This window comes from Prunus persica, chromosome G1 (genome assembly GCF_000346465.2).
Source record: "Prunus persica cultivar Lovell chromosome G1, Prunus_persica_NCBIv2, whole genome shotgun sequence".
NCBI classification, from domain to species: Eukaryota; Viridiplantae; Streptophyta; class Magnoliopsida; order Rosales; family Rosaceae; genus Prunus; species Prunus persica.
The window spans coordinates 25,809,040-25,880,377 of record NC_034009.1 but is presented as its reverse complement, the minus strand read 5'-3'; the positions used below and the strand labels follow the sequence as shown (position 1 = coordinate 25,880,377).

Here is a 71,338-nt window from a genome sequence, read left to right as displayed (position 1 = left end):
TGAATCCATCCATTTGTGATACTTTGGATAATAATAATCTCAGTCGTGATCTTTAATTTGAATAACTTTGATGCATAATAATCAAGCACCATGTAGCTGATTTGCATGGGTTGTTACTAAAAAGTTAATGTACATATTACGTGATCTGCAGGGGATGCTATGATACCAAATTTTCATACCAACAATTCATCATTAAGAAATTAAGAAGAACAATATATATATGGCTAAATGATCACCACAAATTGGCAATTGATACCATTAGCTAAAATAAGTACTATATCACTTTTACTTTGCCTTCCATTTCCTATATCAATCTATGATGTGGAGATAAACTGCTTGAAGCATCTACATATTTCTTATCTAAAACTGGTTGAAACCGTTCTAATCTAGTTCGGTGCCTGTTTGTTGACTTTTTTAGTCAATTGGTGTTTTTTTTGAATTTTTATATATGTTCCGGTTTTTTGGTTCCAATGCCCACTCCTAGTTATATATAGAATTTATTTAGCAATACAATTTTTTTTTTTTTTTTTTTTGGTCTTGTGGCCCATTAGAGATTCTTTTCTGGTTCACATTTCATAAGCACATCCCACATAATGAAGTCATTTGTATTTCCAACTGCATTTGATAAAAAAAAAAAAGAAAAAAAAAAGGAAGAAAAGAAAAGAAAAGGAAGAAACAAGGACTGAACAACTTAATTAACATGGGACTCCAAAGTGTTTAAAATCCAGCTAAAAGAATAAACATTGTGAAAAGGTTCATCGATTCGTGGCCATTATCAATTGTGCAACTCAAAAGCTTCCTTCACCAACCTTCTTTTCCCTTCTTGCTTGCAGAATTCTTTAGTGAGGGGTTTTGCTTCCTTCACCAACCTCCTTGCTAATCAGGACACTCAACAATCACATGCCAAAATTCACTTTAGGCAACAGTTGATAGGCATCGGTAAAGCATGAAATCGAAGCTATTATCTCCAGGCATTAGTTTTATAAAAAGCGAGACTATAGGGGTGTGAAGACATCACAACCATTACTAGGCAGTCTGAGTCAATGCCTTTATATGAATTTAGCATATATCGATATTTGAACTGATGTCATATATCTTTCAGTTTTTTTTATAGTAAAAGTTTCAATAATCAATGCCTTATACCCAGGTTAACTCCAAATTTTTTTTGGAAAATTGACTTAAATAATCACAAAAGATAAACCATAATCAAATATACCACTTTATAAATTTCAATCAGAACTACATACTTTATAACATGAAAGTACCCAATTGCCCTTCATATAAATACATATGTATTTACCCTTTATCCCTTCAAAAATTCATTTTCTGAAACCCAATTTCTCCCAACTCCTCTTCTCCCTTGCATTCTCCCAAATCTTGCCCATGCATGACTTCATAGATAACATAGAGGGTAGCGGCCACGGTGACGACGTCAGTGGATTCTCCGAGGCCTGATCCTAACATTGACACTAAGCTTGATGCCAACCCAAACCTTAGACCCTAACCCCAATCCAACCTAGGCAACAGACCGTACTTTAAATTCCACCGTGTGTTTGGCAAAAGGAAATAAAGACGGGATTTGAAAAAAAATCGGGATTTCACCGATGGAAAAGGGAACTCCATGCGTTTGGCAAAATCTACTAGGGATTTGGCAAATCACTTGCGGAAAATATGGAGGGATTTCCCAATCCAAAATCCCGAGTTTAAATCCTATCATAATTGGTGGAATTCTGCAAATCTCAAGAGCGGGGGAAATTGTTTTTGCTGCGCGCCAACAAATACACCTTATATCAGTTTTCTATCAAGAGTGGGAGAAGAAGGCAGGCCATCCAAGTTTCGCAGGTCTTATATCAGTTTTCTATCAAGAGTGGGAGAAGAAGGCAGGCCATCCAAGTTTCGCAGGTGAGCTTTCAATCTAGTTGCATTTTTTTTTGTTTATATTATTGATGGGTATTCAATTTAATGGGTTTGATCGATCTATCTCTACTTTTGTTTTGTTATCTGATTCTTTATCTAATGGGTTTGACCGGGCTCTGTTTGTATTCTACTTTCTGTTTGTATTCTATTCTCTGCACGGTGTATTCTTTATCTCTACTTTCTGTTTTGTTATCTGATCTTTTCTGGTTTCTTTTTAAAACTAGATTTCAACCCAAAAAAATAGAAGTTAATCATCTTTTTTAATCTGATAGAGAGTGTTTGGTTTTCAGATTTTGCCATCTATCATCTTTCAATCAAAGACTCTGTTTTGCTCCAGTATTTTGCCATCTATCATCTTTTTTAATCTGATGAAATTATAGTTTTCTGCACTTTCTGGTTGCAGATTTTTACTCTGTATTTATGATATGGGTTCCTCAGTTGTTATTGCTGAGGAGATTATAGCTTACCTTGTAGTCTGCATAATTTCTTGTAGTTTCTGATTATGGTCTCCTCTTTTCTCTGTTTGACTAACTTTTGGGTTTAAGAGAGTTTGTTAGTCGGTTTCTTTGGTTTCTCTTAAAGAGAGTTTCGCTGTGTGTGGGTTGCTGTGTTGTTTGGGTGATTCAAACTTACTGGTTGTGTACCAGTTTTTGGTAGCTCTTGGAGCCGTGTATGGGGAATACCACATATGCCTTTATGCTTTGTACCAGTTTTTGGCAGGCCTTGGAACTTGAAATGTGCATATTCTAGCTTTGCTTTAACTAAGTATATTGGTCAATTTTAGAGGTCTCATTTGTCCCCAAGTTACTTTCCAATCTGATTTCATGGGTCTCTCTGCAAACTTCTTTGCTAAGATAAATACGTACATATATTTATTTATTATAATTTACACAACTTGGTGGTCTTGTATTCAACCCTATACCAAAACTTTAAATAACTATTGGAAATGTTAGGTGGTGAGTTTTGGTAATCTTTTTTTAGCTTTTACCATAAATTTCACTATTTGGTTATTGAATGGAATGTTCAGTCTGCCAATTTTGTTATTATGGTTCCACCTTAGCTAAAATTGTGTGGCTTTTTGTTGGTGTTTGATATGACTATATAATAAGATTATTTGGAAATATAAACAGGTATGGCTACTGATGATGTAGATAATTTTCTTACACGTTTAAGTCGCAAGCGTGCTAGAGATGAAGAAGAAAATAGGGACAAAATGTCAATTATTCTTGGTACCATTACATCTGTCATTGCTATAGTTGTAGCATGGTATAATGAAACTTATCTAGTCAAAGAGCCTTCACGTGATTGGGATCAAGAAAGACGATGTTACTTGAACCGTCTATATAATGGGAGGGAGGTTGACTGTATTGAACAATTACGAGTTAGCAAGAATGCATTTAAAAGTTTATGCACTATTTTGCATGGGAAGGGTGGATTGACTCCAACAAGAAATGTTTCAATTGAAGAGTCTGTGGCTATTTTCTTAAATATACTTGCTCACAACTTGAAGTTTAGGGTCATTGGTTTTGATTATTATCGCTCTAAAGAAACAATTAGTCGACAATTTAATAGTGTGTTGCATGCTAGGATGAGAATAAGTGAAGAGTACTTGAAACTTCATCCATGTGCTATAAGTGGATCAGAAAGAGACAAGTGGAAGTGGTTTGAGGTAATTCTATAACTAAAGAAAAGTATGTTCTTGTAATTACATTTAAGAGTATTTGCTTATTTATTTTTTATTTCATGTCATTAGAATTGTATAGGGGCACTAGATGGAACTCACTTTATCCGACTCGAGCAACATAATGACCTTGTGTTACAAGATCAAGATTTGGAGTTTTTAGCTTCTGTGGATCATGAGATATCAAATCATTCTACATTAGAGGGTAATGCAAATAGGATTACAAGTGTTCAAGTTACTGATCAGTGGACTACTTTCCGTGACACGTTAGCATTGCAGATGTTTCATGATTATCAAGCAAGAGGCACAACGATTTCATGATTTTTCAATTTGAACTTTTCATGAACTTTGTAATGTTTTAATTTGAATAAGTGTTTACTTCATGTATTGAATTTTTAACATTTTTAGCAATTTGAATGAATTTGTTAATGTTGTGTATTAATGTTGTTGAAATTATTTCAATTACATAAGATGGCAGAGAAAGCAACCAAACTAAAGCAGAGGAAAAGGAAAGAGAAGCAAGGTAATGAACATGAAGGAGATGAAAAATGTTATTTACGTTGGAACATACAAATGGATCGTTCATTAGCAGAGATACTTAGAGAAGAACGCCAGATGGGTCACAAAGGAGATGGTGGTTGGAAATCAGTTGCTTATAACACTGCTGCAGCCATATTGTCTGCCCAATATAATATTGAAGTAAGTGCTGATAACATTAAAAATCGTGTCAAGACATGGAAAAGGTTTTATGCTGTAGTCAGTGACATATTAAGTCAGAGTGGATTTAGTTGGGATGCAACAAAAAAGATGATCACTATAGATGAAGAGAATGTTTGGAATGAGTATGTGAAGGTAATTTACAATGGAATTTCACCTTTTTGCATGACTATAATATTTTTTGTGGTAAATTTACAGTTATTTAACCTTTTTTTTTTCTTGATAGTCTCATGAAGATGCTAGAACTTTTCGATATAAAGTAATTGCAAATTGGGATGATATAGTGGATTTATGTGGCAAAGATAGAGCTACTGGAGAGGGTGCTGAAACATGTTTTGAAGCTGCTGAGGTTATGACCCCTGATAGCGAACCGAATAATTTTGTTGACTTGGGTGCTGATACTCAAGGTTTTGAGAATTCTCACATTGATGATGTCTCACCCAATTCTAGCTGTCCAAAGAAAAGAAATCAACCATCTTCTGAAATTCGCCCACCAAAGAAAAGAGGTACTCCTAATGTTCTTGCTGATTCAGTGGCTAAAATGGCTTCATCGTTCGAACAATTTATCAATGCTACCACACAAAAGCTTGATCCATTAGAAGTATATAATGAAGTTAATGCAATTCCAGAACTTAATCCAGATGAACAATTGAAGGCATGCACTTGGTTTATAGAAAATGAGAAACAATTTCTCATGTTGAAGACACTTCCAGTTGAGAGAAAAAAGGGAATGGTATTGATGTTTATTTCACCAAGGGCATAGAACACATTTTTTCATTCTCATGTTATCTTTATTAATTATTATTTTTTAATTACAAGTACCTTAAACAGTAGTTGGAATGATTGGATTCATTTATTTTGATTTAGTGATACGTTTTTTTTTTTGGTAATATAGATGACTTTATCTTGATTACAATTTCGAGTAATAACAGTAGTGGATTATGAATGTTTTTGTTTAAGAGATTTGAATGGTACCTGCTTTACTTTTATCAAATATGTTCTCTCTGAAATCTTAAGCTATCATTTCAGTTGTCTATTTTCCAGAAATTCAACACTTTATCAATCAAATCTACAATTAATTAATTGATGTTGTCAAATATTTGTTGATGCAAAAACAGACGTTGAAGTGGACAACAACCAATTGAGCAAGTTAGGCTAACAGTTCCAATCACATATGACCCATCAGAGCCAACCATAACGTTTCGAACATGGGTGCTTGGCCTATTATCATGCACCACTCTTGCTTTTATCAACCAGTTTTTTGGGTACCGCCAAAATCAACTCTTTGTTTCTCCGTTTGTTCTAACAATTGCATGCTTTTTTATTCTTAAGCCTCCTTTGCGAGTTTCAGTTTTAAAATTCCTTTTATGATTATCCAAACAGGGGAAATTGTAATTTCCGTCATTTCTTAAATTTTATATACAAGATATCCAAACACTGAAAATTTGGAATTGACGTAATTTGAAATGATGTAATTACAAATTCCGTCATTTACAAATTCTATGAAAATTAGAATTCCTTCATCCAAACGCAGCATTAACCACGTTACTTATCAGTTGTGCCTAACTTTTAGCACCATGGGTACAGTCATCTTCATAAACACAAAATTGGAATGTCCCAAATAGTCGTTAATCTCAACCAGCCTATGAGGTCAGCTAGGTCAAGAAGGCATGACAACATAATAGGACATCAAACAGTTTCCCTTAATATGGAGGCACACAAGGTGCAGAGTCTATAGGAATTTAATTTAATGCTCTAATACCAATTGAAAGGACCTTACCCAAATTTCACTTTGGAATCCGTGTCAAACTCCGTGCGTGTCTAACACCTGGCAGGTGTCGGCACAAATGACCAAAATACCTTTTTTGCCCTAAATTTAAAGACGGCTTTAAGGTTTGACTTCTATATGAAAACCGGCAGAGTCTCCCTTGAAAAAGGCTCAAAACCAGGAAATCTACATGCACAGCAAACACAATTATTTTCCAAGCGTTCAGCAAGCATAATGTATAAACCATACACGAATTAGCAAAAGTTTCAATGGTCTTAAGGCCCCCCTTTACCAAGATAAGAAAGTCAGCAAATTCAACTTTACAAAATTAAACATAACAAAACCTAGGATAGCCTAGGTTGCCTACGTACCATTACTAAGGGATGAAGCCACATGTAGTTCTTTCTACCATGAATCACAATTAAGATAGTACATAAATAATCAAAGTGAAACCAATGATGAAATTCTAGAATCATTCTTTACCTTGATTTTTGCATATGAAGGGCTTGTCTATGTTAACTTCAGCCGAACTAACTTCGACCTCGGCATCATTGGTTGTGCCATGATTGTCAGCTTCTACATAACTAGCGATCGGGTTCTTGTAGTACGTTCCTTTTGTAGCTGTTTTCTTATGAACCTATTTTTTCAAAAGGGACGTTTATCTATCAACTTTTGTTGGTCAAGTCATGCATATCACGAAATTCGATACCTTGGAATTTCTTTCGATATTCGAATTCCAAACCCTCTTCGGCCATGTTGACGAACTCCCTCTTAGGCAAATTGGTTTGACACCAATTTCTAAATGTCTTGAAGCACTGTAGGTAATTGTGGGGAGATTCGCCCGGTATCTAGCTTATCCTTGCTAGTTTGGCGATGGTTATCTCTCGATTGGTCTGGTAAAAGTGCTCATGGAAAACTCTCTCCACATCAGACCAATGTCTCATCTAATTCGGCAAGAGGTTGATGAACCAAGAAAATGCTGCGCCGGTTAAGGAGTGAACGAACAACCAAAGTTTTGGGCATTAGAATCCGCTTCGCCGTATTGGGCCATAAATCGGCCGATGTGCTCAATCGAAGAAGTATGCCTATCATCGGAAAATAATATGAACTTAGGCAGGCAATAATTCTGAGGGAGTGGCATGCGATCGATCTCAAGTAGATAGGTTGTCTCAATCATGCACCGTACATCCTCAGCATGAAGCCTTTGAGGTGGTGGCTAGGGTCTTACAAGCAGCGATTGTTGGACCTGTGCTTCTTGTTGTACCACGAACACTTGCGGCCTTGCTGGTTGGCCAACATGAATTACAGGTTCGGCCGCGACAGCTGGGCCGATTAGGACTTGGATTATGTTTATTTGAGCTGGGCCTAGTTGCCTTTAAGGCACGGCCATTTTACTGGGCCGAGTTGCAATTACTAGGCAACGATATGGGCTACTCTAGGGTGCGTCTGTGATGCAGTCATAAGGATCAATCCGAGTTGCGCTTCTTGAACGGCCACATGAGACTGGCTGATATGATGTTGTGGTATGGCTGTTTGGGATTGCAAAGTTGCTGTTTGAGCTGGGCCTAGTTGCCTTTAAGGCACGACCATTTTACTGGGCTGAGTTGCAATTACTAGGCAACGATATGGGCTACTCTAGGGTGCGTCTGTGATGCAGTCATAAGGATCAATCCGAGTTGCACTTCTTGAACGGCCACATGAGACTGGTTGATATGATGTTGTGGTATGGCTGTTTGGGATTGCAAAGTTGCTGTTGTGGTACAGCACTCGGGGTGGGCCAAGTTGCAATTGTGAACCAAAAGATTGCACTGGTTCAAGTTGCACTTGAAATATGGCCGAAGTCACTAGCCCGACTTGGAACTCAGAGCTAGTAAAAGAAGTTGGCATCAATTGTGGCCGAGTTGCTTTAGCCGAACTGTTGCGTTACGGGCACATGGGTTGATCCGAGTTGCTGCTGCGACATGTCTAAATATGCGATGCCGGGTGTGACATCCCGGGTTGACTCCGCCGTAGCATGATATTGTTCGCTTTGGGCCCCCTTTTCTGTCATCACGGTTTTGTTTTTGGGAACTCACGAGCAACTTCCTGGTGGGTCACCCATCTTGGGATTACTCTAGCCCCAACTCGCTTAATTTCGGAGTTCCCATGACTCTGAAGCTAGTGAGCTCCCAAAAGGCCTCGTGCTAGATGGAGGCGAGTATGTACATATAAGGCACATCACCCCTTCTCCGTCGGTTAATGTGGGATGTTACAATCCACCCCCTTAGGGGCCCGACGTCCTTGTCGGTAGACTCGAAGAGTGGCACTGATACCAAATTGTCACATCCCCGGTCGGCTCCGTCGTGACACGATATTGTCTGCTTTGACCCCCCTATCTGCCATCACGGTTTTGTTTTTGGGAACTCACAAGCAACTTCCTAGTAGGTCACCTATCCTAGGATTACTCTAGCACCAACTCGCTTACCTTCGAAGTTTCCATGACTCCGAAGCCAGTGAGCTCCCAAAAAACCTCATGCTAGATGGAGGCGGGCATGTACATATAAGGCACATCACCCCTTCTCCGTCAGTCAATGTGGGACGTTACACCGGGAGTTAATTGTGGTTGCATCACAGTCGTGTAACTTAGGCCGATTTGCATTTTTACAGCAGTGGTGTGGACGGGACCGGGTTGTGATCCTGATGCATAAGTCAGACAATATTGTGCCTGGGATGCAGCTGCACAATGCTTTGGCAGAATACGTTGAGCTGGGACTGAACCAAGCTAGTTGAGGTTGCCCCGAACTGTTGAACGTTGGTTGAGTATATTGACTATAGCTTGAAGTATATGGTTGACCAGTGGCGTGATAGCTGCTACTTTCACAGTAAGGCTCAACCCTTTCAGTATATGTTCTACTTTGTTCGGTCTTGGAAGGTATATATGGATGTACTGGAGGCACTTTTCTTGAAAGAGAGTCCGCATATTAGAAGAAATTTTTTCCATCAAGGCCATGAAGGATGTTTCTATCCTATAGGCCTGCATGGCCATCAAGTCTTCCATAGGCACAGACGAAGCCTGTGATGCTTGGCTGAAGTTACTGTAACCCTGTTGTTTTTAAACGGGAGACTGGGCCGCCCCTAGTAGTCCCCCCTTAAGAAAAGAAACTGTGTCTACACGAACTTGGTCATGTAGGCTGATGTCAATGGGATGAAGGCAGATGTACTAACAGTAGTCTCAGCCCCAATAGTCACAGTTGGCGAAGTTGGTTCAGGAATTTTTGAGAACATCCGGCCTCTTTGTTCTTTAGCTTCACCTGTGACCAAGTTTCCACCATAAACTTTTGACAAAACCTCGCCGAATAGTGCTCGGTAGATGGTTAGAAAAGACTCCCACCGGGCGTGCCAAAGATATTGGTTGTGCAAGATCTTACGGCCTAGTTCTCCAGAGCCGAAGGGATATGTGCTCCAGGGCTGAAGGGATATGGGCCAACACATGTCGTCTTACTTTCTGTTGGATGGGTATGCACGGACATGCCAACACGGTCTACTGTGCATTCGAAGATGATACGGATGGATAAATGGATGGATTAAGTACGCTTGTTTGGATCTGACTTTGCTCAAAGCGATTGAGTTCGAGAGAGGAACCTTTCTCGGCCATCAGGTTCACGGCCTGAGCTACAAGGCCATTGATTGGGGTCGATGGTGGAAGAGAGTCGGTGGATTTGGATGGTGCTCTAGTGCCTCGATAGATTGCGAAAGCTGTATGATATATGAGGTGAATGAAAAAGTAATAGGGATGGTACTCCAGTGCCATGAAAATCAAGGGTTGTATGATATATTGATGGATGGAAGAACTTAACTTTACCACTACTCATAGGAAAGTGTTTAAAGATATTGAAAATGCATTACAAGAAGATAAATAAGAGGTAAAGATAATTTGCTCTGTGAGAGGCTTGTTTGGTCTTGTATTTATAGTAGGAAGATGAAGCTTGTGAAGGCATGATCTGAGGAGCTGCATCTCCTTTTTTCTTTTGGTGGCAGGTCCCTTAGACAACTTGTTTATTCTTAATGGCTCCGAAGGGATATGCACCAACACAGGTCATCCTACTTTGTGTTAGATGGGTGTGCGCCGACATGCCAGCACTGTCTACTGTGCATTTGAAGATGATGCGGATGGATGAATAGATGGATTGAGTACGCCTGTTTGCATCTGACTTCGCTCAAAGCTATTGTGATCGAGAGAGGAACTGTTCTTGGCCGTCAGGTTCACGGCTTGAGCTACAAGGTTGTTGATTGGGGTCTATGGTGGAAGACAACCAGTGGATTTAGATGGTGCTCCAGTGCCTCGATAGATTGCGAAGACTGTATGATATATGAGGTGGACAAAAAAGTAAAAGGGATGGTGCTCCGGCGCCTTGAAAATCAAGGGTTATATGATATATTGATGGATGGAAGAACTTAGCTTTACCACTACTCATAGGAAAGCATTTAAAGATATTGAAAGTGCATTATAAGAAGATAAATGATAGGTAAAGATAATTTGTTCTATGGGAGACTTGTTTGGTCGCAGACCCTTATTCCGTTGCTGAGGGTCTTGTATTTATAAGAGGAAGATGAAGCTTGTGAAGGCGTGATCTGAGGAGTTGCATTTTTTTTTTTAGTGGCAGGTCCCCTGGACAGCTTGTCTATTCTTAATGGCTCCAGTGGCTGTCAATCAACACGCTTCCCAACACAATGGTCGTGATCGAATGTTTGGTCTACGGCCTGCTCGTTTCACCAACTCTAGTATGGTCTGGACGGCTTGCCTTGTAATTATGACTTTGGTGTGGGTCCCGCAACATTATGGTTTGGATTTAAAGTAATGCCTTTTTTAGTCGCGGGGTGGCAAGCTTTCAGTTTCCCAGGAAACCCGTTCCAGGTTTTCCTCAGTGGGACCCCATTTGAGCCCATCTAGAAATAGTGGACAGGTCATGGCCATTATCTATTGTCTGCTGCTTGCTCATCCTTGACCCTTGATACCACGACCATGGCTCATGTCCTATTGCATGTTGGTGATGTGGCCTCGACCTCCATGACCGTGACCGCTAACATTTCAACTAGGCCAACACTCTGGGCTAACTCTTCCCTTATTGGGCCGAAGGATGGCCCCAGCCAGGGATGTTGCCACGCGGTCGGCCTTTTGGGTCGAGAATTTTAGGCATAAACAGTAATGAGGCCAATGGTGTAAGGTGAGTGAGAAATGAAAGGTATGGATAATACAAAGTCCAAGGAACTCACAATGTAAGAGCATGAAACAATTGTTTCCAGGACTTCGAATCATCATGATTGGAATATTTTTTTTTTACATGATCTATGGATCATAAAGCATTATACCTCCATTTATATTGATTCACACTCTTTTCGTTTGATTGAACAACCACAAATTTACTTTTAAGGCCAATAAAGAAACCAAAAAATGAATTTTCAATCAACCACCACTTAATCACAACATTTTCTTTTCTTCCACCAATTGGGTGATTTTCTAATTTGTTTGTTTGTTTTTTAAAATATGTAATACCCCTTCCCAAACTTAGCATGAAAAACACATCAAATTAAAGCTCATGAGTTCCCTAGAAAGGTAAATAGTTGTTTTTCAGGTTAAGGCGAGGAAATATAATTGGTTAAATGAAAGAAAGGTTTACATGTAAGCTCAAAATGGTTAACAATGGAAAATCATGCCTAAGCATGCACAAGGGTAATTTGAAAGGCACAAACGATCCAAAGAGGGCCTTAATATCATTTCTTAATGTCATGTAATCAAATTGCATAAGAATGAATGACTTTTAAGTGCTTAATTAAGAATAATGAGATCAAACAACAACTTAGATGACAAGAAAATAAGAGTATGAATTGAAGCACAAGGCTAAAGCTCACTTATATGGTTATACAAGTCTAATTTATGCTTGATACAATTCTGTGGATGATCCAAATCCTTTAATTAGAAAATTATGAAACAAATGGAAAGTGCATAGAAGGTTTCAAGCATATCATGCTAGAAAGATGTCATTAAGTGAATTATTATTATTATTTTTTATTGAAATCCAATTTTAATTCAATTCATGCAAACATTTATCATAGTATCATCATATGTGTTCGGAAAGTGACTCAAAAAGGAAAAAAAAGATTATAAAACAAGAAAAAACAAGCAAAAATAAAAGAAAAAATAAGAAAAATCAAATTTAGAAAAATCCAAATTTACTTACTAAACTCCAATACCAAACTTAGAAATGAACATTGTCCTCAATGTTTAAAAATTGGGCACAAGTAATGTCATAACAACAAATGAAAGGTACTAAAGCAAATAAATATCACAAAATACAATAATTAAAATACCAAAAAAAATATCATAACAACAATCTTTAGACAGTATTATGGAACAATCAGGAAGTAAGACCTCTCATGCCGAAAAGCCTGAGAAATTCAAAGGCACTGACTTCAAACGTTGGCAACAGAAGATGTTGTTCTATCTGACAACATTAAATCTAGCCCACCGTCTCAGACAGGATGCCTCTGTGTCGAATGAGAATCTTACAACCAAAGAGACTGTCACTGCAACTGATGCATGGACACAATCTGATTTTCTGTGCAGGAACTATATCTTGAATGGACTCGATGACGCACTGTATGATGTTTATGCAGCAGTCAAGACAGCTAGAGAAGTTTGGGAATCTCTTGAGAAAAAATATAAAACTGAAGATGCAGGATCCAAGAAATTTGTTGTAGGCAGATTTCTAGATTTCAAGATGGTAGATTCCAAACCTATTGTCAAACAAGTTGAAGACCTCCAGAAAATTATTCATGAGATTCTTGCTAAAGGCATAAAGATCAATGAATCTTTCCAAGTGGCGTCCTTGATTGAAAAACTTCCACCAAATTGGAAAGAATTCAAGAGTTATCTGAAACACAAGAGAAAGAAGATGAATATGGAGGATCTCATTGTTAGGCTTCAGATTGAGGAGGATAACAGAATAAGTGAGAACAAGAATATGGTTTCAAACATGGAAGCCAAGGCAAACATAGTTGAAGGAACCTCAGCAAAATCAAAATTCAATCCCAAAAAGAACAAGGAGAACTTTGTTCATGGAGCAAAAGGAAAAGACTTCAAAAAGATTAAAGGAGCATGCTGGATTTGTGGGAAAGCAGGCCATAAGGCTCAAGACTGCAGGCATAGAAGGGATCAGAATCCTGCCAATCTTGCAAATCCAAACAACAACAGGCCAAGGCACAATCAAGCCAATGTGACTGAAGAAAACCTGGCTGCAGTAGTGTCAAAAACTAACATGGTTTCGAATGACAATGAGTGGCTGATTGATACTGGAGCCACCCGCCATATCTGTGGTAATAAGAATGCATTTCTTACTTACCAAGAGATACATGGTGGTGAGCAACTGTTTATGGGAAACGCCTCTGCATCTGCTGTTGTTGAAAAGGGAAAAGTGCTTCTGAAATTCACCTATGGAAAGGAACTAACCCTTCTAGATGTGCTACATGTGCCAGACATACGAAGGAACTTGGTATTTGGACCTGTTCTAAGTAATAAAGGATTCAAACTAGTTTTCGAATCCAACAAAGTTGTACTAACTACGGGGGGAATGTTTGTGGGAAAAGGTTATCTTGCTGATGGGTTGTTCAAACTTAATGTATCTGCCAATTCTATGAATAATAATATAAATAAGGCTTCTGCTTATATGGTTGACTCATCTTCTACGTTATGGCATGCTAGATTAGGATATGTTAATTTTCGTTTCTTACATAGAATGTATAATTTAGGATTGCTGCCTAAGTTAGATTCTATTGAAAATATTAAATGTGAAACATGTACAGAATCTAAATTTGCCAGACAAAGTTTTAAATCTGTACATAATAGGTCCAATGAAATGCTAGGCTTAATTCATAGTGATTTGTGTGATTTTAAATCAATACCAAGTCGTGGAGGAAAGCAATATTATGTGACTTTCATTGATGATTGCAGCAAGTACTGTTATGTATATTTATTACATAGCAAAGATGAGACTTTGGATATGTTTAAGACATATAAGGCTGAAGTTGAGAATCAACTCAATAGAAAAATTAAAGTCCTAAGATCAGATAGAGGAGGGGAATATGAATCCACTACATTTGCTAAATTTTGTGCCATAAATGGTATAATTCATCAAACGACACCTCCTTATACACCGCAACAAAACGGTGTTGCTGAAAGAAAAAATAGGACATTAAAAGACATGATAAATTCTATGTTGAATAGCTCTGGGCTTCCACATAATATGTGGGGTGAAGCCTTACTTACTGCAAATACAATCTTGAATCGAATTCCACATAAAACGAGTAGCAACTCACCATATGAAGTATGGAAAGGAAGGTTACCAACTTATAAGACACTCAAAGTGTGGGGTTGCCTAGCAAAAGTTCAAGTTCCTTTGCCAAAGAGAACTAAACTTGGACCCAAAACTATAGATTGTGTCTTCATTGGATTTGCATCCAATAGTGCTGCTTATAGATTTTTTGTATTTCATTCTGATATTTCTGATATACATGTGAATACAATACTAGAATATGTGGATGCAATATTCTTTGAGGACATTTTTCCTTATAAACAAGGAAGGTCCAATATCAAAAGAAAAAGAACTATTGATGATTCTAGAATAAATGATAATTCTGGAATAGATGTTGGTAATCCTACCTCCTCTAGTGTTCAAGAAAATGAACAAGATCAAGAACCTAGAAGAAATAAAAGGACAAGAATACCAAAAGATTTTGAACCAGATTTCTTGACTATGATAGCTGAAGCTGAGCCTCAAACATATAAAGAGGCGATATCAAGTCCAGAAGCTCCATTTTGGAAAGAAGCAATCAATAGTGAGATTGAATCCATTATGCAAAATCATACATGAGAATTGGTTGATTTACCACCTGGTAATAGACCAATTGGATAGAAATGGATCTTTAAGAAGAAATTAAAAGCAGATGGTACAATTAATAAGTATAAGGCTCGATTGGTAGCCAAAGGATACCGTCAAAAAGAAGGCTTAGATTTCTTTGACACATACTCACGCGTGACAAGAATAACATCAATAAGAATGTTGATTGCTATAACGTCAATTTATGACATGGAAATACATCAAATGGATGTAAAAATTGCTTTCTTAAATGGAGAGTTGGATGAGGAAATATATATGGAACAACCCGAGGGGTTTGTAGTAAAAGATCAAGAACAAAAAGTTTGCAAACTTGTAAAGTCTCTCTATGGACTAAAACAAGCTCCAAAGCAATGGCATGCAAAATTTGACCATACTAAAATGACAGATGATTTTAAAATAAACGAATGTGATAAATGTGTCTATATCAAGACACATAAGAACGCATGTGTTATAATGTGTCTGTATGTAGATGACATGCTCATAATTGAGACAAATAAGGACATAATTAACTCTACCAAAAAAATGTTAAACTCCAGTTTTGACATGAAAGACTTAGGTCTTGTTGATGTGATTCTTGGAATTAGAGTTAAAAGAAATTCAGATGGTTATATATTAACACAGTCCCATTATGTAGAAACTATTCTTACAAAGTTTGGTCATTTTGGAAGTAATCATGCTGTAACACTTTTTGATACAAATTGCAAATTAAAGAAGAATGAAGGTGAATCTATTTCGCATAAGAAATATTCACAGATCATTGGAAGTGTTATGTACATTATGAATTGTACAAGACCTGATATAGCCTATTCTGTGAGTAGACTTAGTAGGTATACAAGTAATCCAGGACATGATCATTGGGAAGCATTGATTAGAGTTTTGAGATACTTGAATTACACTTTGGAGTATGGATTACACTATACCAAATATCCTCTAGTACTAGAAGGATATAGTGATGCCAATTGGATTTCAAATGATTTAGAAACAAATTCCACTAGTGGTATGTTTTTACACTAGGAGGAGCATCCATATCTTGAAAATCTAGTAAACAAACCTGCATAGCCCGATCAACAATGGAATCGGAATTTGTAGCTTTAGATAAAGCTGGAGAAGAAGTCGAGTGGCTAAGAAATTTTTTGGAGGATGTTCCTATTTGGCCTAAGCCTGTGATGGCTGTTTGTATACACTGTGATTGTATGGCTGCTCAAGCAAGAGCCAAAAATAATGTATACAATGGAAAGTCTAGACATATTAGACGAAGGCATAATACAATCAAGCAGTTGCTCTCAAATGGAATAATTTCTATTGACTATATAAAGTCAAGACAAAATCTTGCGGATCTGCTTACCAAAGGCTTGTCAAGAGAGCAAATTAAATTAACATCGAGGGGAATGGGATTAAAGCCAATTCAATAAATGAATCGGCCTAACGGAAACTTAACCTAGCTGATTGGAGATCCCATGGTCTAGGTTCAATAGGCAAACTGGTTAGGCATAATTCAAAAAGAGCTAACACACTTAGATCTCATTCCTATGATGGAAAGAAGTGTGTTGTCTGCAAGAAGTCTATTAGGGTACGAAAGTTTAATAATGTTGATTTCTTGAAATCAAGAGGAATAGAGCAGACTATTCTTAGTCAACATTACCTATGTAGGAGTAATTGTGGGGTCGCATTTATGAGAATGAGATGGCTAAATTCTCTAAAGCTCCTATGAATCCAGGATTTGTTCAGGACCAAAATGAACACAAACTTATGAATAAGTGGTATGTTAAGATGTAACATATGTGATACTTGTTGTCTCGGTTTACCTCAATAGGTGAACAGTTCAAGATTGTATATTCACTGCGTCACCTTGTTAATCCGATGAGTATTCATTAGGGTAGGTTCAAGTCCAAAAGACACCTCTCCTAATGTGTGTTATATCTAAGTTTTCTCTCAAATACGCACGTTACAATTTTCCTATACAAATGTGGGGTATTGTTAGAGTTTGTATAGGAAAACACACTTGCATTTAGTCCCACATTGGAAGGGAGTTATTTCCTTCTGTGGTTTATAAGCACCAACACTTTAGAAATACTAAATAGAGTATGGTCTAATGGAGGCAAAGTTGGGCCTCATCATGGTTTGGGCTTGGATTATATATATGTTTATATAATAAATATATATATTAATTAAAAATTTGTTTTTTCAGATAAAACCAAACTCTGAAATGCGAATAAGATAAATGGTTAACATAACTGTTGGATGAAGAGGTGTCAGACCTCTATATATTGACAATACGTTCAAACCAGAATTTAACTTTTGAAAAGCATAATCATTCTCACATTTTTTAACACTTCCTGAGAGAATTCATACTATTGTTCGCCAGAAATCAAAGTTACTGTGCTGAGGCTTTGATTTAAGATAGTTTAATCCTGGTGGACAGACTCCTATCGAACTACAAGCACAAGGGTAGAGGGGAAATATTGTCTAAAGAACACTGCAACTCTGCAGGACTCTATCTATAATTCAAGTCAGTATTCCACAATTTATATTACTGTTGTATTGATTCAATTATATTCATATAAAATATATTTCGTTTGTTTTTATTATTATGTTATTTTGGTTCTATACTGATTATTCCACAACAAAGGATACTAGACTCTCACTTATGAAAGAAAAAAAATGATGCATCAGAGGTTGTTGGGGCAAGATCTTGGGTTGCTAGGGGCAGAATTTGCTGGGCCTTTATAAAAATATGCTAATTCATGTCATACTATTCTTATTTATATGTCCCTCATCTAAACGTAGCAGTAGCATCACAAGAAAGTAACCATATGCAATATTTTCATTAATTTATTAATTTAGATGTTGGAACCATTAGAAATACCAACAACAATTATAGTTAATGTATAACAATTTAGGTTCACATTGTTCTCTTTTTGTCAAAAGATGATCCAAATTTCATGATCTCTTATATTATGCTTCTCTTCAAGAAATGGGTTAGTGTAGGACACGGCTTAAACAACTTTATCTTAATTAACAAAAAAAACCGAGAGCTCTCCCTCTTCTTTCTTCCCTAGCCATCTTCACTTTTCACCTTCCACTTCTTACATCTACACTCTCTTCATCTCCCCTATGTTGTGATGTTGCTCATCCATGGTCAGTGATTCCGTCTGGTCGCCAGTTCTCAACTATCACCCTCTGCTCCTCAGTTCCGCGTTAACTATTCTCGTTGTTCTTCCTTGATGGCGTGTGGTGGTATGTGGATGCGATTACAGTGCATACTATACTTGACTCTTGGATTATAGGAGCGCTTCCGTTCGAATCTTTGATACCCTTGGTATCTGTTACTCCTTGATGGTGATGGATTTGCTCTGGTGATGTTGTTGGCTTGTTAGGCGGTGCGGCTGCTCCCGTGTTCTAGATCTAAGATTTTTTTTTGTTAAATGTTTCATGGGCTTTTATTGTTTATTTGGATTTGTATCTTTATGTTGGGTCTGCTTTATTTGTTGGTAACGGACTAAATTTGGTTTGAGTTTTCCACATTTTGTAATTGTTTGCTGCTCTTAATGAATAGAGTTATCTTGACCAAAGAACAACTTTATCTATATATATAAAGCAAAAGTTAGAGAATGGTGAAACATTTAAAATACTAGAAAATATCCTTAGTTAATTCAAACATTAAGAATTAAAATTATTAATTAAATGAGGATAATATGATAAATTCACATTTTTTTTCATATGATTAAAATTAAAAACAAAATCAGATAATAGATCCTACTTTTATGGAACATAACTATTCATATTATCTTTTCTTAATTCTAAAAATTAAAAAAAAACCAATTTGCACATGCTTTACACATGTGCCAAGGGGCTAGTTTTAATGAAAAATTAGGTATTAGACATAATTAACTTTACTAATTAGTATGTGAGGTATTGGGTAGTTTGGTTTTGATTTTAATACCTAGGAAAAATTTGCTATTTTAGATTAGGCCAAAGAGAGGCCCAGATTCATTGGGCCAGCTTCAAAATAAAAACTGATAAGACAATTCTACCCTTATTCTTAAAAAGCCCAGCACATCTGTAAACCTACAAATTAAATGACGCTTTTACCCTTGAATGTTAACAATGCGCGAGTTCTCTTTCGTTTTCGTTTGTTTTCTTTTTTGTTTTCGGAGCTGTGGTTGTGGAAATGCCGTTGGAGCCCAATTTTCTAGTAGGTTTTCCTTTTATTTTCTTCGTTTTTCTGTTTTCTTTTGTCTGCTACGTTTTCGTTCGATTTGCATGCTGAATGACTGTCAGTTTTGGGTATTTCGAGCTCAGTTTTGTGGCGCGATCTTGTGCCGTTCAATGCTAAATCCTATCCTCTTCGTTTCGAGATCAGATTTGATTTTAAGGTGCTGTTTGGTTGTGGAGATTTTTGGCAGTCCTAAGTTTTGAGGTATGAGTCCTTTAGAACCCGTTTTCGTTAATATCGACTTGTATGTTTTTGGAATTTAGTTTTAGTACTTATCATGGTTTCCTTTTGGTTTCTATTCGAATTTTTTTGATTTTTTGTCTTAAACTGCATCTGTTTGTTGGAGTGTTGGCAGAAACTGCATTGCAGTTTCTGGTTTCATAAAGGCAATGTTACAACTGCTCATGGAGTGAAATGTGTTTTAATATTACTTTTAGTACTTTGAACATGACTTTCTTTTGGTTTCTATTCAAATTTAAGGGTATGTTATCTCATAAAGTGCACTGTTGTTTCTGTTATTTCAGTTTTTTACTAGAAACTGCACTGTAGTTTCTTGTTTCATAATTCGATTTCAGACTAATATTTGGAAGTCTATTGGAATGTTACAACTGCTCATGTACATTATTTACTTTTGAATTGTTTTATGTTTTTTGTTGTTATTTTGTTTGCATTTTCAAGGCTAATGGAGGTGTGTGTCATTGCCAAGTGCACATATAAGTCGAAAACCATTATGTTTTCAATTTAATCAAAGTCATCCATGGTTGATATTTTGAAGACTTTGTGTCTAAGTTTTAGGGGGTTTGCAGTTGGGTTGTTTCACGTTACGGTATTCGGTGCCCAATTATCCGAGTTGTTTTCTAGAAACGGATAGCGATTTGGACTTGATGATGACATTTTTGTTGATATCAAATGAGAAGACTGTTGATATTTTAGTGAAGGATTTATGCGGGAGCAGTGAATATAGTGGTGATTTTTATGTAAATAAGGAGTTGATAGCATGTGAAAAGGGCGAGTCGTCGTGTTCTAGTACTGTCGAAGGTAGAAACAAATTTTTGGGTAGGTCTAAGAGAGCAAGTGCTAAGCCTTTGTTGTTGAATGAGTGGGAGACGTACACACATCATATAGGGCAGAAGTTTGACGCTGGGGCGGAGGAGTTTCGGTTGAAATTGTGCAAGTACGCTCTTGAAGTAGGATTTAATTTTTTATATGCCGGCAATGACAAGAAGCGGGTGGTTGCTGTTTGTTCAAATAAGAAATTGGAGTGTTGTAGCTGTCGTGTTTATGCTTCTTGTTGTGAAGCTATTGGTTGTTTTGTAATTCGGACGTTAAATAATGTTCATACATGTGCGGGTCGGATACTGGAATCAAAGAGTAAGATGATGAGGTCTCGTGTGGTGTCCTCCCTCATTGTGGACAAAATTCGTGCAAAACCAGAGCTGAAGCTAGTTGAGATTATACACGAGTTCTAAGATTATTATGGTATAGACATTTCATACTGTTGTAATTTTAAAAGGTTTTAAAGTTTTAACGATTTTATTTATTTAATTATTTTGGTTGTTTTATTTTATTTATTATGGGGGTTATAAATATTTAATATTCAGGTTTTATTTCTGGTTGGTGAATGCCTTAATTTTTTGGTTGGTGAACTTTTATGGTTGGTAAAGGTTACATATTTTTGGATGCCTATAAAAAGCCACTCCTCCTTCACATTTGATATACACACAATACACCATCAGAATATCACATACCACAATCACCACCACAAACTAATTCTCTCCTTTTCTACTTTTATATATATTATCTACTTTATATTATTATTTTGGGCCATGGTTATGTGACTTGGATACCTATATCTGTCTATGAATGTGCTCATAGCAGATCTTGAGTTTGTGTACAAGGGGTCGTATTTTGGAGTCTTGTAGACCATCAGTACGTAGGGAGGCTATAAAGGATTTAGGATAGCGTCTTTGACGTGCTTCACCGTACCAAACTCACCTTCTTACTTATTATTTATTTTGCTTTTACTTACCTATTATCTTGTTTTCTTCAATTTCATTATACCTTCAAAGCTTTCCAATTTGTTTATATGTTATTTATAATATAAATATTTTGTATTTGGTTTTACAGAAAGAGGAAAACTATATTATTGTTTATAACACATACTACCACGCATGGTTTGGCAAAGAGTTAGCTAAATTGGACGTTCACGGTGATGAGTCGAAGTCCTTCAACGAGTTAGTGTGGTATGCGGACGCCGTAAAGGAAACTAACACTGGTTCTCTCTACACTCTTGAATGTTAAGCTGGAATTAATCGCTTTCAACGGTTTTTTGTGTCGTTTGGCGGTTGCATTGCTGGATTTCAATATTGCATACCCTTGTTGTTCATTGATGCTATATTTTTGAAGAGCAAGTACAAGGGGCAACTTCTCTGTGCTTCGGGAAAGAATGGAAATCAAGGTATGGTTACTATAATGTATTGCAGATTTCATTTGTGGCAATTTTTTAGCAGAAACTGCATTGCAGTTTCTTGTTTCATAATTCGATTTTCTTAATAATTTTTGCATGTCTGTGGGAATGTCGCAACTGCTCATGAACTTAAATGTGTTTTAAACTTAGTTTTAGTACTTGGATCATGGATTTGGCTTTTGGTTTCCTTTCAAATTTGAGCAGATTTGTTTTCATAAATTGCACTGCAGTTTCCTTTTTTTGCTTATACTTGTGCTTTTGGTTTTGTTTTGCAGATGACCTCATTCTTACTGTTACTATCACCTCAAATAGAATTTGATATCGAAGTACCCGAAGTCAGGTTATGGGAAACTGCTCCAAGACAGTGTTATCAATTTATTTAGTAGATGAGCATATGCTGTTACGGAGGAAGAGTTTAAGGTAGCAATGGAGGAGTTGGTGATTGTTTGGAGTTCGAAAGTGAAGGCATTTATATCTGATTTGTCTAGAGATCACTATGCCAACGCATTTTTCAAGGGAATGCATTATGGGGAGATGGCAAATAGTTTAGCGGAGTCATTTAATAATTGGGTTAGTGTGTTTTGAGATTTGCCGGTGCTACCTTTGATAGAAGGGATTCGACAAAAATTGATGGTATTGAATTCTCAATGACGAATTGAAGCGGAGAAGTGGACAACAATTTTGTGTCCGGAGATGGAAACTAGACTGTGGGAAAATGCGGAGGCTGGTAGGACTTGTGCAGTTTGTCGTTCTAGTTGCACTATTTTTGAAGTATTTGCTGATTATTCTGTGATGGTTGATCTCGAGCAAAGGACTTGTTCTTGCCGTCTTTGGCAAATTGACCGTTTTCCTTGCACGCATGCGATGGCTGCAATTCTAGCAAAGAAAGATTCAGTTTATGATTACGTGGAGTGTTACTACAGGACCAACTTCTTTTGAAAAGCCTATGAGAGTCCTATTTTTTCTATTCTAGATATTGGAAAAGGATTGGGCAGCAACGGTTCTGCAACTGGAGTTGTGCTTCCTCCAATTACAAAGAGGCCAGCCGGAAGACCACCAACAAAGCGGATCAAAGTTTTTGGTGAATTTAAAAGGCCATTGAAATGTAGTCGGTGTAGTGTTGCTGGGCCCAATAGAAAGACTTGCAAGGCTGTGATATGAACATTCCTTCTCATTTGACGATTTTTTATTTTAGATATGGTTTAGTGAATGTATAGTCAGTTTCTGCTTTGCACTTTTTGCAAAAACTGCATTGCAGTTTTAGTTGCTTTTAATTGGCTACACAGTTTCTAATTGGATATTATGATTCTTTTTTGAAGTTAATAAAAATTATACAATTGTTTCATGAGTGGATATTCATTTTTGACTGCCATTCAATGCTTGTTTTCAGATTTGAGTAGATTTTGTTGCAGAAACTGCACTGTAGTTTCTGTTTATTTGTTGCAGATTTTGACCAGAAATGGCAGTGTAGTTTCTTGTTCCATAATTCAATTTCAGAATACTTTTTGCTAGTCCATGGGAATGTTATAACTGCTCATGGAGTTAAATGTGTTTTGATATTAGTTTTAGTACTTTGATTATGCCTTTACCTTTTGGTTTCTTTTCACATCACATTTGAGCAGCAGTTTCTGTTTGTTTGTTGCTGATTTTGACCAGAAAATGGTAGTGCAGTTTCTTGTTCCATAATTTAATTTCAGAATAATTTTTGCAAGTATATTGGAATGTTACAACTTGTTGACCTACTTAAATGTGTTTTGAACAAAGTTTTAGTACTTTGATTATGGCTTTGGCTTTTGGATTCTTTTCACATTTTTTGAGCAGATTATTTATTTATTTATATAAACTGCACTGCAGTTTTAATTTGTTGCAGTATTTGACCAGAAAATTCAATGCAGTTTGTTGTTTCCTTTTCGTTTTGTTGCATCATGTTCCACGATTATATTACAGTTTATATGTATAGGAAATATGTTCTCATATACCATAACTAGAAATATTTACAAACATCTACAAGAATTAAGATACATATTGTCTTGAGTTAACGAAAGGCAAATCACTAGAGACGATTAATTACACAGTGTTTGTGGTGTACGAGTTTTGTGACGTATTGTGCTCGATATTCATTCATGAAATTCTTGTCCACACTTTTTGGAATGGGCTGTCCTTGTGCTATTATATCCATGTAGAACATGACGAACATGCCGCAATCCAACCTGCAAATGAATACGAGATTAGTTTTTGCTTTTGAATGATTTCAAACTATAATGAATAGTTGAGTAGACACAATTCTTATGAAGATGAACTTTGTTGAGCACATTCTGCGTCATCCTCAAATGGAAACTGATATGGATTTTGCACAATCCAATTGAGAGTGAGTTCTTCATTTGGTGAAAAATCTTTCTGTACAAGTGTTGGGGGCCCTTCCTTTTGCTTCACAAGTGTTAGTTTTTTTCTAGTTTCTAAGAACACTTGTGCTTGAGGCCTAATGTATCATAGCCACCCTTCAACAATATTAACCTGTTTAAAGAAGAAGAAAAGAGAAAAAGAAATGGTAATCCGTGCATTGCACATTATAGTTTTGGTATGAAATTAGGCAATACGTATCATACAGAAACTGCATTGCAGTTTGTGTTTATGTTTGTGTTGAGAAATTAAGACAGTTTCATTCCACTTACAAACTTTTGAGCAATGTCAATGCACTTTTCTTCTTTTCTAGGTCCGAACGATCTAAGTGGATTGTAGTGTCTCCACTTTCGTTCAGTTTTGTGAAATGTGAGAAGTGTAAGTGGAACTCAGAACTTGAAATGATCAGGAAGAAAAGAAGATTGCATTTCCCGAGTTTTTCAAGTAAGTGTTCATACAGGGCCCTGTGCCACTTTGGCTCTAGGAAGGTTTGCATGTAAGCCTGCTATCATTGAATGGCAATTTGTTAGTATATATTTTTCAAAAACTGCAGTGCGGTGTCTGTTTAAACAATTTTGAATTTTCAAAATAATTCTTACCCAAGTCCATGTGGACATGTACTGTGGACTATCTGTCTGCATGGTCCCTATTTTCTCCTCCTCTATTTGGATATAGGCCTCAATAACCTGTTTCACATTGATTGAAGAAAAATGGAATTATTAATGAGTAATATAGGTAGCACAAATAAAAAATGCAGTGCAGTGTGTGTTATAGAATTAGTATTTTATACTTATGTTTTGTGACAGTTCCAGGTCCCACACAATATCTTTGATATCATGGCTTGTCATTTTCTCATTATGGAGTCCTGCCCAAAAGTTATCACTGCGGATTCGAATACATGAAATTCACAAGATTTGTTTTAGTTTAATTGTAATTAAAAGATGAAAGAATTGTTCTTTTGGAATAGAGATATTACCGAGGTTAAGTACTTAAGTAGTATTCTTGAATTCCGTCCCTGTCCTCCTTTGGAATTTTCTGCCAAACCTTCTTTTGACCCCATCCTGGTTTTTTCTTTATTGGCTTTTTTTGTGTCTTTTTGTGTCATTCATCTTCATCATTTGATTCTTGCAGACCTACAGGTATTGAATCATGAAGGCTCATTCCTTTTGGGGGATCAGGAATTGGATTTGTGGCATCTGACTGAGATGCCTCTTGTGTTAACTGCAGATTGAAAGGAAACTAATTAGAACCTCCATTTGATAAAACAGAAACTGCAATGCAGTTTTCGTTTCTGTAAAGCAGATAACACATAGTTTCCGTTTCCTGCAATGCAGAAATTAGAAAAAAGCAGTAGCTTGAACTGCAGTAATTGCATACCACCTTCTGATTTTGAGGATCCTCTTATGTTGATTGCTCCTCGGAAGAGATAAGCTTGAATTGTGGTAGTTCTTCATCATCCTTTTTTGCCTTCTTTTTTGGTTTCTTATTTTTTTCGTACACATAGCAAGATGCTTGAAGCTTCTTTCTTTCTCTGTTCTTCAGCCTTATTAGTTTTGAAGGAATATCAGGTGTTGGAGCATCTTGCTTCTTCTCTTCTTCTTTCTTTTCTTTTTCTTTCTCTTCTTCTTTCTCTTCAATTGGTTGTGTTGTTGTGTTGTAGGCAGATCCATCTCCATTTCAAAGATTGTTGGGTCTGACAACAAGCTTTGAAATTCTACCTTGTACTTTTCTTCAATCTCCTTTTTCTTGGCAATCTTCTCCATGTCAATACCAGTTTTCTTGCCTTCCAATTTTGCAATCCTCATTTTCAGATTTTGTAATTAATGAAGCTGAACTGTAGATTTCACTGTCATGGTGGCAGTCACACATTCTTCATTATCTAATTTCTCTACGTATGTTGCCAACTCCACTTCCAGCTCCTTTGATCTCTTTTCTGCTTGGATAAATATATCCCCTAATTCCTTCATTTTCTTCTCACTGACTTCATTTATTTCATCCTTCCACAGTTGTAATCTTTCTGGGCAAACGAAGCTAGGATCTTGACGTTGGCGGTAGTTGATTTGGTCTGTCATGGACTTCACCAAGAGGTCTTGAATTGCAAGAGGTTCTTTTCCAGCTTCATTCTCAAACATTTTCTTCTTTCCAGCCTCTTTTAATTCTGGAGTTTGATCAGCATCATCAGCTTTTCCTTGGTCTTCTATTTCCTCTGCTTCTCCTTGTTGTCCTTCATCATCTTTTTTTTTTCTGCATATTGAATGGAAACTAATTAGAAACTGCATTGCATTGGAGGAAACTAAAACCGCAATGCACAATTCACTGTTTAGAGATTCTTATACCTTATCAAGAGGGTCTCCCTCTTCTCTGGTAGTTTTTCTCTTTTTATATGTTTTCAAAATACCCTGTACAATGAGATTGAATGATTCAGAAATTGCATTGGATAAAATGCAAACTGCAATGCATTGTATACAAATTTTAATTACCTTCTAAACAGTGTCTTCCTTTTCCCTGGTAGTTTTTCGCTTTTTAGGAGTTTTGAAAATACCCTGTACAATGAGAATGATTTAGCATGGATTCACATTCAAGATACATTAAAATAGAACATGTGATAAATTACATACCTCGATGTCATTATCTTGTGTGGAGTTCCACAAGACTCCATTTAAGAATGGCAGGAGTTTCTTTCTCCTTGCTAAGGATTGGTTGTATGATGTTTGTCCTCTCACATAGTAGAAACTGCACAGTTCAAAAACAAGATATATTAGAAATCAGGTTGGAAACTGCATATGATAAAATAGAAACTGCATTGCCTAAAACTCAAAATGCATTGCATAAGCCACTGTTTACTTACCAATATTAGGATAGTGCAACCCGAAACAGCTCCTATAGAGGCTTCTCCTCCCTTTTTTGCTTTTGTTTTTGCTTTTGCGATCAAGGATTCATTCATGTAGACTGAATCAGCTCTTGCCCACGAATAGCTTGAAAGTGTCTCTGGATTCACATAGTGCTCAAATAATTTCCAAATCAAAGTAGATGAAGAGTTGGCAAAAGGAATGTAATGCACAGCAAAATCAATATTATGTTGGCCACCTCCTTGTCGTAGTCAACTTCTTCTTCTTTAGCTTCTTTCTTTTCTTTTCCTTTGTTTGTTTTCTTCTTTTGTTCTACCTTGGCCTTTTCTTTCTTCGGTGGGTTTGCCAAGGCAATTGTCTTTTGTAATTCTACTTCTACCTGGTTTTTTTTTATGGTTTTCCCTTTTCTCCAAAGTGCCTTGTTCTGAAGGTAGCAGTGTACCTATCATTGACAAGTTTGACATATTTTTCTTCATTTGGCAGTCTTAGAATTTGAGTCACTGCATTGCCTGTGATGTGGAATGATTTAGTTCCAAATTTAAAGGACTTTGTATCCGGATCAAATTTCTTGAGCAGCTGTACTAAGTCAAGGTCCGACTTATTCATGTCATTCATGTCAATTCTCTGGTGGTAAAACAGCTCGATCAAGTTCCAGAATGGGATTTTCTTGAGAAGCTTCTTCTACCTTTCATTGAGCTTGTCCTTTCCGTCTGTGATGATGCTGTTGAAAATATTGACATTGCACCAAAATTGGACATAGCGTGCTTTGCTTTCCGATCATAGTTTGGCTTTGGCTTTGGTTTACTATTTTGAGCCATCATTTTGATTCTTCGCTTTGGTTGGTTTTGAGCTTCCTTCTTTTGTGGTGACATTTCTTGTTCGATTTGTGATCTGCAACAAGAAGGGATGAAAATACTATTAGGACAAGTAGAGATAAACTACAAGGAAGAAGTATAAATAGTTGAGCAGAAAATAGGCAGTTTCTGTTTTCAAACAGATACATTTGATGCTCTTCCTCCTTTAAATGGAGCAATCTAAAACGCAAAACATCATTAAACATTATAAAAATATAACAAGAGCAACCCAAAACAAAAAACATAACAGAAACTACGCAACAACTTAACATGAAATGGAAGTATAAATAGTTAGGCATTAAATAGAAAAAAGAAACTGCAATGCAGTTTCTATTTTCAAATAGATATATTTGATGCTCTTCCTCCTTTAAAAGGAGCAATCCAAAACACAAAACATCATCAAACATGACAGAAATATAACAAGAGTAACCCAAAGCAAAAAACATAATATAAACTACACAACAACTTGACATGAAATGGAAGTATAAATAATTGAGCAGAAAATAGAAAAAAGAAACTGCAATGCAATTTCTATTTTCTTAAGTGCAGAAAACATATTTAATGCTTTTTTTTTCTTTCTTTTGTGATTTTTCGGTTTTTAGAGGTTTTCAAACCTCTTCTCAGCAAAGTCAAAACAAGAACTTTAAACTAAACAGGATATGCAGTGCAATTTCGCTACTGTTCTTCAGTGCAGAAAACAGATTTGATGCTCTTTTTCTTTCTTTTTTGATTTTTTTGATTTTTAGAGGTTTTCAAACCAAAACTAAATCAAAAACCTAAACTACATTACAGAATGAAGAATGAACAGTAAGTTAAATTTCAGAAATCCTTAATCCCTATAAACGAAGCAAAACCTAAACCAAGAGTAGTTTTGAATCCAACGAGTCATCCATTTTTCCAAAAACTGCATTGCATAAAGAACAGTAGCAAAAATGTGTAATCCCTAAAATCGAAGACAAATTTGTGTTAGAGGGTCATTTTCTTACTGTTTTTTTTCCCAAGAGAGTGAAAATCGCTTCGATCGTCGTCGGTGGTTGTCGTTGTTGGTGGTGGTCATTGCTCGTCATCGTTGCTAGTCGCCGTACGATCGTCTGAGATTTTGGAGAATAGTGTGGAACTGTTGAAAAGGTTTCTGTAGTTGAAGATGAAAGGTCGCGCGAAAGGGTTTTTGGAACTGATTCTATTTGAGCAGTGTCATTTTTTGTTCTATTTTGGGTCTTGTTATGTCGTTTTGACAGCTGTAAGTTTTGGGTGGGTGAAAACTAGGGATGGCAATAATACCCGTCGGGTCCCCGGCCCTAACGGGGGGAGTTTTCGGGGGGAAATCGGGGCCGGGTACGGGGATCCCCGAATTTGCAAAATCCCCGACCGGGGATGGGCCGGGGATGGGATTGTCATCCCCATCCCCGAACCCGGCCCGATAAGTAATATATTTATTTATAATTAATATATATATATATATTAATATAATATAATAAACAAAATTAACCTAGAGAGTCGCTATCTGTCTGTCGCTCCTTATTCCTTCCTCCTACACGGCTGCTATCTTCTCAAATTCTATGAGCAAGTACTGCACATCAATTTTACTGTCAGCAATAAGGTTCTCTCTCTTTGACAATTTTTATATTGTTTACTATATTGTCTATAAGCAATTAACACCACAAAAGCTGTTTTGATTTGATAATTTTATATTGTTTTACAGCTTTAACACCACAAAAGCTGTTTTGATTTGATAATTTTATATTGTTTTAGTTTATATTCTTTAGATTTTTTGCGGGCCAAACTCTCTGTGAATAAGTCAGGAATACTAGAGTTTATATATCCTAGAGATATATCTTCTTCTGGAAGAATCAAAGCCAAGATCGTCAAACTGTTGAGGCATTTCTCATGAACTATAAGCCACTTCAAGTTATAAGGTATAAGCTATTTGGAGGTCCAGAAAGCGACCAACTCCTTCAAAGAAAAAATAGGACAAGGGGGTTACGGTAGTGTGTACAAAGGCAAATCAAATGACAGCTGTCTTGTAGCGGTGAAGGGGTTTAGGACAATAGACAATAGTTGAAACAAAGTGATTGTTGTTTCGACTGCAAGGCCTATGCATGTTTTGATTTGATAAAAGCTATTCTTTGTCTGATATGCATGCTTTGTTCTAATAAAAGCTATACCTTTTTTTTAATATGCATTCTTTATTCTTTTCCTTTTGAGAATATATTTTTTGTCATGACTAATTCTTTTCTTGTTGTTTGATATTTTACCTTCCAATTGATGTATCAGTCTTTATAATTTTTTATTTTTTTTTTCCTAGATGAGTGACGACAATGAAGAGACTCAAGTTCCTGAAACCCAAATTGAGGAGGATAACAACCCTACAACAAATGAAAATGATAGCAATCCTGCAGTAACTGAAAATAACGACACAGAAGCCACAATTTCAACTCAAGCTGCTATGAATAAAAGGAAAGGTAGATCTCCTGCTTGGGAACATTTTGAAAAGAAAGAAATTCGAGGTCAAATAAAAGCTGTGTGCATTCATTGTAAGAATATCTTAGGCGCAAGTAGCAAGAATGGGACTAGACATTTACTTGATCATGTAAAGTCTTGTCTTTATAAAAGACAAAGAACCATAGATCAATCAATGTTGAATCCTACAAAGTTGAGTGATGGGAGTGTCAAACTTGGCACTTATAATTTTGACCACGACCATGCCAGGAAGGCACTTGCAAATATGATTATTCTTCATGAGTATCCATTATCCATGGTTGATCATATTGGATTCAAGATGTATTCCAATGCTTTGCAACCATTATTTAAGGTGTGTTCTCGAAACACAATCAAGAAGGACATATTTAAGGTTTTTGAAGTTGAGAGGGAGAAAACAATGAAGTTGTTGGACACCAACAGAAGTAGAATTGCCATTACAACGGATATGTGGACATCGAATAATCAAAAGAGAGGATTCATGACTATCACATCACATTTCATTGATGATGCATGGAATTTACAAAGCCGACTAATAAGGTAAAAGTAATATACTTTTCTTATTTGAATTATTAATCCTATTTTTTTTAAAAAATAATTAGATTGTGACTTATTTGGGTTTTACTATAGGTTTATATATGTTCCATGTCCACACACGGCGGAGGTACTTGCTGATGCTTTATTGGAATGCATGTTCGAATGGAATCTTGACCGTAAGTTGTCTACCTTAACTGTAGATAATTGTTCTACAAATGATTCCATGATTGCGATAGTGTTAGATAAGATTTGCTCGAGTTCACTTATGTTAGATGGACGTTTATTCCACATGCGGTGTTGTGCTCATATTTTGAATTTGGTAGTGAGAGATGGCTTAGAGGTGATTAAAAAAAGTATTGAGAAAATTAGGTACAGTGTTGCATTTTGGCTAGGAACCCAAAAAAGAGAGGAGAAATTTCTTGAAGCGGCCAAGCAATTGAGAGTTCCAACCTCTAAAATGTTAGAACTTGATTGTAAGACTAGATGGAACTCTACATATTCCATGCTTAAGACTGCAATGATATACAAAGATGTTTTTCCTCGTTTGAAGCACCGTGAGCCATTGTACAAAGAAGTGCCTAGTGAAAGTGATTGGGCAAAGACAAAGGAGCTTGTTGATAAGTTGGCCATGTTTTATGATGTGACTGTTCTTTTTTCAGGGACCAAGTATCCTACTGCCAATCTTTACTTTAAGAATATTTGTGCTATTAGATTAGCAATTTATGATTGGCTTAGTTCTGAACAAGAAGAGGTGCAAGCAATGGCATTACATATGCAAACAAAGTTTGAGAAGTATTGGGATACAATGCATGGTTTGATGGGAGTTGCAAGTATTTTGGATCCAAGGTATAAGATGAAACAAATTGAATTTTTATGCCCTCTAATATATTCAAACAACGCAGCTCAAGAGATTAAGAAATATAAAGATATTCTCTATGACTTGGTCAAGGAGTATCAGTCAAGATCTCAACAAAGTCAACAGGTGCAATCTGAATCTTTGATTCCTACTTCGTCATCTAGACCATCTATGCCTAAACTTGATTTGGTAAAGCAATTAGATGTGTTTGTTTCTCACTCCACTACCCATGGACATGTTAAATCTGAGTTGGATCATTATCTAGAAGAGTCTCTTTTACCTAGGAATGATGATGATGATTTTGATATATTATGTTGGTGGAAATCAAATGGGATCAAATATCCTACTTTGCATGATATTGCTAGAGATATTTTGACCATTCCTGTATCCACAGTTGCTTCAGAGTCTTGCTTTAGTACTAGTGGAAGGATTATAAGCCCTCATCGTAGCCGGCTTCATTCAAACACAGTAGAGGCATTGATGTGCGCTCGCGATTGGTTATGGAGTGAGATAAGAGGTATTGAAATATTTTTATGCTTATATTTTTCATATTAAGTAAAACATTTTATTGTTGTTTTCTAATAATTTTTTTTATTTATACTGTTAGCTTCAAGCCCTAATGAGAAGGAAGCTAGAAGAGTTACCGTTCAAGATGAAGAAGTTGATAATAATGAGGAAGAGGTAACATTCTTATATTTAATAGCTCTCTTTAATTTTTTAAATAGATTTTTCTTATATTGGCCAGTTTCTCATTTTCTTTTAAATAATTGTAATGTTTTATCTTATTATTAATTTTTTCTTTTGTAGGAGTCTACCATTGAAACAGAGAACATATCTTTGTTTTTTGATTAAAGCTATGAATGATGGAGCGTAGGAGAGTTCATTGAAATTGTGAAGTTTTATTTGATAACAGGATATTGTTAATATTTCTTTAGGATTGGTTTTCTAATTTAAGACTAGAAGGATTTATTGTGCTTACTGAAAAAGTTTCTAAATATTTGGATTGAGAAATTATTTTAACAAGAAATATCTTATTAAAAACCGGGGATTGGGGCGGGTATGGGAGACACTTCCCCGACGGGGACGGGGACGGGGATTCCCCGAAAAGCCTAAACCGGGGATTGGGGCGGGGACGGGGACAGGGATGGGGAGCGGGGACGGGGATGGTATTGCCATACCCGGCCCCTAACCGGCCCGTTGCCATCCCTAGTGAAAACTAAATATCTATATTTGACAATAAAGCACAATGGCACATGTAGTAATTTTAGTGTTCTTCGATTTTATTTTGGTAAAAGTAGGTGTTACTTTATTGTTCTTGGTCTTATATTAATTAAGTAAAATTGTATATCTATCTTCCAAATTAGTAAAGTATTTTATGTGTGAAAACTAAAGCTCCCTAGTTTTAATTACCCATAAGGTAAATGATCAAATCTCTTTTTTTTCTGATTTGTTTGGTTTCTATAAAGTAATCAATTAATTGAGGATCGTTAGGATAGCGACAGAGAACTTTAGAGATGGGCCTTGGCGCCTTTAATTTTTTTAATTATATTAGCGATATTACATTTATAAATTGCAAAATACTAGGTTTATCACATTTTTTATACCACATTGTGTACCACATCTCTAATAGAGAGGTAGGCTCCGTTGTATTGGTGGGCTCCACCTCTATTAGAGAGGTAGTACACAATGTAATACAAAAATGTGGTAAGTTTAGTATTACCCTTATAAATTAGTCAGTATAAGGGCATATACAAATACTCATTTAGAGTTGATACAAATGCGGAAGCGTAACCACAAAAGGTTATCCAGATAGGTGGGAGTATACTGACGCAACAAACACTTGAGGCTCTTACATGTAAATTACAAGTAAAATACAAGAAGAGATTATTGATCAACACCACCAACGGGTTGAAGCACAAACAGCACAAAAGGCTGAAAAGATCCGCACAGCACGCTCGGTCACCTCGTTTGTCACCAAATCACAAATTGAGACGAATCAACAGATCTGGAGTAGATATCCAGCATGGATCTCAAATCTCAAATCTGCAAAAGAAACAAACAAAATACAAAGCGCTGACAACACAAACTGAAACAACAGAGCAACCACGTCGGCTACAGGCAATGGCAGTCCCCGGACAAAATAGATCCGGAATAGAGGGGGTGGCGGCTAAGTCTTCAAACCTTGGGTTTTCCTTCCTAGGGAGGGAGAGAGCGGCTAGGTTTTCCTGAAAATGACTAAAAGGCGCCTTTATTTTTGGACGCACACAAAACGTGTTACACAAGGATTGGTTTTCATTTCAGGCCTAAATCTCTCCATCCCATAATTCTTCAACGGATTTGTACGGTGATGATGATCCATCAGCCGAAACCAGTTCTTCTTTCAACATCATTTTGTGCTGTGGGATTTGATTGATCTTGTTAAGGTCATCCTCTGATAGCTCCCAGTCAAACACCTGCAGATTCTGCTTCAACCTCTCCTTGTTGTAGCTCTTAACAGCAAGAGTTGCCCCTACCTGGTACAGCCATCTAATGCAAACCTGCCAAAGTTTAAGTTCCAACACACAGTTACAAATTGTTTGTTTGAATTGAAGCCATGCACAAAATGTGTATACTTGAAAATAATTAATGGGTTATATCTACTCCTAATTTTGACTGAAAAATAATATGACACTTTGTGTTTTGCTATATAACAATTAATGTGCAAAATGTGACAGAACGATCTCAAGAACAAAAGAGAAAAAATGTGACAGAACCTGAGCAATTGTTTTTCCTCGAGCCTCTGCTATATCCTGAAGCACTTTGCTTTCCAAAACATGATTGGTACCCCAGCCGGTTCCCATGGCACCCAAAGGAGAGAACGCAGTCACAACTATACCATTGGCCTTGCAGAAGTCTCTTAGCTTCTTCTGTTGCCAGAATGGGCTCATCTCCACCTATATTTACAGAGACTCCCAAATTAATGAATTTAGTTTATTTGGAATGAGAAAAGAAAAGAAAAGAAACCAAAGCATGTGTAGAAAGAAAATGGACTTACTTGATTAACTGAAGGAGGAATGGTAGCAAAAGAGAGTATAGTTTCAGTCTTTTTGCTGGAGAAATTGCTGACTCCAATTGATTTGGTGAGGCCAAGTTTCTGAGATTCTTCCATGGCTGCCCACACACCCTTGAAGTCCAGGGGCATAAGGTCAACTGGTGCGGACACCAATTCTCCAACCATCAATTTTCCTGGCTTGGCACTGATGGGCAAGTGGATGAGATACAGGTCAAGATACTCCAATTGAAGATTTCTGCACACATAATCATATAATCAAACAAAACCACTCACCCCAACATTCCAATTGCTTGAAAGAAAATAAAAACAAAATTAGATTGTGAGATTTTGAGATTTTGAGACTCACTCAAGTGATTTCTTGAGAGCAGGAATGACAAGATGAGGGTGAGCATCATTGCTCCATAACTTTGAAGTGATGAAGAGTTGGTCTCTGGAAGCAACAAGGCCAAGCTTAAGTGCTTCTTTTATAGCTTCACCCAGAGTCTGCTCTGAGCCATAAATGGCAGCTGTATCAAAGTGCCTGTAGCCAAGCTTGATGGCCTCAAGAACTGCTGTTTTCAACAGATTAGGCTGTATGTTGTCAGCTGCTGTGCCAAAGGCAAGCACAGGCATGCTCTTGGGGCCAACGGAGGAGCCAAGCACCACCTCTGGGATATGGGCTGAAGAAGCAGCATTTGCCATCTTTAGGTTCTTATGTTTGGAAATTAGCTCAAGTTTTTAATCAAGTTTTGAAGTCTGGTTTTTAATTTTTCATCAAGTGAAGGTGCTTTTAAACTGCTAGATTTCAGTCAATTATTGGAGAAGAGAATGGTCAATTGAAGTCGACTCCTACGACGTTGCTAACGTCATTGATTATGCAACTCTCAATTCCCATATTATTTATTAATTTTTATGTTGTAGATAATGTGGTGGAGCATACATAAGAAGATAAGGAAACTAGTGGGGAAGCTTGTCTGCTAAGAGCATTTTCAGCAGTTTGTCTTTTGTCCGGCAAGAGGAGTCCTAGGACAGCTATTATTCACTTGAAAAATAGAGATACAATATTGACTAAGTATGAAAAATGATTTTTTGGAATAATCATTTTCTCAAGATAATTTTTGGCGGCTGTTATTCTTTACACATCAAATAAGAAAACTTGATTTTATGGGATTTAATATGAAGTATATATTGACTTGATGAGCCATCATTTTTAGCCTAAATCGTATTTTGCACTAAAACTAATTTTTCATATTTTGATTTGGTGGGAATTTAATTTTCTAGTATTTTTATTTGAATCCAAATGGGGGGTACTTCCTTATTTACATTGTAAACTTAAGTAAATGGAGTAATATAAAAATAAATGAAAGTAAAAGGACAAAGACATTTACTTAAATATATAGAGAAAAAAAATCAGTTATTTTTTTGGTATTTAAAAAAAAAATTCCATTTTTTTTCCATTTTTTTATTGCACAAAAATTGGCTGCCGTTGAATTGAAGGGAAAAAAAATCAGATCAGAGAGCCCAGACGCTGACATGTGAAAATGGTAAAAAAAATTTCAAAGCTGAAAGGTTGACGCCAGCCCTCGGGCTGACTTGCACTAACACTGACGTGAAGCTAAAGACTTTTTAGGTTCTAAGGTCATCTCCAACCCAAGTGGTGGAAACTCAAACTTTGAGTTTTGAGTCCAAAAAACTTCTCAAACCTATGTATTTTGGGGGGTAAAAATTTGAGAAATCTCAAATCTTGGGTGAAATTCCAATCCCATTATTGCTTGGACTGATAGTTTTGTCGGCTCAAAATCTTTTTTTTCCTGGCTAAAGCCCACGTTCTGAACAATATTTACTGGGCTCGGTTTTGGTTGTTTTGTTTGGGCAGCAACTTTGTGCGAAAAATCCGATGTTGCTGTTATTATTATTATTATTATTATAAATATTCCAACAACTATATTTGTAATCAACGATCATGATTAATTTTAAGCAATTTCAACGGTAAAATTTAATGATTGTTGTTTATTTTTCTATGATTAGTCTTTTTTTAAATTCAATGATAAACTATATAATTCATTAAAATCACACAACCACTTTTATAATTTAAACACACAACATAGCTCATTGCCCCCCTCTCCAATGAAGTAAAACTTTAGAAAATTTATTTTTAGGTGAAATTCTATTATGTTTTGGAATTTTAATTTTTTTAGGTTAAAATGTTTAGAAAATTAAATCACGAGTGTTGAAACAAAAATAATGTCAAGAAAAATTAACCAAAAAAAATTTAGGGGTTAATCATTCTTAAACAATTTAATAAAATTGCGAACTCAAATTATGAGTCTGCAAGGTTGGAGGGAAAAAAAGTGGTGATAATACTTGTATTTGGACGGATAGATGGCTTTCTCCTCCTCATGGGTGGTAGTGGCAAATTCAGGATTGTTATCCTATAGGGTCATAGTGTTATAGTTTTAATTTTTTTTTAAGATAAAAACAATGCAAATAAAAAATAAAAAAATACGCCAAACTTATTCCAATTAACAAAAACATCATTCAATAAATCAAGTCCATATATGTATTATGTAAACCATAAATTTCATCAAAATAATAACACCAACCCAAATAATAAATACACACCCCCAAAAATAACCCAATTAATAAATAAACTCACCCAAACAATAAAATATCTGAAATTTTACGAAAAAAAAAAAACAACAACAACAACACAATGGGTGTTAAACCATTGACCTAAAGCTCCTTTTAAATTGAGAGGCCACTACGGTAAGTGGTATTTTTACTTTATTTATGTATACTTTTAGTATTTATAGGTCTACCCAACATAATTATAAAAATATTTCAAAAACCCTAATAGATCTCTTTTTTTATTTATAATTATTTGTGTTTGCGCAGTGCCTTCTTTCTTGAGATATTTAGTGATATACCCATTTCTAGCACTAATATTATAAATAAACCCTACACAATTGAATTCCTATCAACAAACCCAAAAAAAACCCAAAAAATGATAGCTGGCCTTATTGAATTTAATATTGATTATTAAATTACTTTGATGCCCTATTGAGTGCTTTGGGTATTTTTATGAGATTTTGGGGTTGGGCTTGTTTTAAGAAATTGATGGCAGTTTTGTAATTTATAAGAAGTTAAAAGCTTTTTTGTTATATTGTAAATGGGCTTTGGGTGTGTTTCTAAAGTCCATTTTATGTAGGGTATTTTTATAATTTGGGCCCCCATATTGGGTATAATAGTGAATCTCCCTTCTTTCTTCTCCCTCTCAATCACAGTCTTCTCCCTTTCAATCACTGTCTTCTTTTTCTTCCTCCCTCTCTCTCTCTCTCTCTTCTTCCTCCCTCTTTCTTCTCCCTCGCAACTTGCATCTTCTTCTCCATGGGGTCGTCTCCCATGGCTGCAAAGGCCAACAAGGGACCTCCAAGTTATTTCCCGGACTATCACGGGGTCGTCTGACCCAATTGACCCCATGGTGGATCCACCACTGCATGGGGGAACCATAAATCCTATTCAATCTGTCCCTCACGATGCTCCCCAATTTGTTGCTGAAATTATGAATAAGGATCTGCATCAATGGAATCTCCAGAGAATTATGCATCTCCTTGATCAAGACCCTATTAGCACAGTCTTGTGTTTACCCACTGGCAATGCTCGCCATCCTGATCATGTTGTGTGGTCGTGGTGTGCTAATGGGCTTTATTCAGCTAAATCTGGGCCATGGTGTGACGTCTTCAGCTTTCTGTTTGTTGCTCAGGTTTCCCCTATTTTCCCGCTTTGGGTTTATGAAGTTTCTCTCTTGACCACAAAAAAAAAAAAAAAAAACAAAAAACAGCCACAGCCACAGCCACAACGAAATTCTGCCTATAAATAACGCTTCCCCCTTCTTTTCCTTTAGGCACCAAATATTAGAGAAGAAAATGAGAGGCTAGAGAGAAGGAAAAAAAGAAAGAAGAGTGAGAGGAGAGACGAGAGTAGAGAGAAATTTTTGAAGAGAAAAAAATTAGTGAGCCACAGAGATTGTAAATGCTAAAGTTTTTGCTTTATTATTTTACATAATGGAAAAATTGCTAATGCTGCTCTCCAAGGACGTAGGCATAGCCAAACCTCGTTAAATATTGTGTTTCATTTACTTTAAATGTAGCTCAATATTCCGCATATACCGTTCATTAGCATGAGAAGCTCTTAAGTATAATTTTCTATGTTGTACTATTATTTATATTACTAACTATTGTGTTGATGGAAGGAAGAAAAGTAGTGGCAATCATGATACTTGTCCATTACACTTTGTTTATGAAATTATCACTTAGAGAAATTCCAGCACTTTAGTTTAGCCTGGGCAGGAGGGGGCCCAAGCCCCAGGTTTGGTTCCACCGGGCTTCAGCAGCCCAGGCAGGAGGTGGGCCCCAGTAAACTAAGCAAGCCCAAAGACAAAACGAGCCTGAGCTCGTCCCTGGGGGCTATTGATGTCAGCAATGAATTTTTTTAAAATTTTTTAAAAAAAACCAAAAATTTCAGAATTTATTTTTTATTTTTTAATAAATATCTAGCCATATTCTTCACTTCTCACACCAAAACTCTATACAAATTCCTCTCATCATCTCATGTGAATAGTGGTTGCCCTAGACTTGCCATAGCAATAGGTGGAAACACAACAAGCCTTTTGCAAGAGCTGCCACTATTCACATGAATAGTAACAGCCCTTGGCTTACCCTTGCCCTTTGTCATGACAAATGGGTGAAAGTGCTCTTAAGGGAGCATGCGTGATATCCTGCACAAAGATCAATTTTATTTGTTTGCTATTATAATTATATATTATTTTATTGCATCTTGGTATTGATCAGAACTCACCCAAAAAAGAAGAGTGGAAAAGCTTTATGCAACTTTTAGGCTTAGGCCTAGTTTGTGATTGCGGTCACTTTTAAAAAAAGTTGATTTTGATGTGCTTTAAAAAGAATCAGCTGTAAAGTAAAGCAATTAAACGTTTGATAAACTATAATTTTAAAAGTGCTGTGAGTATGAAAAGCAGTGTCAGAGCGTTTGGTAAATTTTACTGTAAAAGTGCTGTAACTATTCATAATGACTAAAATAGACATGATGCTGAAAGTGTTTTTTTTTACTAATATGTTTTGTAAAAAATAAACCTTGAAAGTTTTGTTAGACTTTCTCTCTAAAAATTATATTAATCTTTGCTTAAAGAAAAATAAAAATTTAATTTTCGAACAAAATATAATTTATTTTCTAGGACCAACTATAACCAACAATGGGTAAGAAAGCTTTCAACTTGGAAGAATTAGAGTTGAAGGAGAGCAAGGTCGCCCTGCCATCAGCGGCGGATCCAGGAATTTTTCAACGGAGGTGCAATTTTTAAAAGCTAAGAGCTCAAAACCCAAAAACAAAACAAAAAACCAAAAAAAAAGAGAGAAAGAAGACAACTAAACATCCTTATAATTTAAACAATACTAATGTTATTCATAAATAATTAAAATAATAACGTTACAATTAACCTACAATTGTTGCCGACGAGGTTTCATATCATGAAAGCGTCGCATTATATTTGCATTACTAATACAAGAAAAAACATCTTTCTCAATGTAAACAACCAAGCTATCACTCAACCATTGATTCCCCATTTTGTTACGCAATGGTGTTTTCACAATATTCATAGCTGCAAAAGCTCTCTCAACCTAAGTAGTTGCAACGGGTAAAACTAAAGCCAATGTAAGAAGTAAATACACATAGTTGTATATTCTACTCCTTCCTGTATTCACTAATTTTTCTGCCAGATCAGTAATTCCGTTCAATGATGAAAACTCTGTGATGCTCTGCATATCAACAATATAAAGCCCAAGTTGATCTTCAAGCTTCATGAGGTCTCGATCATTAAATTCTTGAGGGTAAAATTTAGCAAAACAAAGTATTTTATGTTTGTCAAAAGCTGCAAAATTATAAGCCGGACTCAAACATGCCATACAAAGAAGCAATTCAGTATTTACCTCAGTGAAGCAATTATTCAATTCCACTAGTTGCTTATCAATGATAGTAAGAAATAAGTCCACACGATAATAATGGTGGTTTGTGATTTTTTGAGCTTTACGTCTTGATCTCCCTTGTGGTACAAATAAATCATCAATGTTAGGAACGTCTATCATTTTTACCACAAAATATTGATACTTCCATGAGCAAATCATCAAAGTCATCATCCCTCACGGATTGTAGCTTTTGCTTACATCTTTGGACCAACATCATCGCATTCACAATATCTTGATCTTTCTTTTGTAATGCCTTTGACAAATCATTTGTGATTCCCAATATAAATCTCATCAAATATAAGTGAAACACAAAGTCAAAAGTTTGTATTTCTTTCAACAACCTATTTGCTTCACCTAAATTATCTTGGTTGACATCATCAACAATCTATTCAAGCACCTTCACCACGGGATGAAACATAATATTAATACTAAGTAAAGTATCATAATGTGAGTTCTAACGTGTATCACAAGGACGTTTGAGAGTAGTCTCTTGATTTAACCCTCTCCCCGTTTCAAGATCATCAATTTCAAGAGTTTTCATAATATCTTTTTGTTGTTGCTCTCTAAGTGCATCTCGATGCTTACACGATGCTCCAATAATATTAACGACATTACTAGCCGTTGTGAAGAAAGTAGCAATGTTTTTATTTCCCTTTGCCACGGCTACAAGAGCTAGTTGTAGTTGATGTGCAAAACAATGGACATAATATGCTTGAAGATATTCTCTCAAAATCTGTGTTTTAAGACCATTGAGCTCACCTCTCATATTACTAGCGCCATCATATCCCTGTCCTCGTAGGCTGGACATGCTCAAATTTGTTGAAGAAATCAACTGCTCAATTGTCGCTTTCAATTTGCTACTAGTCGTATCAGAGGCATATTGGACACCCACAAACCTTTCAATTACTTGCCTTTTTTTGTTCACATAATGCAACACCACTACCATTTACTCTCTTATTGAAACATCACGTGATTCATCTACCAATATAGAAAAGAATGCATCATCCATATCACTAATAATTGCATCAATGGTTTCAACGGCACAAGAATTGATAAGATCTTTTTTAATTGTAGGAGCAATATACTTGAGATTCCTTGGAGTGTTTTCAAACACAACGGCACGAACTTTCTCATCATGATCGGCAAGAAATTGCAAAAGCTCCACATAATTACCCTTATTGCTAGATGTTTCGCTTTCATCATGGCCACGAAAAGGAAGAACTTGTCGCAATAAATATCTAGTGCAATCAAGTGCGGCAGTTTATAGAATGCGATATTTAATATGAGCTTAGTCTGTCTACTTGATCACAATGGTTTCAACGTGTTGCTTCTGATTCATTAAATCTGTACAATGTTGTGTAGCTTTATTGTGAAGACTTCCAACTTGTCCAACATGGTCCCTAAAATTCTCGGGTCCCTTCCTCCAATCTTTAAACCCTTTCTCAGTGAAGACATCGCTTCCAGCCTTTCCTTGTTTATCAAAGTCGCATTTAAAAAGATAACAATGAAGAAATCAAACCATTTCACAAGAAAGCGTCGATTACTCTCCCCCATAAGTGTTTGAGGCATGTCGTTTTGGCTTTTAGGCTGACAAGGACCCCTTTGCAGATGGGCTCTTTCTAATTTGTTCTCGAAAATTGGGATTATAATAATTCATTGGAGGTCTAAGTCCAGGGTCTGTAGGAAGATTAGCCAATATTTCATCCAACTCAGTGACTTGCGAACATTTTGGACTATCCGAATTATTCAAGGGAGGATGTGAAGTAGACGGATTATTTGAAGGTTGATTTGAACTAGCTGGATTATTTGAAGGAGGGTTGGAACTAGCTGGATTATTTGAGGGAGGATTTGAACTACTCGGATTATTTGAAGGAGGATTTAAACTCTTTCTCTAAAAGTACCGTTCCATTACTCAAGAAGAAGAAAAAACGTAGGATTCTTATGATGCATACACAATTGAATAAATTGGTACTTTATATAGAGAATTCCAATCCCAATTAAATAAGGAATTCCCAAAACCCAATTGAATAAAGATAACTCTCACTTAAAACCCAATTAAGTAAGGAATTATAAAAAATGGAAACCCAATTAAGTAAGGAAATATAAATTAAAAAGCCCAATAGAATGGCCCAGCAGCACAGCAGTTTCCTTATATTTTTACGTTTTTTTTATATAAAAAATCCTGGTCCAAAACGACGTCATTTTGATCAGGTTAAAAAAAAACACACACACACACACACACACACACACACACTCAGATCAATGCCTTTTTTAAAGCCTGGTCCAAAACAACATCGTTTTGGCCAGGCTGTGTTAAAAAAAAAAAAAAAAAAAACAAGCGCGCAGCACACAGCTATGCAACTCTCCCAACCCAGGTGGTTTGGGCATTTCATAGAAAGGGTTCTATGCATCTCATTTCTGAAGCAGAGGTGCAATTCCAGCTGTTGTAATTGACTTTTTCGGCGACTGGAGGTGCAGGTGCACCTTTTTGCGTCTGCACATGTCCGCCACTGCCAGCAATTGAAGGACCTGTTGGACCATATGGATTCCATCCCTAAAAACTATCATACACGAGAGATTGAAGAATACATATATCCCTAAAAACTATAATTAATAGCTTTGAAGAGATTGATAATCTACCTTTGAAAAGAGATTGAGTGAATCGTCTGCAAACTTGGGAGGCTACAGGAGATTGAGCGAATAGATTGATAACTTGGGAGGCTACAGGAAATACCAAATGATGGTGTCTGCAAACTTGAGAGAAATATGAAAGATAAATTTCTAACATAATAAGGGTATTTGTAGAATTGCAAAAAAAATTATTAAAGGGAGCGCGCTGCTTCAATTGAAAGTAGCTTTAAAAAGCAACCCGAGGTTGCTTTTAAAAGCTGCTGTCAAAATACCATTGCTTTTAAAATAAGCAGGATATTTTATTTTTACCAAACACCTTTAACTACTTGACTTTAAAGTTAAGTAGGTTTTTAGCAAAAAAAGCAATCCCAAACAGGGCCTTAGTTTGAGGTTGCTGTGCTTTTAAAAGAAGCAGCTTATTTTTTAAGTTTTGAATGAAAAGTGTTTGGTAAATCAAGATAAGGTTGCTTTTTTTCAGAATTGTTGTCACTCATAACATATTTCAAAAGCAGTTCCAGAGGTGCTTTTCAAAACTACTGCAACTACTGCGGATGGAAGCCTGCGGAGCAATTAATGAAACATTCAAAATACCCATAATACCCCTCATTTATTTTAGCAAATGACATCCCTTATCCTCACTTTATATTCCACTTTCAGACCCACTACAGTCCCAAATTCACCACTCGCCATAACCTCCTCGGGGGTGTTGGCCAAAGGCCCTTTGATGCCTAAATTAGTTCAATTGAATCGTATAGAAAACAATAGCTAATAAGGTACGGAGATGTGTTTACGGTGTAAACCGGGCGGCCGGAGCCTTATGTAAAAGAGAAAGAGAGAGAGAGAGAGAGAGAGAGAGAGAGAGAGAGAGAGAGAGAGAGAGAGAGAGAGAGAGAGAGTAGGTGGCTAGGGTTTGTGAGAGGAATTTTCTACAGAGTTTCAGTAGAGATTTCATACTTACCTCAACCCTTGTGCGTGACCATCCTTTTATAGTGGTCTCGGAGGGTTCGGGTTTGGAGAAAAATAATCCTTGTTGGGAAATGAATTATTTTTCTGATTTTAGAAGATTTAAATCAATTAGGGATTTAATGCGAATCAAATCCCTAATCAAGGCAAGAATCCCCAAATCAAATATTCCCCAAATGGAAAGAAATATTTTACCTAGGGTTTGCTTAAAATTAGGTTCCCACAGGGCTGCTGTTGGGTATGTAGGGAGTGGAGTGGGGGAGGGATGAGGGATGTGGAACAACCACAAGAGAAGGAATAAGATGTTCGAAAAGGGAATCAATGGGGGAAAACCAATTATTGTAGATTTGATTCCTCATCAACCAGTGACAAGATTGCAGATCTGGAAAAAAAAAAAACTTTGATGAGGGTTTGTGTCCAAAGCTTTGAAGCATATATGGGTTGCAGATTTGTTTTCGTTGTTGATTTCTTTGGCCTGGTTTTGATTTTTTTTTATTTTTCCCTTTCTAACTTTTGGTTGTTTACGTAGAAAGTGTTGAGAATTAAGCTGCATACTTAGCTTAAATAAACCTGCAGATGACAATCCTGCAGATTGGAAGTGAAGAGAATGAAGAAATTGAAGAGATGAAGAATTTGATTTTTTTAGAAATAGTTGTTAGTTTAAATGAGTAACAGCTAGTGTTATTTATGTTTTTAGAAACCTACACAGCTGTTATTCTTATCCCATTTAGATTGTACTGTGTCATTCGATCTTTCTCCTAGTGGAAAGATCGTAACCTCCTATGGTCTGTATGGCTGGAGATGAGTCCTTGCTCCCTAAAAAATAGGATCTGAATTTTGACTGAGAAGAGGAATATACTCATGTAATTCCTCTGTGTTTTTTTGATAGTGAAATATACTGAACATTCAAAATCCTATGTTTTCTATCCTTCTCCCTCTGCATATATTTCTCCTAACGGTTTCAGCTTTTGTTTTTCAACCTAAAATATAAAGTGTGATATCGATTCAATAGAAAGAGATGAGGGACGAAGAAGAAAAGAGAAGAAGGATCAAGAGAACAGGGAGAGCAAAAAAATAAAGAAAACCCCATTTTTCTTGTCTTTTATGAAAAATGAAAATAACATTTTTGGTGTCAGTCATTATACATAGTCACAACACTTCTACAAAAATATTCACCAAACACTTTTTATATTCACAGCACTTTTATAAATATAGATTACCAAACACTTAGCTACTTCATTTCACAGATGTTTATTCTAGCAGCACAGCAGAAGCAGTTTTTTTTTAAACACAGTAATACCAAACTAACCCTTAGTATGATTGCTAGAAGATTTCTAGCCATACTTCTATATATTAGTTTAATAATATATTAGTCAGTCTTGATCTCTTGGACCACATGAGTCCAAGAGATTGTGGTCACCCACCGTTGGATATTAATCCAATGGTTCAAAAAAGTTTCTTAAAAGGAGTGCAAGATTGAGTGAACCGTTGAATTTACATCCAACGGTGAGTGACCACAAATCTCTTAGACTCCTGTGGTCCAAGAGATCAGGACTGATATATTATATATACTAGCCTCTTTGCACACACGGGAAGCACGTGTGAAGAGGCTTTTTTTTTAAAAAAATTAAATTTATTTTAAAACTAAAAAAGATAATGGGTAATTGTGTTTCAAAAAATAGGATCTATTATTTGAATTTTCTTTTAATTTTAATTTTTTAAATATGAAAAAGTGTGAATTTACCATATTACCTCATTTAATTAATAATTTCAATTCTTAATGTTTACATTAACCAAAGACATTTTTTGGTATTTTGAATGTTTTACCATTCTCTGCCTTTTGTTTATATATATAGATTAACAATAGTAATATACTCTCGGTCTTACTTATATACTTTATGTATATATACCTATATATATTTGGTGGCGGTTTTATCTCCATATTTACTTTATTTACAGTATAGTGTAGGTTTAATACTCATACAATGGTATTTATTTGTGGCGCAAGTTCATCGTCCACATAATTTCCTTTACTTTTTATTTAAAGTATGTAGTAGAATTAATGCCCATACAAATACATTTATTTCATCGCACATTTACTTTATTATTTAAAGTATGGTTTGGGGTCCATTCCAGCAATTTATTTTCAATTTATTTATAGCAATTTATTTTCAATTTATTTATAGCAATTTATTTTATGAATTAATTGTGTGTTATGATGAGTTTTACACCATACAGAGATCAGGACTAGAAGTTCTTTGATTCCCAATCATACAACTACATCAGGACCTGAAGATCCGTAACGATAATAATAATATGAGAGCTGACAATCTCTCCAATACTATATTTGTAAACAAGTGATCCGACTTGAAGGTCCTTTATCCTTGACATGTAAATAAGGACTTGAAGTTCCTTGATAATGTAATAGTACTGCATATGTGAGCCGTACACATGAATAGTAAATGTACTGGCAAGTGTATTATGAATAGTAACCATATACATGAATGGTGCCGTACACATGAATGATAACTGTAATGGCAAACGTACTATATGCATGAACAAAATCGTATTCATGAATTGATGAATAGTAACCATTTTAGTTAACTCGTCACTGTATAAAAGGGACCTACAGTTCCCTAGGATGAATTGAATAAAATCAGGAAAAACCTCAAAGGATGAATTGAGGCTCCCCACATATTTTGTTATATTATATGATCTGGGCCGGAAGCCCATAGATCCAAATATATGAGAAATCCCGAACCTAAAGTTTTGGGTATATAGTATTTAATGCTATTCATTACTATAATGCAATATTATCATGGCTTTTCCTCAATTTATATTTCATGCCCATTTGAAAATGGAAATTAAATTATGAGGTTGTGTTTAATGTGGGCCAGAAGTTCTGGGCACACATGCATTGAAATATATAATTTGAGAGATTTAATGTGGTTATTTGAACCTATAAGGCACAAGGTTCCAAATCGTTATTTTGAAAAGACGTGCAAACCAAAAGTGCAAGTATTTGTCCAATTATTATAACATGAAAAAAGCATATAACAAATAGATTCTTTTCACCTGCAAGGAATGAGCAGGCTCTGTAAAATCTATAAAATTCCATTATGATCTAGAAGTCTCTAGAGAAAGAGAACGTCACCTCTTGAGCTTAGTCATAAGCCTCTCTTGGTCTTGCATAATCTTTTCATTTGAAATCTACAGCATGTCAAGCCTTATATGCATATCGATGGAGTACTAACTCACCAGTTTCAACAAAGCCTTATTTTCATTTTTAAAGTTTTCAACCTCTTGTTGAGAATCATAAAGCATTCTCCGAAGATATGAATTTTCATTATTCATCTACTGAATCTCATTTGCTCTGGCAAGCAAAAGATTAGCCACGTCAGAAACAGAAGCAGTAATCTGAATGCTAAAAGCCATTGAGTCATTAATAGCCTCTTCTTCAGACCTTCCTGTTAATAGTATCATCCATAGGAGGTAGGAAATTCCTACCTACTATGATAGCAGTTGTATCATTCATCATCACAGAGTCATTAACCGTGAGATGACGATTTTGGGATACAAAGGATGGACGCCAGACTTTAGCGTCACGAGTTGTTTTGGGAGCAACATTTAATTGAAACGTTTTGGATGAGAAGAAGAGGAAGCCATTTTAAAAGGTTTCTAGGAAAGTTTTCGAAAAGCTGAACTTTCAGAAAATTGAAGGAATTTGAGTTGAAATACAATTAGTCCAATCAGGCCTTACAAAGACAATATCTATAGGTGGAAATGTGGCAACATTTCCATGATCCCAATATATTCCCGAATCCCAATATTTCCTTTTTCTTTTCCAGATTTCAAAACGTCACAAGGCCTTCATTAATGTTTATTGGCACTTTAGGGGTTTCAAGGACTATTTTGTCAAACTGATTCTACTTCTACGGATTTCAAGGAGTCTCTTTTTCAAAAGTGTCTTGAGAACCTCATAAATTTCTGTAGTTAATTTGAGATTCACCAGATCTAACTATTCCTCTAACTTGTGTATAAATATGTTACTAACAAAACTTCTTTGTAGAATACATCAAATTTTCTCCATATCTAGTTATGCAATATCCACTTGTTTTCCTATCAGTGAGCGCTCGATGTGTTTGAGAAGCGAGGCTATCTCTGATCATCCATTTAGCAAGCGAGACTATCCTTGATTACGTTTCTGTGACATCGGAGAACTAAGAGGCAAACAAGAACAACCACATTGCTCTAATCTCCTGAAGTTCTCCTAGGTTAAGGGAAATGAGAGTTCGTTGTTTGTTACCTCACCAGTTTCCTTCCCTGACTGCTTACCTTCCTTGCAATCAATATCACAACTCTTTGTGTTTTTTTTATTTTTTATAACTCTCTATTTCTAGGGGATTTTTGTTTCTTTAGAACATTCATATGAAGAAGAAATCCATGTTTTGAACCTAACTATGAGGGTTTTTAAAAAAAAAAATTTTATAGAGACAAAAGAATTGTGATTTTTTGCTCTTGCAGAATATAACTAGATCATCAAGCGTTTCATTATATTTGCTGAGTTGATACGAGCTTGAATGATATTTGAGAAAAGTTTCTCTCACCTAAGGATTGGTAACCAAATGAAGAGATAAGGCAGTTCCAGAAGAACGTCATGTAAAGGACCATTCCAGAAGAATGACTTGCATTATGGATCGTTCTAGAAAAACGACTTGACCATTTCATAAGAATGGCTCGTATCATCATCATATGTATTCAAGAATTATAAATGTAAATTTTACAGATTGCAAGTTAAATACATTGATAATACACTGGACAGATTAAAGTACCAGAAGAACAAAACATGGGCATATCAGTGATCAATGAGATGTACGCTTGTTGCGTAGCAAACGATATGGATTGAGGTCCCGGAAAGACAATCCATTAACATGTCAATGTTAATATGGTGCAAGCCTAATGCGTAGCAAATTATATGGTTTAAATTCCCAGAAGGACAATTAATTGACATGTGTGTATTAATCTATGGCATGCCTATGGCATGACAGATATATGGGTTCTAGATGTTCCAACTCCCTAAATGGAGATTATCCAGGCCCAATTATAAAATAGCGTTCCATTGGAGGTTATGATCCGCATTCTCACATAATTCATCTTCTAAGAAATGTACGTCTGGAAAGAGACAATAAAAGCTCCTGAAATGGCTTGGGTACCCAAAAGGCAAAGAAATGCTTATAATTTATGCATACACATGCACATGAGAATTGGAGGGGAGGGGGGAAATCACGGATTAATGAATGGTAATTTTTAGTTTTAAAGTAGCTACTCAAATTATCAATGGGCTGTGTTGATTGGAACCATGTTCTATTATTAAATGTCAACAAAATCATTGGCCAAAATGGAAAAAGGTAATTCCATTATAGATGAGAATGTGAAAGAACAACCATATAGTACGAACCCCAAAAGGATGTTAACCGTGAAGGTTATACATAGGTGTTGCATATGCACATTGCAATCGAGTTACCTACAGAAGTGGTTTAGTTAACTTCTTGTTTTGTTTTCAACTTTATTCTCTTTTGCAATCGTGCCTTCTTATTGCACATTTACGAAGACTAGTGATCAGTTCACAATTGTATATCATTTTGTACCCTTCTAGCTTATGATTTGGTTATGTTATTGAGTCAAACGTGTGCTTTTAATCCCTTTTCTGTTTATCATTCAGTTCATTGGGCCTTAGGTAGCAATGGTGTCTTTGGATAAGAAAAGATGCAAAATGGTGCAAAAACGAGCAGACTGGGTTAGCAACTCATTTCGGCCTTAACATCTTTCTCCGACTTGGATTGGCCCAAATAATATGTAGTTGGAAAGATGAGAGTCTGAACTTCAAGATGGACTACTCAAATGCATCAGATTATGAAGTTGAGCCCAATTCGTGAGCCCATATACACACCAGGCTCAGGATTGCAGTTTCCAGTTGTTGAGCCTTGGATACTTTCTTTGAGCCATGTGACTCACCACAGCTTTCCTTGACTTTAGACCTGACATGTTGAGCAATTAAGGGAGGTCTGTCAGCTACTCAAGTGCAGAGGAGAGCCATGTGACTCACCACAGCTTTCCTTGACTTTAGACCTGACATGTTGAGCAATTAAGGGAGGAGTGTCAGCTACTCAAGTGCAAAGGAGCCTTGACTTTAGACCAGACATGTTGAGCAATTTAGGGAGCAATTTAGGGAGGTGTGTCAGCTACTCAAAGGCAAAGGATTCACTCAATTGACCAATAATTCACTCCAGCCATCCTATATTACTCCATTCAGCCCAAAATCAGAAGGGGAACAACTCCAACAAGCCTTCCTTCCATTTCCTACGAATTTGTTCTTTCTCTGCCATCACCAACCACCCAAACTCATCCCAAATCACCTCTTTAGTTGCCATACTCTAGACATGAGAAAGTTCTTGGAGTAGCATTAGACGTGGAGAAGCACCTGGAGAAGCCTTGGAAACCATAAGCAACTTCAGAATTGGGTTTCTCTACTCTTATTGCATTCAATATGTTTTCTCATTTTTGCTTAAGTTTCATTTCCATTATGAGTAGCTAAATTCATAACTAGGGCTATGATATAACCTAACATGAATATTCTGGGTTTATAAGTTGAAGTTTTGAGTTTCAAGTTTGATTCATGATTCATATTCCTATTCTTTATGCTTATCAGTTAATATGCTTGTTTGGATGATTGATCACCATTAGAACTTGTATATTAGCTACCTTGGTTTGAATCAAGAGTAGACACCATGCTTTGATTTGAATTGAACTATGAATAAGAAAAGTATGTATGGACATTCGACAACAGGGATTAGATACATGCTTGGTTGTTTAAATTGTTCTTCTATGCTTAATGGGTTCCTAATGCCTAATTTAGATTAGACAACAAATGATCAAGTTAGGGAATTAGGAGCACAGGGTTAGGACCAGACACCATGGCCTAATCATACTTTAGCTAGAATCAATCTTTGAATTCGAATGAGACTTGTCACTTGACTCCTTATAACCCAGAATTGAATTGTTATGGTGAATCGAATGCCCTAGTCTCCCAATCTGTTTTCCAGCCTACAAAAGTACTCTTTGTTACATTTGTTCACTTTGCTTTTGTTTGAAATTTCGTTTTGCCTCATTTGTTCAACAATTACAATCACTCTTGCTTTAAATTCTATTTTAGACTTAACCTCCTACTTTCTTGAATTTGGTAATCTAAGTACATAACTAATTTTAACTTCTCAGTCCTCGTGGGTACGACCTCGTACTTGTCTTGCTATACTACTAATTGGCCCGTACAATTGCGAGTTAACATTTTAACAACAACTAGCATGTTGTCTTTAAGGGTTATTAAATGTACATAGCATATCGCCAGAAGCGCTTCCCTAAAGATGTATAAATAGCTAGGTTAAAACTATTTAATGTGTCATAAAGTGTAATCCCTTAAATAAAATCGCTAGATGATTGAAATTGCATGAAGCAAGTCCATGAAGGTTATGTGCCTGAAGCACAAATTTTGTACTCAATATCAATATGTATAAATTGCCTCAGTGAGTACATTAATTATGATATGGTTGCAACATATTACAACTCCTGAAGAGTTGACAATTGATCAAAACTCCTGAAGAGTTAATACTTGGTTAAAACTCCTGAAGAGTTCAAGAAATATTTGTCTCGCCTTGAAGATCTAGCATTATGCCAACGAGATTCTTTCTTATACTAAGAAAGTATTGAAGCATTTTTATGTGGATTATCTGTTGGGCACTCAAATGATTTTCTGGAAGTGTACTGGACTGGACATTATATTTTTCAGATCTCAGCTCCATCACTACCACTTTGGGATATTGTGAGTCATATTTGATAATATCTTGCATAACACTATATACAAGCATATTCTTTTTAAGTGAACTTACAAATAGCCCAAGTTTTGTTGGATACGCGGACTCTGAAAATTTCTATGATTTATGTAGAGATTGCCCACTGGAAATATATTTACTCACTAAACTAAGGAATTTTTTATGTGTACATCTTCCACTCACTCTGGAAGATTTTCACTCCAAAAAGGATAGTCATGAAGATATCAGGAGGAGACAACAATATGTTACTTGTAGTCTCCAAAGGGGAGTATTGTAAAGAATGTAGTAGAGCTAAAAAAAAATAATGGTGAAGCTTGTCTGCCAACACCCACATGAAGCCAAAGACTTTATAGTGGGCAGCCACATAATTCTCCCTATAAATAAGGTTTCCCCCTTCCTTTGCTTTAAGCACCAACCATTAGAGAAGAAAATGAGAGCCTATGCAGAGAGGAAGGAAGAAAAAAGAGAGAGGAGAGAAAAGAGAGCAGAGAGAAATTCTTCAAAAGAGAAAAATTAGTGAGCCATAAAGATTGTAAACACTAAAGTTGTAGCCCTATTATTTTACGTAGTGGAAAAATTACTACTGCTACTCTCTGATGACGTAAGCAGGGCTGAACCTTGTTAAATATTACGTCTCATTTACTTTATATGCAGCTCAATATTCCCGCATATACCGTTCATTTTACATTTCATATATTATTATTATTATTATTATTATTATTATTTTGTTGGACTTTTTTTTATATTATTTAACATGAATGAAATGAAACCTTTATTTTATTGAGGCGTTACAGTATTCATTGATTCATGGATTTGAATACATCAACCAGATCATTGATTCATGGCCATTATCAATTGTGCAACTCAAAAGCTTCCTTCACCAATCTTCTTTTTCCTTCTTGCTTGTAGAATTCTTCAAAAAACTCTGCATACTTATACCTCCGGTACAATGGAGGGTGTTCCTCGTCAATCAAATCCTCAATTGGACCAATCATTGTGTCCTTGTTGGGTCCATAGAACATTGACAATCTTGCCTCAACTTTGTTGGTCACTGCCCTGTGGATGTGGTGCACGCTCTTATACCTTCCATTACTCAAAACCTACATTAAGATGTCTTTTCCCACTTTGATTCTTCACAAAAGGGAAAGAGGCATGGTGTCTTTAGCCATTTGGAAGGATGCCATTTGGAAGGAAGAAGATTGCTTGAGTTTGACCAAGGGTTCTAAATGAAAATATAGTTATATAAGGCACTTCTGGACAGCTATGTGCGTGCTCAGCAACCACTTTAAGAAAACCAATAGGATTTCACGCACAGCACAGCACGCACATAGGCAGGACAGCATTTCACGTAAGAGCATTTCACTTGGCTCAATAATTATTATTATTTTTATTTTTATCAAGAACATTTTACACAAAAACAATGTATACCATCTTCATCCATCAATTACAGTAAAATCAGTATTATCTTACAGATACCAGACTTCATACATAACTAAATGTCCAGACTACACATATATACAGAGGAATATTTACAGAAAAAGCTGGATGATCACAACTGTTGATCAAGACATGGGTCTCTAGAATCTCTCTTCCCTCCAAGATTACCTGCAACACCATGGGAGACCGAAGAAACCAAGTTATTCAACAAGGAGGTTCCCCAACCCAACCATCCAGTCTGAGCTGTTTGTTTGCTTGCTTCAAGCATGCTCCTCTGTTGTTCCTCTGCTATGATATCGAGCCACCTCTGTGCCATGTATTCCTTGACAGCTTCAACCCCTTGAGTTACTATCTCCATTGGCGGAATCACGAGCGGGTTCTGATCCAAATTGAGCTTGTTTAGGTTTCTTAGCAGACCAAATTTTGCGGGAAGAGCTCGAATCTGGTTGTTGCTTAGATCAAGCTCCCTGAGGTTGGTTAAATCACCAATTGATTCAGGAAGCTCTGTCAAGTCACTGAAGTTGCTGGACAGGTTGAGCACCTCAAGAGTTGTCAGTCTCCCAATTGCATGTGGCAGCCCACGAAGCTCATTGAAATGAACATCTAGATATCTCAGTGACCGCATTTCACAGATGGATGGAGGAAGGGAACGGATTTTATTCAAGTGGATTGAGAGCCTTTCGAGATTCAGTAGCCCATAACCAATATTTGTTGGCAAACACATCAGGTTGTTAAAGCTTGCATCTAGCTCCACCAGTGAACTAATATTGAGTACAAAAAGAAGTTTTGGAAACAGTCACAAAGTGAGAATTGCAGGAAAGGAAGGAAACATTACCCGCCAAGAACAGAACACATGAACAACAGATGGGACAAGTGGAAAAAGAAAATTTGAGACATTACCTGCAACGAGCAATGCTTTCAGGAAGGGCATCCAGCTTGTTTCCTGACACATTGAGGATCCTCAGGTTAAGCAACAATCCAAGGGAGTCGGGCAAGGAAACTAAAAGATTGGACGAAACATAGAGCTCCTCGAGTTTCTCAAGTCCTGCAATTGAATCTGGAATGGACTGTTTTGCCAAACAAATAAACCAGTTATGTAATATGTTACCAGGAACTACATCAATGAAATGCAAGACCCTAATCATAAGTTACTACTTAGAGATCAATGATGCCAAGGAGAGTCTTAATTCTATCAATCTGCTGCAAACATTGATTGGTTAGTTGGATTTTGCTCTAAATATAGAAAACCAATTGTGAGTGGACTTGTAAGCTATATTAATTTTTCATATAGGATTAGCTAAATGCTTGATCTGGCATATGTCTAATTCAAAAAGTGAACTGATTCATTGAAAGTTGTACGCTTTTCTGTCTCTAAGATAAACAAAAGAGAGAGAGAGAGAGAGAGAGAGAGAGAGAGAGAGAGAGAGATGAGAGTGGAAACCTGTAGCTGATTGTTTGACAGGTTGAGAGAGACCAAGCCATGAAGCTTCCCGAAAGCCTCAGGTAGAAACCTCAGATGACGCCCAGAAAGCTCAACTCTTTCAACAGCTACCCCACTCTCTGCCTCCTTCAAAATCCTGACCACTTCCGCATTCAGTTTTATCACCTCACCCTCCTCCTTTTCTAAATCAACCACGACCGAGCCATATGCCTCAGCAAGCCTCACTTCCACATCCCTCAACTGTTCCTCATAGGTCGCGTGCATCTCCTCCAACCTCACCACCGCCTTGTATATCTCCAACTCTTTCTCTGCCGCTTCTCTCACTTGTGAGTAGTTCTGGGTTTCTTGGAGGACACTACTACTACTGTTTTGGAGCTTAGACTGGATTTCAGCGATCTTGGCACGTGCCACAACCACGGTGGACGGGTCGGGTGGAGTACCAAGGGCCCGGAGCAGGGAGAGGGTCTGAGAGAGGGTGGTGGGGATGAGGTGGGTCATGGAGGCAAGGACTTTGGGGTGGTTCAGGTGGGGAAGCTGAGTCAACAGAGTTTCTTGGAGTTGGGGTGAGAGTGGTGGATTGGATTCAGGGTCGAGCCTTGACAGGATATAGGATAGGATCGGAAAGTCCCTGGAATATTGTTGATCCATTTCTCTCGGACTCATAAAAACTCCAAACAGTTGGACATACAAGTAGAAGATGATCGAGACAGAGAGATAGAATACGAGTGTTGGAGAAAGAGGAAACATATATATGCAGAGAAAGGGGGAGAGAACTGGAAAGTACTAGAGAAACCTGTGGGCTCCAACCAGATAGAGTTATGAGTTGTGGGCTGCTGGTTTTGTTTTGATACGACGAAGGAAGCGGTTTAACTGTAGGAAACCAACTAGACGACATGACTTGTTGGATCTTGAACAACCCATAAACTGTAGAACCATTTAATTTAGAACTATGTTCTTAAAATTACATTTGGAAGGGATGACAGGAGTTCTCATTAACGTCATCCAAATGAAATGAGAACAAGGATTCATAAACAGAAATAAAATCCAAAACAAAAGCAAAGGAAAAAACTAGGATCCTTCCAACAGACTATTGTTTTTCTTTGTTACAGAAGACGTTTAAAATACAGAAAACCTAACTAACAATGTCCCTTGGCCTACAAACAACCCACAGGCCAAAGCCAGCTCCAACTCAAAGCTAGCAATACAATGGTTTCCCAACACTATGGTAATTTGAAAAATTGTTCAGCTATCAAAATCTTTCAAAATTTGGTCACCATCGGCAAGTTTCTTCCTTGCGCAGCAAGCTTTGAGAAAAATAGGCCAACCTCACAAGAAGAAGAGCGTTGCAACCATCTCTTTTCCAGATCAAATAATGAAACAAGAAGAAGTTCTCAGTGGACTGCCTTTTGCCTAACACCAGCATCTTCATGCTCAACCTGATAAATAAGGAATTGATTCAGATTTGAGGGAAGAGTTACATATCACAATAGACGTGTAGATATAGCAAGTTATTTCTAGTGATTTCACAATTATTTAAAAAAGGGTATTATTTACATTAAGGGTACTGCTCTACTAATCAATTACAACCAAAAGGGAGATAAGCGGCTTGGATTTAACATACGATATGGTCTAATAGCAACCCCTGAAGTCCTAAGGATAGGAAAGACAGTTTCTAGTTAAAGTGATACATCAATGCTTTTCAAGCAAGAAAGGCGAGAAAACTATGCTGAACCAACTAAAGATCTCAAGACTGCAGATGTAACTAGCCATTACCTCAACAAGTACCCTCGGCTTCTTCGATTTGGCAGCAGGTTCATCTTTCTCAAATCTTCTAGAAGCAAAGGCAGATTCCTTTCTCTCTCTCTTGCGAATAACTGCTTCTGCCTCTTCATCACTTCCAACTGCATCATTAAGATCCTTCATTGAGTCCATTTGATACGCACAAGCACACAAACTCTTCCCCATAATTTTATACAACAGTTGGAACAAAGCTTTATAAACCTTTTTTAGTCACAGCAGACTAAAAAAATTAGTCTGTTATGCAAATTTTGTGTGGATTATGCATGCATTCATTTCATATTCTGTTAAGACTAGAATTTAGCTTTACCAAAATCATCATCTGCATGAGAATTGTCCATTGAAAAACCAGCAAAATCTTCAATATCATCTTCCTCTTCAAGTTCATCATAACCTTCAACATATTCTATCTCAGGTTCCTGCTTATGCCAACCACAAAAGTATTTAGATTATGAAAGTATACAATTTCAAGTAAGCATACCATGAAATACTTCACATTTCAATACTAATAATTGAGATATTAGATCATCCAAAAAGAAGGCAATGTTAAAATTGGACAAGAATACCTCCTCTTCTTCTTCTCTCTCAGTATCCAACTGCATTTCTTCCCCTTCAAGAACTTTTTGGTATTTATCAAAGGGGTAATTGTATATATCTTTATATGCATCACCATAGACTCCTTTCTTGAGGCGTTCTAATAGTTCTCTCTCAATGCTCTGCAGGACAGTAAATCTTTATGAGAGCTAGTGACAATAACAGATCAAGTCCAGTACATTTATAGTGTATGGCAGTTAAGTTAAAACCTTATCCAACACTGCAGCTTTTTCAGCCTTTTCCTCTCTTCTAGCCTCTCTCTTTTTCTCTTTCCTTGGCGTCGTCATTATTTTCTCCCTGGTAAAGAACACAACAAATTGTATCAATACAATGGCTCAATACAACTTCTTTAATATCAACATTAAAAAGGTAAAGTCACTTTTCGGACAATTTTTTTAATTTTAAAAACATAATTATTAGATGAAGTGGACATTTATCACATGGAGTCGAAGCATTACACAATGAGATGATACGGACCTTGTTTTCAAAGCAAGCTTCCTCATGCGTATCCTCATCTGGGTCATTTTAGTCAGCCGTTGCTTTGTTTTGTGCACAAGAAACTTAGGCCAGTACATCTGCCAATTCAGGAAGCTCATGCTGATTAATCACTTCAAGAACCTCTAACTCTATGAAAACTAACATACATTTAATCAGAAACAGTTAAAAGAGGGTCAGATTTTCAATACCAGATGTTTGTCAATAATTTCAAGTGCTTTCTCATAATTCCTGGGTAACTTAACTCTTTCCCACAATTTGTTTGGCATATGAGCTCTTTCTATAGTTTTCATATAAAGATAGAAGACTCCTGCAGGACACAAACATAACATAGGAAAACATTATATGCATTGCTGCCAGTATAGTAACAAATTTTAAGTAAACTTATACTCTTGGAATATCAACAAGACTATATAAGCTTTTCAGATATATGTTAGCAAACCAATAGGTTTCGAAGGATATTGAAGATTGTTTGATCTCTTAAATTGTAGTTATACGACAAAAAAAATGTAGAACATCGTACAACTACATTAAGTGCTCTTAGTTTTGCAGAGGGAAAGTTGTGCGCAGCATTTTATAGATGCTTCTGTTCGACATACAGTATATCGTGTTCAAAGATGGCATCTCCATGGATGAAAGGTAGAAGGTTTATGTATGTGAACGGAAGCAGCTAAGAAGTCTTTTGTGTTGACCAAGGAGAAAGTTATATGGGTAGGCAATTCATAATAGATTTTAAAAAAATGGCCCTGAGCTAAAAGGGTTATGAAGAATCTGCTAACATAATTGACTTTGGTTTAAATGCAGGCCCCTGTCCTCATTTCTACTTAAGAGTACCTTCCATAAAATTATATTTTCGTTATTGACCCCGAAAATTAAAATTCGTAGCTCCGCCACCGGCTCTACCTAAATTCCCTCAACCTCTGATCAAGTGTCCAACTTAATATTAAGCAAACCACCTTGTTAAAGCAAGAAAAGACACAGTCATTCTTTGCTATCTTCATAGCAGAGTAAAGAGAACCATTCACGAATAAGCAAAATGAGAAACAAGTACCATCATGGTCGCGAATGGTGGCGTAGCGACTATTAGCCAGTGGGCACGAGCTTCGGTTACAAATCCCAGTTACGTTATATGGGTTTCTACAGAATATCCCAGTTTCAATTCTGACAAAAACAGAAACAAAAAACCAATTAACACTCAAAAATAGTTACAAAAAAATCAGGTAAATTATCAAAATTTACAGACAAAAAGAACATTAGAGAAAGAAAACGGCATACTTGGACATGAAGCTGCAGTGTTTGTGCCTGATAACCTGCCATATGACCTCGTCGTTCTGCATATTTAATCAAACACTTTCGATTTTCGCTATGAGCGGTTGAATTATTTGAAGATGGAGGTTTGCCCTTTGGGGACTTTGAGAAAAAGGGAAGGGGTTAAGGTTTTAGAGGGTTTATTTCACTAACAAAAAAAAAGAGGGAGTCTCAAGAGAAGCCTTAATTGAGGACAGATCGCAGCCGTTGGATGAAATTGGACGGCTAGATTAAAAAAGCCGCCTAAGTCTCTCTGTCTCACCTTCTTCTCTTCTCCTCCTCTCCATGTCTCTCATTTTTTTCCCATAACTTAACCCAAAATCTGATCAACAGCTAGTCTCTTGATCATATTAACATGATATTTTTTTCTTTAGGAATTCAAGAGTTGGGCTTTGGTGGGAGAAACTGAAATTCACCTAAGGCAAGGCTGTGATTTGTCTCATGCAGTGACTTTGGCGCCGTCTAATACCGGTCAACAAGGCCATTGGCAACCTCTCTCTCTTCTCTTTCTTTCCTATCACCAGCTACCTATTTCATACCTGGAACTTTAAAATTTAGCGGAATGCTAACAACTTTTTCTCTAACCTTCTCATTTGGACTTTGCGAGACTTTGAAAAATGCCAAAGTAGAGAGAAATTTTTTAAAAGAAGTCAAAATGGACAAAATTGTCCTTATTTATTTTTAGATTTCCTTAGGAATCCTTTACATTTGCATGTCTTTGATTTGAAAGTTAAGAGGTTTTTCTGTTTTTTTTTATCTCACAAGCTAATTTTTGTTTTCCAAATCTTATCCTTATTAAATGTATTGAAATTTTTTTTTTACAACTTTGTTACCACCTTATTAAATAAAATAATTATAAAAAACTAACCTTTAGAGTAAAGGTAGTAAAAAAAGGTGACATTTTTTTTTTTCTCAAAACAAACTTTTTTTATATTTGATTTTTTAATAAGGTGGTAAGAAAGTTTTATAAAAAATTTTTAAAAAAAAATCAATACATTTAATAAGGATAAGACTTGGAAAACAAAAATTAGCTCGTGGGATGCATTAATAACATTGTTTTTAACACGGTGGTAAGAAAGTTTTTATTTGATTTCATTATGAAAAAATCTAAAGTGATTTTGATAACTCACTTTCCTCTCAACCCTAACTATACATCCTTATTAACTTCAATAACCTACACCAACAAGTATCTCCTGAGCATGTTTAGAGTCGTTTTTAAAAATTCATAACTACGGAATGGGGCACTAAATAGGGAATCTGAAATTCCAATGAGTTCGTAGCAATTTTTGGAATATTTTTCCGGCGTGTGTGTATCTTTCTCATGATTTTTCTAAGAAAAATGTAATATAATAATAATTTAGGGTAAAAAGTAAGGATGTGGCAAGTTGGGTGATGTACATGTGTCCAGGTGCTGAAGAAGATGCACTCAAGTCCTGCCATGTGTCGCGTTGCTCTTATTTTCCATTTTTGTAATGCAAATTTCTTTAAAAAATGGTAATAAATAGTAGGAAAATCAGAAAAATGCTCTGAAAATTTCACCAAGCACTTTGTAACGTTATAAAACTGAACGTGAAATTTTCAACAAAACAATCAGCCAGGAATTTGACTTGGGATATAATTGAAATTTTTGTCCCTGCAGTCTTATCAAATAAAAATAAAAATAAAAATAGAAGAGATGTATTTTGTTATATATGAAACACCAAGAGATAAATATCTCAGTTGAGATGTGGTTATCCATTTGAATTCAAACTCGTCATAATATAGCCTCTACAAAAGGCATGATACCTGGAGGGGAACGGGGGAGACACACGAGAAAAAAGGAGAGCTGCAAAGAGAAGTTGCTGGCAAATTTCAACCAAAAGCTTGCAAGGTGAAAGAAATTTGTCATGAGACCTTCTAGTCTCATTTTTTCTGCATGCTATGAGACCTTCTACTCTCGCTCTTTAACGTCGATGAACAGCCAAGAGAAGTCTATAATCCGTCAGGCCATCCCAAACTGAAGATCGCATGTGACAGGACTCGACCCAAATTCCACTTTGGAATCTGTGTTGAACCCTGTGCGTGTTCAACATTGGCAGGTGCCGGACACACTTGACCAAATTGCCCATCTAAGACTCAAAATTTCTTTTTAGGTTTGACTTTTGCCGAAAATTCGACAGTCTCCTTTGTAAATTTCTCGTTTCTTAAAAATTTTCACCTGTACAAAACTCAATTAATAAAGCCACAATCGTTCAGCATGAACAAGGTTCGAATTCACCGAATCCAACATCCAATTTTTGTGGCCTCAGGCCTTACAGAAAACCCTAGAGCAATTTCAGAGTATGCTAAGTCAATTAATTTACAAAAGTAGTACGGATACATGAGAATATCCTACATAGTGGAAAAAGGATGAGTGGTGGGTGATGATCGCCTGGTTGTGGTGCTCTTGACAAGACCCGACCCAAATTTCACTTTGGAATCCGAGCCGAACCCTATGCGTGTCCGACACCTGATGGGTGCCAAGCACAAATGACTAAATTTCCCTTCTAGTTAAAATTTAAGTTTATTACAGGTTCGACTTCTGCAGAAAATTGGGCAGAGTCTCCCCTATAATTTGATCATTTCCCAACCTTTCAACCTGTTAAAAGCATATATATATATATATATATATATATACATATCCCAACCGCCAGCATGCAAACAGTTTACATATAAACAGTTCTACTAAACTAAACGGCCTCAGGCCAAATAGAAAGTCCTAGGGCAATTCATGAGAGCAACTAATTCAAGAATTTACAACATCACAATATAATTTCAGAAGAAATCCTACATAAGAGGGAGAGAGTGGTGCAGAGTGTGAAAACTGCCCCGTGGTGGCGCTCTGGTGCCCGTCTATAGCCTGGGGGCACAAAACATTCAAAAATGTGAGTAGACGAAAATAAAGTTTAAAAAATAGAATATGAACATACTAACCCCACGGTTAAAACATTTAGAAAACTTAATCAAGTTGCATACTATACTCATACAGAAATCAGGCATGCATATTTATATTTATATAACATTCACACGCTCACAGAAATCATCAAACCGTTTAAATATTGAAAAATGATTATCTCTCCCGAGCCGCAATCCTCGCAGGTCTCAGGAAACACAAGGTCACCCGAGCCGCTATCCTCACTGGACTCAGGAGACATTTAGTCAACATGATCCGTATTCCTCGCTCCCACGGCCCAGGCGTCCCTGAAACTTGTGGAGCAAATGTCAAGCGCCCTGACAAAACCAAAGGCAACCATTTTTATTCCAAAGGAAACATGAATTCCAAGGCAACTTTTATTCCGAGGCAACATTTTAATCCGAAGGCAACCTTGGGTATCCATGGTGGTTTTAAAATAAATATATGTATTTCTGAAAAAGATTAGCATTTATAGAACTATTCTTAATTATCCTAAAATCCTGCTGCCATTCAATCCGATAACTATCTCCATTCTTACTTTCCAAATCCTTTAACGTATTCAACTAGGAAGCATATAAATAAAAATATTTAACTTCAGCAAATCATGCTAGAAAAGCCATAATCAATAAAACTTATTCAAGATCAAATAATGAGATTCAATTGCATAAAATCGTTTATAAAACAAAAGTCCACTCACTAAGTGTCCGAGCTAGCTGGACCTTTTGAAGGTCCCTCCTGCGGGTCAGTTGGTGCCCGAGTACCTATTTAAGCCATCATAAATACTTAATCAATGAAAATGTTCAACATAAATATGTAATCCAAAAACCCAGACCCCCGTCTCCTAAGAGTGCGTGCACCAAATTAAAATCATTCCTATGCCCACTTAAGCATTTCGGATGGTTAGAACAGTCTGAAAAGACCCGAGACTCATTAAGCGATAAACTTCCATATTGGTCAACCTGGGACCCCGTGGGGTCCACCACCTCCAATTGACAATCCGTCAGTTTCTATAGGTTATACGTATTTTAATAATGATGTCATGTAGGTTTAGTCCAAATCGGACGGTTGGATTGATCACGATCGTACGATTTGACGTTTACGGTTGCTTAACCCTAGGGTTCGCGATTTCGGAGTATCCGGGACTCCGATTCATGATCTGTTGAATCCTATACGATCCTAGAAATACGAGGTACAACATATATTAAACTGATTACAATCAAACAGTTCAAACCTATCGAACCCGGAAATCACACAATAGGCGAGATCCGTTCGGGGTTTAAACGTTAACCAAATTGGAATTCGAAAGTACCTACGCACTCGTAAGGACCAGGAGATCATTTTAGAACACAATACCGGACTATTACCTGGCCCACGCGCCGCCGCACGTGTTGGCAGCGCGTGGTTGCCTTAAGTAAATTTCGGTGGCCAGAAAAACTTCAAACCACCAGCCAAGCTTCCTATCCTAGGTATAACACCTCATTTGGAAACACTTTTGTTCTTGGACATACCCCGAAAAATGGCCAGAAATGGCCGGAATCGAGCTTCCAAAATCGACCAAAACCTAGTTCCAAAAATTGGTTTCCTACGCTAGGAATTGATCAAATCCTACCCAACCATCAGCTAGAGCATGAAAAATAGGTGGGAAAGCATACCTCACTTGACAAGATTGGTGGCCGGAGAAAGGAGAACAAAAGCTTGGAATTTCTATAAAAAAATCGACGTTTTCTGGCGGAAATCGGAGGTTCCAAGGGCAGGGACCGGTCGGGAAAGGAAGGGGAAGAGGCGGCGGTTCAATCCGGTCCAGTCTCATCGGTCGAAGTGGAGGGTGGCGGTGGTTATGGAGGAGAGAAGGTGACGGCTGTGCAAACCGCGAGGGGGGGAGGGGGGGCTTGTCGCGACTATGAGGGAGAGAGAGAAGAAAGTCAGTTTTAAAAAATCTGATTTTTTAGAATTATGGTTTTACCCCTCTATGTAATTTGATCGTATTTCCTTCGTTATAACTCCGATTCGAGCCCATTAGGTGTCTGCGGACTCGTTTCATCATACTTTATGCAACGGTACAAGCGAAATTTCTAAATTCCATCCCGGTCAAAAAGTCAACTTTAAACCTAATAAATTATTCGAGGGGCATTTTAGTCTTTTCTTCTAATAAATTAATAATTAAAATTTTAAATTAGGTTTGGGTTATTACAGTTCTGGTACACTCTTACTGCATGGGGGTGCAAAACATTAAAAATGTGAGTGGACAAAAGAAATTTTTGGAAAATATAATATCAACATACTAACCCAACTGTTAAAACATTTAGAAAATTCAATTATATCAATGTTCTATATTCGTACAAAAATTCAAGCACGCTTATCTATATACATATAACTGATCATGCAAGCAAACAAATCATTAAAACCATTTGAAAGCATTGTAAAGAAATACTTCATTTCCACCTAGGTGTACCCATCATATATCTGTCAATTCCATGATTTTATTTTATTTCCCACATTATACCGTCAATACCGAGTGTCACATAAGCGACACATCCTTGTAGGCCTAAAAACACAAAGTCACCCGAGCCGCATTCCTCACAAGACTCAGGGGACACTTGGTCAACCTGAGTCGCATTCCTCGCTCCTCACGGTCCGAAAATTCCTTAGACTCGTAGGGCAACTGTCAAACGCACGCTGACTCAACCGAAGGCAACTAGGATGTCCATGGACATCATTAAATCCGAAGGCAACAATTGGGTACCTATGGTGGTTTAAAAACACAAGCCTTTCTAGAAAAATTATAATACTATTTCTCATAAATCCTTAAATCATGTTGCCATTTTCTTTTCTACTTTCCAAGCCATTCTCATTTAATCATAAACAAAATTTTATAAAAGTATTCGAACTCAAACTTTATACTTGGAAAGCGAAAGCCATACATAATTCCTTAACTTAACTCAATCATGAAAAATCCTTCAGAATCGTTCTCAAACTAAATTTGAATATGCATAAAATACTATTTAGAAAATTGGAAATCATAAATTATCAATTCCATAAGCAAAACAATTAATAACCACAGTTCAAGTATTTCTTAAAGCTATTTAGATAACAAATGTCCACTCACTATAATTCCGAGCTAGCCTGGCTCTTTGATGGTCCTTTATGCGGGCTCAACGAAGCCCAAGTACCTATTTAAGCGATTAACACATTTAATTAATAAAATAGCTCAACCACAAATATTTAATCAAAACCCTGACCACCGGCCTTAAAAGTGCGTGTACACAACTTAAGAAAGTTCCTAGGCCCATTTTCAACAGTTTTGACAGGTGGAATGGTCTGAAAAGACCCGAGGTTAAATAAGTGATTAAATTCCCATATTGATCATTTCGGTCCCCTATGGGGTTCACGACCTCCGATTAATAATCCGAGAGTTCCTATAGGTTCAACACAATTTACTAAACATGCCCTACAAGTTTGGTCCGAATCGAACGGTCGGATCGCTAGCGATCGCACGATCGGACGGTTATCGTTTACCTAAATTTTGAATTATTGAATCGGAGTATCCGGGACTTCGATTCTCAATCCGCGAATTCCTACATAATCTTAGAGGTGCCTAGATCAACATATTTGAAAACGAAGTCGATCTAACGGTCCGAACATATCAAACTCGAATAACGACTAATATGCGATATTCGATCGACCGTCATACAGTAACCTAATTGAAATCCAAGCATACAGTCATGCTCGGGATGACATGGGGATCATTTTAGGACCAAAACTCAACCTTGATACCCTGCCAACGCACCCCCACAGCCCACGGGTGTGTAGAGCAATTTTTCGGCAATCGGAAAACCCCAAATTGCTGGCCAATATTCATACCAACAGATCAAGCACATCAAGGGGAGTAACTTTATACATTTGCTTGAGGATCAATTCAACCGTTAAAGCCCTCGAATGAACGATTTGCTCTTTTGAAAAACCTAAAAAGTTTTTGGTTTGGATTCGTCAATTCTACTCGAAATTGGGTCGGGTCTTTGAGGGAAAACACATAGGAGAGGGAGAGGAGTGTTTTGGAAGTTGTTGAGGCCCAAAAAATTCAAGGCTGGGACCAAATATATTTCTAGCCCAGTACGACACCTAACTTGGGAAGAAACCCAACTTGTGTACGCAAGAGTTCGTCATATGCGCTTGCACACGTGCCAAGCCAAGCAAATAAGCAACACGCCATGCTACAAGCTTAAGTGGGCCTAAGCCACGCGAATGTCTGGGGCTTGTTGAGCGGGTTGTGGTATGGATGGTTACGAGTATTCACGAGGCCCATTGATGGTCCAAGGAGTGGAAGTTTTGGGCTACTTTGGAGCACCAAAACTCAAGCTTATTCTTTGAACCCAAACATATGGGTAAGCATGAGAAAAAACCCAATAGTCCATCACTTTAGGAAGCTGGCCCATTCCCTTAGTAAACTAACTCGTCACCCTAGGAAGACCCAAATGACCAAGAAAATATCTGAAAGTCTCCAGCACATGGCTGGAGACAAAACCACGACAAAAGCTAAAAGCCACTCACGTCTGCATGTTGCTGAGAATCTCTAGCGCATGGCCAAAGATAAATCCCAACACAAGCCATCCGAAAAACCAAAGGATACTTGAGCAAAACACCCTATAGACCAGCGTCATTACTCACTCATTTCTCCTACCAGCTCTTGCCATGAAATAAGGGAGGAAAGAAGGAGAGATGATAGCCAAAGATAGGACATTTCCACAGGGACAACTGCAAGAAGACTCTAGAGCTCCCAAAAATCTTGTCTCTATGTATTTGGATTGAGGGAGATTTCATAAAAAGATGTTGAATCAAAGGAAGAGAAGAGAAATGAAGGAGAAGACTTGGCAAAATTTGAGAGAACCAACTAGGATTTCCTTGGGAAGAAGGAGCTTCTAGCACCTATAAAAGGGAGGCACCTTCTACCCAGCAAAACAACTCAATTGAAGGCAAGCACCCCCATCCAGAGAGAGCAAGCATCACCTCTCATCCCTGGAACCCTTCAATTTCGAGCCCTATTCCTCCATCTCTTCCTATCTTTTCTTTTGGCAAGCCATTCTAGAGCTTGACAAAGCTTTCGTCAAACTGCCGGAAACTACACAACCACACCCACTACTTCACCACTAGCTACAACACACATCCAGAGAGCAAGCTTCATCTCTCATCCCTTAAACCTCTGCAATTTCGAGCCCTATTCCTCTATCTTCTCCCATTTTCTCCTCTGGTAAATCGTTCCAGAGCTTGATAGAGCTTTCGTCAAGCTGTCGGAAACTACTCAACACACCCATTGTTATTCCCTCATCTTTCTCTTCAACGAACCCCTTTAGAATCCTTTTCCCATTGCCTTAAAAACTCTATTTCTCATAGGAAATCGCAGTTCTCTCTCTCTCTCTCTCTCTCTCTCTCATGCTAAACTCATGAATGCTCAGCTCCCATGCCACAAGCTTCTCATGCCAAGCCAAGAATTTATCTGTAAGCGACTGTTGGTTTCATTGGTGAAGAAGACCAAGGTGTTTCCTAAGGCTCAGCTGCCCTTTCAAAACACTCTTAAGGTCTGATCCTTGAACTCATACTCAATGGGCAATTTCATACATTTGGCTATTTACAGCAGCCCAGGCCCATCAGTAGCTGCCGGAACGAAAAAGCCCATACATAAGTCAATCGGTGGTTGGTGGTGACTAGAGGCCGGAAAACTTGTCGAAGCTCGCGGTTTGAAACAACTTGTCGGAGCTCGCAGTTTGGAATCAAGATATGGGTATGTATGGAAAGAGGAGAGAGAGAGAGACGAAAAAAATGGGACCAAAATCGTGGCCGGAGACGGCCGGAATCGCTGCCAAAAGTTGCTGGGGTCGCGGCGAAGCTGCACAGAGGAGAGAGATAGATTCGTGAGAGAGAGAGAGAGAGAGAGAGAAATTTGAGTTTTTGAAAAACTGACTTCGAAATATTTACAATTATGTCATTGGGCTTCCGTAGATCATAACTTTGTCGTTATAACTCCGATTTGAGCTCACTACATGTCTACGGACTCATCTCGACGTGCTCTACGCAACGATACTCCTAAAATCCCCATATTCTTTCCACACAAAAAAAAAAAGTCAACTTTTAAACCATTAAGAGATTCCCGGGGTAAAATTATCTTTTACTTGAATAAATTAATTATTAAATATTATTTTAAGATCGGGTTATTACAACAGGACAATGAGAGCTTGCTCCATGCTTGTGAGGATTTTAGCGATGCTTTAAGACAAAAATGTGGTGGTCACCATGGCATCAAAGCAGTTGTAGAGATAAGGGCAAAAGATAGCACCAAAATCTCAAGCAACCCGAGAGGGCTGCTGGTTATGATGACTTCTATCATTATAGTTATAGTCAGGAATCCAACAATTGGCTCCGTTCAGCATCCAAAGACATAAGCCCCGTTGGGTCTGTGCGGATTATCATGATGATTTCAATCATCACAAAACAAAACCAAATCTGGTATCTTTGCAAGAAAATCATGAGCATAAGTTTGCCTCTGACTTGGATTGTGCCCCAAGAAAAATAGCATAAAAAGAAGGGAGAAAGCAAAAAAAATTAACGAAGGCATTCGTCAAATACCCAGTCATGGTACAAGACAAGTTAATTGTCTTTTAAATGTCTTTAAATGAAAGCTTCACATATCTGCAATAGGAAAAAATATTTGTTGTTTGCACATCAACTAAAAAAGCCTACAAGGGTGAGCCCACCACGTGAAAGCTAAAGAAGAGGAGGAAAAAAAAAAAAAAAGCAATGCTAAAGAAGCAAAACAAAATGAAAAGTAAGTGTGGTGGTGAACCCACCACTTGCGAATTCAAAAGGAGGAGTTGCAGCAAATAAGAGCATGTCCACCGCAGCTCTTCTAGCCAGGGCAAGAGGCCCATTTCTTCATTTTTGGACTTCCAGCGCAGCGCCTGCAGCCTGGGCAAGTCCTGAGTCCCACCAGCCTGGGCAAGACCAAGGGCAGATTTTGCCTGGGCTTCAGCCCGAGTTTGCTGATGTCAGTGGTGATGTCACGCTGACATCAGCGAGTCAAAAAAATTGAAAAAAATGGAAAAAAAAATCAAAATTTTTTTTAAAAAAAAACCAAAAAAATTATGGATGTTTTCCCTATAAATACAAAACAATTTTATTCACTTTCCCTATAAATACATAACAAGTTTATATTTTGTTGCATATTCTTTTTTTTTTTCTTGCCCTTGCCCTAACCTTTTGGGGTGGAACCAAAAAAGGCAAGGCTACCACTATTCATATGAATAGTGGCAGCCCTTACTTGCCCTTGCCCTTGCCTTAGCCCTTATGGGTGGAGATGCTCTAAGGGAAAAAATAAAATAAAATCTTGGACTTCGCAGACTTGCATGTCCAAAGTGAATCCAAGATTATGCAAAAAGATGGATTGCAACTCTGTATGCAGCAAAACAAGGAACTTGGATTATGCCCGAATTCTATTACATGAAGTATATGATAAAATGTGTTGCGCTGGGGAGCCATCATGTGAAAGCCAAAGAAGCTTAACTGGGGCTAAGTTGTTTTGTTCCACGCCACTTGCAAGTTAATACCCCAATGTAAAATTAATTGGGGCCAAGAAGACTGGTTAGAAGCCGTTGCACAATCCATGACCCCATGATCTACAGCTCCCATGTATAATGGATTCGTCTCATATCTCAAGAATCGACGGTCTTAAATATAATTGGCTCATTGCAAGTCTCAAGTCCAATGGACTTGTCCATTAAAAATCCAATTGGCGAACAATTAGTGCAAAGTCGCAAATTCACAAATTATAGATTAATGGGCTCAAATAAAAAAAGTCTCATTCCCAAATCGTCAAGTAAAGACTCAAGTGGCATAAAATCACATAAAATCTCAAGTGGTACAAAACCACACCAAATCACGTGGTACAAAACCACGCCAAAGCCCAAATGGTACCAGACCACGTCAAAGACCCAAGTGGTATAAAAGCATACAAATTAAACCACCCAAGTTTTGGAATTACGTTGGTTTGATCCCATTAAGGGTACATAGACAGTCTAGCCTCCCACTAGATACAACCACAACCAAATTCGAATCCCTAGTTTCTCTTAACCAAATTCACCCCAAACATAATTCTAAACAGAATCACTGATTTATTCTAAATCCAAATTGGCCCACAAATTTCCCCACACAAACATTACAAATTTCCATACACAAACCATTGTTTTAGTGGGTCATTCACACACTAAGATTCCTTGAATTACGAGTGGCTTGATTCTCTCAATGGATATGTAGGCAACTTAAGCTTTTACTTAGGTGCAACTACAAAACCAAACAAACACACGTTCCCCCAAATTATGTTCCTTTGTAATTTTAATCAACGAGTTTTCTCTTGTAATTCATAACAAGGGTTGTAATTAAGAGATGTTTCATCTCGAATGGACCAAACCTAAAATAAATAATAAAACCCCATTGCTTAGACAGTGGTGGTGAAATTATGTTGGGAGACTCACACTTTCCCTCAACAGCGCCTCTATGTTTGGATGCACACAAACAAGTTACACAAGGATTGGTTTTCATTTCAGACCTAAATCTCTCCATCCCATAATTCTTGAACGGATTTGTATGGTGATGATGATCCATCAGCAGAAACCAGTTCTTCTCTCCTCATCATTTTGTGCGGTGGGATGTGATTGATCTTGTTAAGGTCATCCTCTGATAGCTCCCAGTCAAACACCTGCAGATTCTGTTTCAACCTCTCCTTGTTGTAGCTCTTAACAGCAAGAGTTGCCCCTGCTTGGAACACCCATCTAATACAAACCTGCCCAAGTTTAAGTACCAACACACAGAGTCACAAATTGTTTGTTTGAATTGAAGCCATGCACAAAATGTATATACTTGAAAATAATTAATGGGTTCTATCTACTGAAAATAATTAATGGGTTCTATCTACTCCTAATTATGACTGAAAAATAATATGACACACCGTATTTTTCTATATAACAATTAATGTGGCAAAATGTGACAGAAAGATCTCAAGAACAATAGAGAAAAAATGTGACAGAACCTGAGCAATTGTTTTTCCTCGAGCCTCTGCTATATCCTG

General features: G+C 36.9%; 6 protein-coding genes and 1 long non-coding RNA gene across 10 annotated transcripts in view; 3 read left to right on the top strand and 4 right to left on the bottom strand.

The window, feature by feature from the left end:
• LOC18793979 lies at window positions 1,168–5,828 on the top strand. 4 transcript variants are annotated; one of them, XM_020563067.1, is made up of 5 exons: window positions 1,170–1,842; window positions 3,505–3,586; window positions 3,671–3,948; window positions 4,070–4,450; window positions 4,542–5,828. In XM_020563067.1, the coding sequence occupies exons 3-5, from the start codon at window positions 3,916–3,918 to the stop codon at window positions 5,076–5,078; spliced, it is 951 nt and encodes a 316-aa protein (XP_020418656.1). In that variant the 5' UTR covers window positions 1,170–1,842; window positions 3,505–3,586; window positions 3,671–3,915; the 3' UTR covers window positions 5,079–5,828. The 4 variants fall into 4 exon arrangements, with proteins under 4 accessions (XP_020418663.1, XP_020418659.1, XP_020418656.1 ...); XM_020563063.1 differs by having other exon boundaries at window positions 1,170–1,902; XM_020563074.1 differs by lacking the exons at window positions 3,505–3,586; window positions 3,671–3,948 and having other exon boundaries at window positions 1,168–1,842.
• Window positions 29,701–30,824, top strand: LOC109946649 (zinc finger BED domain-containing protein DAYSLEEPER-like). Its single transcript, XM_020555098.1, has one exon. It carries the CDS (start codon window positions 30,108–30,110, stop codon window positions 30,822–30,824), a length of 717 nt encoding a protein of 238 aa, XP_020410687.1. The 5' UTR covers window positions 29,701–30,107.
• On the bottom strand, window positions 33,390–35,486 carry LOC18790582 (non-functional NADPH-dependent codeinone reductase 2). Its single transcript, XM_007227149.2, has 4 exons — window positions 35,072–35,486; window positions 34,708–34,960; window positions 34,427–34,606; window positions 33,390–34,210 (listed from the first exon to the last, which is right to left on the bottom strand). Exons 1-4 carry the CDS (start codon window positions 35,404–35,406, stop codon window positions 33,977–33,979), a joined length of 1,002 nt encoding a protein of 333 aa, XP_007227211.1. The 5' UTR covers window positions 35,407–35,486; the 3' UTR covers window positions 33,390–33,976.
• LOC109948318 lies at window positions 49,959–51,193 on the top strand. Its single transcript, XR_002270967.1, has 2 exons — window positions 49,959–50,399; window positions 50,491–51,193. It is a non-coding gene; the product is annotated as an uncharacterized LOC109948318 (long non-coding RNA).
• On the bottom strand, window positions 53,586–55,858 carry LOC18789627 (plant intracellular Ras-group-related LRR protein 3). Its single transcript, XM_020554510.1, has 3 exons — window positions 55,101–55,858; window positions 54,560–54,726; window positions 53,586–54,420 (listed from the first exon to the last, which is right to left on the bottom strand). The coding sequence occupies exons 1-3, from the start codon at window positions 55,845–55,847 to the stop codon at window positions 53,772–53,774; spliced, it is 1,563 nt and encodes a 520-aa protein (XP_020410099.1). The 5' UTR covers window positions 55,848–55,858; the 3' UTR covers window positions 53,586–53,771.
• LOC18789123 (protein MAK16 homolog) lies at window positions 53,590–59,661 on the bottom strand. Its single transcript, XM_007223118.2, has 11 exons — window positions 59,262–59,661; window positions 59,038–59,147; window positions 58,178–58,296; window positions 57,969–58,066; window positions 57,701–57,788; window positions 57,464–57,613; window positions 57,208–57,319; window positions 56,874–57,001; window positions 55,101–56,536; window positions 54,560–54,726; window positions 53,590–54,420 (listed from the first exon to the last, which is right to left on the bottom strand). Exons 1-9 carry the CDS (start codon window positions 59,321–59,323, stop codon window positions 56,492–56,494), a joined length of 912 nt encoding a protein of 303 aa, XP_007223180.1. The 5' UTR covers window positions 59,324–59,661; the 3' UTR covers window positions 53,590–54,420; window positions 54,560–54,726; window positions 55,101–56,491.
• The window catches only part of LOC18792503 (non-functional NADPH-dependent codeinone reductase 2), a 2,296-nt gene continuing 1,051 nt past the window's right edge, over window positions 70,094–71,338 (bottom strand). Inside the window, exons 3-4 of the mRNA XM_007222574.2 lie at window positions 71,300–71,338; window positions 70,094–71,053 (exon numbers count right to left, since the gene is read on the bottom strand). The exon at window positions 71,300–71,338 is cut by the window's right edge and continues 141 nt beyond it. Coding sequence (XP_007222636.1) covers window positions 70,820–71,053; window positions 71,300–71,338 — 273 coding nt within the window. The 3' untranslated portion in view covers window positions 70,094–70,819. The remainder of the gene's footprint in view (window positions 71,054–71,299) is intronic.

Bases quoted from the DNA above. Each gene is read 5' to 3' on its own strand.
- LOC18793979 (XM_020563067.1), top strand. From the start codon at position 3,916: ATGATTTTTCAATTTGAACTTTTCATGAACTTT. The intron at 3,949-4,069 runs GTAATGTTTTAA...CAATTACATAAG, and splicing joins TTGAACTTTTCATGAACTTT to ATGGCAGAGAAAGCAACCAA. The intron at 4,451-4,541 runs GTAATTTACAAT...TTTTCTTGATAG, and splicing joins TTTGGAATGAGTATGTGAAG to TCTCATGAAGATGCTAGAAC.
- LOC109946649 (XM_020555098.1), top strand. From the start codon at position 30,108: ATGAGTGACGACAATGAAGAGACTCAAGTTCCTGAAACCCAAATTGAG.
- LOC18790582 (XM_007227149.2), bottom strand. From the start codon at position 35,406: ATGGCAAATGCTGCTTCTTCAGCCCATATCCCAGAGGTGGTGCTTGGC. The intron at 34,961-35,071 runs GTGAGTCTCAAA...TTATGTGTGCAG, and splicing joins GCTCTCAAGAAATCACTTGA to AAATCTTCAATTGGAGTATC. The intron at 34,211-34,426 runs GTTCTGTCACAT...AAACTTTGGCAG, and splicing joins GAGGAAAAACAATTGCTCAG to GTTTGCATTAGATGGCTGTA.
- LOC18789627 (XM_020554510.1), bottom strand. From the start codon at position 55,847: ATGTTTCCTCTTTCTCCAACACTCGTATTCTATCTCTCTGTCTCGATC. The intron at 54,727-55,100 runs GTTTCCACTCTC...TTGGCAAAACAG, and splicing joins TGTCAAACAATCAGCTACAG to TCCATTCCAGATTCAATTGC. The intron at 54,421-54,559 runs GTAATGTCTCAA...ACTCAATATTAG, and splicing joins GAAAGCATTGCTCGTTGCAG to TTCACTGGTGGAGCTAGATG.
- LOC18789123 (XM_007223118.2), bottom strand. From the start codon at position 59,323: ATGCAGAACGACGAGGTCATATGGCAGGTTATCAGGCACAAACACTGC. The intron at 59,148-59,261 runs GTATGCCGTTTT...TGTTTTTGTCAG, and splicing joins CACTGCAGCTTCATGTCCAA to AATTGAAACTGGGATATTCT. The intron at 58,297-59,037 runs GTACTTGTTTCT...TGTGTCCTGCAG, and splicing joins CACCATTCGCGACCATGATG to GAGTCTTCTATCTTTATATG.